The 53,501-nt window shown below is 44.4% G+C and overlaps 1 protein-coding gene across 1 annotated transcript; it reads left to right on the plus strand.

Moving 5' to 3' along the window:
- Window positions 1-2,900: 2,900 nt before the first annotated feature.
- On the plus strand, window positions 2,901-34,668 carry FSTL3 (follistatin like 3). The gene is given in 9 exon segments (XM_030218196.1): window positions 2,901-3,153; window positions 17,093-17,278; window positions 22,563-22,595; window positions 22,598-22,777; window positions 27,512-27,532; window positions 27,535-27,593; window positions 27,595-27,666; window positions 27,668-27,740; window positions 32,953-34,668. Coding segments are annotated over 9 exon segments (768 nt in total). The 5' UTR covers window positions 2,901-3,062; the 3' UTR covers window positions 33,006-34,668.
- The last annotated feature ends 18,833 nt before the right edge of the window (window positions 34,669-53,501 follow it).

Below are 53,501 nucleotides of genomic sequence, written 5' to 3' on the forward strand. Positions count from 1 at the left end.
GGTCTATGGACTTGTCCTTTAGGAATCTATCTAACCCCTTTTTAAACTCCGTCAAGCTAACCACCCATACCACGTTCTCCGGCAACGAATTCCAGAGTCTAATTACACGTTGGGTGAAGAAAAATTTTCTCCGATTCGTTTTAAATTTACCACACTGTAGCTTCAACTCATGCCCTCTAGTCCTAGTATTTTGGATAGCGTGAACAGTCGCTTCACATCCACCCGATCCATTCCACTCATTATTTTATACACTTCTATCATATCTCCCCTCAGCCATCTCTTCTCCAAGCTGAAAAGCCCTAGCCTTCTCAGCCTCTCTTCATAGGAAAGTCGTCCCATCCCCACTATCATTTTCGTCGCCCTTCGCTGTACCTTTTCCAATTCTACTATATCTTTTTTGAGATACGGAGACCAGTACTGAACACAATACTCCAGGTGCGGTCGCACCATGGAGCGATACAACGGCATTATAACATCCGCACACCTGGACTCCATACCCTTCCTAATAACACCCAACATTTCCAGAACCAGAATCTTGACTTTAGAGTAAAGTGTGTAAAACTGAAATCTTGTGACAGATAAGGACCTTACCCAACCTGAATTTCTGCCCTCTCTCTTCTTGGGTGAGAAAAGGAAGCCAGCAAACTGACCCCCCCCCTCCCCCACCTCTCCTAGTGCTTTTCAGAGTACTCCAGATCCTTCTAATCAGGGCCGGCCCAACCCAGTAAGCGAGGTAAGCACCGCAGGGGGGCGCCTGCCTTCAAGGGCGCTGCATCATGCAATTTTCCCCACCGGAACCGGAACCGGAAGCTCCCAGCCAGGAGCCAGCCCGCTGCCCGACCTCTTCTCCCTCAACAGAGTCTGCCTGCCCCTCGCCTTCCTGCATGCCGCCCAGAATTTAAAAGTCATCTTACCGGGGTCCTGGTAGCAGCAGTGAAAGGCGAGCAGGCTCAGCAAGTCAGCACGTCAGCGGACTGCCTTCCCTTCTCTTCGCTCTCAGCTCTGCCTCATTTCTTGTTTCCGCAAGGGCAGGACCAGAGGCAGAGCTGAGAGCGAAGAGAAGAGAAGGCAGCCCGCTGAAGCGCCAACTCGCCGAGCCTGCTCGCCTTTCACTGCTGCCACCTGGACCCCAGTAAGATTACTTTTAAATTCTGGGCGACATGCAGGAAGTCGAGGGGCAGGCGAAACACTGTTGTGGGAGTGGGAGAAGAGGTCGGGCTGGAACTCGAGTCGGAGGGAGGGAGGGCGGGCGGGCCACCAAGCCTGAACTCGGAGGGAGCAAGGGGGATCTGGATCGGAGGAGTAGGAGGGTGGGAGGGAGGGGGGCCTGGAACTCAGAGGAGAGGGGGGCCTGGAACTCAGAGGAGAGGGAGAGGGGAGGGAGAAGAGAGAAAGATGCTAGACGGGGGGGGGGGGGGGCCCAACTGATAGTCTGCAGGGGGGCACCAGAGACCCTAGGACCGGCCCTGCTTCTAATGCCCTACAATTCTGCATCGCTATACAAACATAAGAACAGACTACAGGAAAACTAAAGAGCTGACCATGGAGGATTTATTTCTAGGAAAAATGGCTGTCCCCAACTTTAGGCAATGCATGAGGGACAGAAGAAATTCTGCAAATCTAGAGGTGCCCTGCATTAGATAGTGTGCCCTCTCTGGGTATCTCAGAAAATGATAATGATGGGGGTGGGGTGGAGGACAGCCTCCCCCCCCCCCCCCAGACCACCACCACCAAAAGGAAACTGGAAGACGTGGGTTGCTGTTGTTTGCATACAGAGAATGTCACCAAACCAGAAATTAGAAAGAACATATTTATTAGATCCATTTGGTTAAAACACAGCTTGCATGCTTGACCTATGTTTTTTCTTTATTTTCGGATGCTTAAATTAAAAGGAAAAAAAAAGAACTCCAAAGCCACAAAACTGTGTTGCATTATTGCAACGTTAGAAATAATATAATGAAAACCACTATTAGCTGCCTGCGGAAAAGCAAATGATTAGGACCACCAGCATTTCATTTCCCCGAAGAGCTCGACATGGTTCAAAGGAAAGACCCCCCCCCCCCCCCCCGGAAGAGCATTTCATCGTATCCGAGTGAGGATAATAGTAACCCTCCTGTCTTACATTGGAGAAACACTAGGGGGTTGATTTTTTTTGTTTGTTTGTTTGTTTGAAATAAACACTGCATTTAGGAATTCACTCTACTCTCCCCCACCATTGCCCAGAACTTAAACCGATCTTGAGCAATCTGCCATCCTCGCAAACTGAGAGTAATTTTGAAACCGATCTGACACCAGTAGGACGTAAGCGAGGAAAGACTTACTCGCATGCCTGAGCCCTAGGCTGTAAGGGGCAGTCAGAGAGCAGGGGGTTTGCAGAAAATAGTCCGAATAAAGTGGCAGAGAGCCAAAAACCAAAAAAGTGAAATATTTTCTTCCTCTATTTGTTGTTGATAAAAACGGACACATAAATACACAAATATTCACCCGATCAGACAAAACACTTCTGGGATAGACAGCCAGAGATGGTCCCCCGACACTCCCCAAACACACACCCCTGCATGGACACACACACAGACGCCTAAAAAGACAGAGAGAGACACATACAGACACGCAAAGCCACACTTAGACAAGCAGACACACTCCTAGACAGGCAGACAGTCCTCACCCAGACACTCCTCCGGACACACACCCCATAGAGGGACACACCCCTTGACTAGGCAGACAGACAACAGGCACATACAAAACACCTAGACAAACATAAGACACCTAGACAGACAGGCAGACTCCCCCTCCCTCCTCTGAAGCTCTACAGGCTGCTCTGCAGACACCGCCCACCCTACAACCATGATTCAAACCCGCAAAAAAAAAACCTCATTTATATAGAGTGTGAACCTGAGACTTTTACTGGTCCGCTCAGATCCGGTCCAGGCTTCGGGCTCCGGTTCCTACCTCCAAGCTCAAGGTCTCACGGAGCTGAAAAGATAACGCTGTAAGGAAAATTGTTTGCGAGTAGCCGGAAACTTTGGGTCCAGCTTTGCTGCCGTCGCCTGCTCACACCGATCATGCCGTCCCTCTGGAGAAAGCTGCTGCTGCTTGTCCTCGGTGCCATCTGCTGCCAGCGCCTGGCGGGAGGGCACACGGTGCAGCAGCCCAGTAAGTGACAGCCAGGGGATGGATGGGAAGGGGGACAAAGAGCGAACAGATGTGTACAGGGGTGCAGAATCTTCTTGGCACTGCAGATGGAAAACAAATGGGAGTCCCTTCGGGTACAGAACCGCGGGAAACTGCATGCAGTACTATGGAAGGACAGCCACAACCCCCCCCCCCCCCCCACCCTTCCCTCCCTTTAAAACAAATAAACAAGCACAGAACTCAAATGCCCTGAAAACTCAGGACTCAGGTGCCCCAGAGCTCAGCCTAAGGAATAGCTATTGCTTCCTTCCTAGACCTAGCTTATGATTTTAAATTTTCAAAGGAGAAAAAAATATATAAATCTGCTAATTGACACGGTTTCTTCTGATTGCATGAACGTCTCGTAGTGGAGTGGTTCTGGGCAAAAGTCATCTGATCGAACCCTCCATTGCCCCACGTACAAAATAAGTACCTGTATATAATAGGTGTATAAACCACTTTGATTGTAACTACAGAAACGCGTATATCAAATCCCATCCCCTCAAACGATGCAGAACTTGGTTAAGTCAGAAGTGGGTAGCAAACTGCCTGTGGCTGAATCTTTTTGTTGCAAGGTAATGATTCCGTTAGTCCCCTGTACTAGGATTGCTAGATTTGAAGGAATCTTGATTTTATCCGTGTAATTTAGCTAGGTTAACTTCGAGACATTTTGGGGCTGATTCATCAAGGACTTCTGTTACACGTTCCGTGTCTATACTAAAAGCCTTTTCTAAAACCACCAAGTCTTTTATAAAAAAAAAAAAGTATTTGGATAGTCAGCTGTCTCGAACCTAGAGACCCCTTATGTTTTCGTTTTAATTATTATTCTTATTACGTTTGGTCTATCTCGTTTCTTAGTATCATATTATTTGTTCCGAAACGTCTATGTCTAAGTAATTCTCGTCACTATAATCCCTTTCTTTAAGAACGAGAAGGTCAGTCAACCGCAGGTGCCAGCTCGCATCCCTAATATTGTTTGGGTTCAGCAACCCCAATATCATTTTGAAAAGTTGGCACCTCTGCACTCAGCCAATAGTATAGTGGGCAGAGTTCACGCCCTTGGGCTAATCATAACTCCCACAACCAACTAATTCAAAATGTAACGTGTAATTATGATTTGCATCCTATTCTGTGATATTAAAAACGAATTTCATGTAAAGGCAGAATCTGCGGCCAAATTTCCAAATGTTCTAAACAGGTCGGTCTAGCGCCCCCAACGGAGCTTGGAAGCACTGCAGGCAGCCGGTGAGGAGACATGGGTGAGCGGGCTTTTAGTCCTAGGGGCCAGCTATGTGGTTGCAGTGGGGAGCCTAAACTCCAGACCGCACTATTGAGCAAGCTCCTTCATTGCGTCCAGGGTGGGGTCGTTTCTGTTGCGTTTTGCACCCCCTCCGTCAATCGTCTTGAAAGTTGACTCCTTACAGCCCCCCCACCCGTGCCTCCAGTAGCCCACATCTGCAGGCCAGACAGCCAGGTAGCATTTCATCATTTGTTTCTGTTCGGCTCGAAATTTCAGTGAGCTCTTGGCCACCCCTCGTCCCCCAATTGCTTGGTGCACTTGGAAGAGCCCAGAGGATTTTTTAAGAACTGTCTGGGATATAATTCTGCCTGATCAATCGGAAGGATCGGAGTTGTATTTACCCATGACAAGAAATACGGCTCCCGCAGTATGGTATTTATCTAGGCTGGATAACAAATTCGTTTCCTATAATAATTTTCGAGTAACAACAGTGAGCTAAACACCAGAATGAATTCACTGTGCTGTTTCGGTATGAAAGAGCCAGGACGATGCGGAGGTTTCCCCGAGGGGTTTAGCCACTGACCACTTTTTATTGTATTGGGATGAATACAATTAAAAGCAGCCAGCGAGGACACCGTCACTAAAAGAAATGCTTTCTTAACTTTCATCCGTCAGGGTCCCAGCTTGATCTTTACAATATATTTTCAAAAAAAACTAATAAACGCACAAGATCTAATAAATTTATCGATACCTTTTTTTTTTTCCTCCCGAAATACCATGGCAGGAGACTGGGAAACTTAGCCAGGCGCGGGATGAATGGCCGCCCCATTATTCTGTTTCTAGCATTTAAAATTAATTCTTCAGGGATCTAACAGGATTATTTTCGGCGTTTATCTACTAATCCATGCCTAAACAATTTGTTTCCTGAGAGAGCAGGAAAGTTTCTTTCTGAAGGCATTGGCTTTTCAAGGAGGTCTCATCGAAGGGGGGAGTGTCTGTTCCGGGAGATCTCCAGAAGGAAGCAATGTCAGTTCAGGAAGGTCTCACGGAGGGGGAGTGTCTCTTCAGGGATGTCTCCATAAAGGAGCGATGTCTGTTCAGGAAGCTCTTACAGAGGGGAGAGTATCTCTTCAGAAAGGTCTCACTGAGAGGGAACGGGAAGTGTCTCTTCAGGGAGGTCTCACTGAGGTGGGAGTGACTTTTCATCCAAGTCTTTCTGAAGAAGCAGTGTCTGTTCAAGAAGGTGTCACTGAGGGATGTCAGGAGAGTCTTACTGAAGGGCGGGGCAGAGTGTCTGTTCAGGAATATCTCCCCTTTTCAGGAAGGTCTCTCTGAGGAGGAGGGGGAGTGTCCCTTCAGAAATGTTTCTCTAAGGGCTAGTATCCACATAGGAAGGTGTCTCTGAGGGAGCATTATTCTATAGGAAAGCCTCCCAGAGGCCAGTGCCTAGGTAAAGAGCTCTTCCAGAGGAGACAGTGCCTGCACAGCAAAGTGTCTCTGAGGGGGTAGTGTCTGTTTAAGGTCACTCTGAGCCTGAGGGGTCAATATCTGTTCAAAGAGGTCTCTCTGAGAAAGCAGTTCCTATTCAGGAGGGTTTCCTAAGGGGCAGTGTCTGTGCAGAGAGCTCTTTCCAAGTGACAGTGTCTTCAGAGGAAGGTGTCTCTAAGGGGGCAGAGACCATATTTTCTCCCTATTTCTAACAGTTCCAGAGCAGCCTCTCCAGAGAAGTGACACAGCAGTCATGGCAGGTGTACTGTGCCTAGGCAGCAACGTTTACTGAGCTGTGGCACTGTGAGGAGATGTCAGAATTCTGCATCTCACCCTGATACCTGACCCCATCCTTCCCCAAAAGCAGCTGGCCGAGGAGAGGTCTAAGTGAGATTGCACACGCCATCTGCCAATACAGAGGCAACTCGGCAGCAGTGTCCTCATTACTAGAACCTTCTTCTATCTCTCTTTGGATATTTTTTGCTTCCACAACAATCAGAATCTTTTTCTGTTGTTTTATGTTCTTAAAACCATTGAGTACTACTTTAAATGTTGGCTTTTGGATGAGGAACTTTATTGATTCCATATATTTCCAATTTAAGCAAGCGCTTCAATATTAATGATCCTGTTCTCTAGTATCTGACACCTGAAGGCACTGAGGTTAGTCCTGTTCATCTGGTCTCCTCCCCCTCCCATAAAAAGTGCAGCTTACACCTTTCTCCCTTCAAATCCCACTCCCCAGCTTGATTCTCCCCATCCCAAGCCCAGTTTGCCAACATGTCTCCCCAACCTTCGACCTTGTTTGTGCAGCTCCTCTCCCCTCACCTCAAACACAGTTTTCCAAACCCATTTCCCTCTACCCTGAGTGCAGGGTGTCTTCTCCCACTCTGCCCATTTCACCCCACCCTGAGCCCAATTTGCTCAGCCCAGTCCTTCTCCCCTTAACCCAAGTCTAGTATACCCACCTCATCCCCCCTACACCCCAGGCCTTGCCAATCTCTCCCCACTCTGAGCCCACCCATCTCCCCCAACCCAAGCCCAGTTTAATCAGCTTGTCTGCCCCCATCCCCCAGCACCAGCCTTTCCACTACTCCTAATCATTATTGGGGGAATGCAGACAATTCACCCCTCTCCACTTCCCTCACCAACAGAGTCATTCATGGCACTAAAGAAATAACTCCAGACAAGTTTGTTTGGAATGAAAACAGGCTGCAGCTTTGTTTATTGGTGAACATTTCTTAGCAAGAGCTAACAAAAAAACAAGTCCAACTTATTGTATTTAAAGCAATTAAACTGAAGTACCAGCCATTAGCAGCTAGGAGTCACAATGCAAGAACAGCAAAAGTATGTAAATGAATTCTCCACTAGAGCAGCTAGACAAAGTAGGGGAATGGATCTCCATTGCCTCTACTTCAGAGCTTGGGCCAAACATTCAGCTCCTGGTGAAGGTGGAGTAGTGGTTAGGGCAGCAGATTTTGATCCTGCAAAACTGGGTTCAACTCCCACTGCAGTCCATTGCCCCAGGTACAAATAAGTACCTGTACATACTATGTAACTGCTTTGAATGTAGTTGCAAAAATGTCTCATTCCCTACCGTCTAGAACACAAAAATATAGAGACAGGCTTATAAACTTCAACATGTGTATGCTGGGAGAGAGGAAATGTGATAGAGATGTTTAAATATCTCAAGGACATTCATGTACAGGAAATGAGCCTTTTCAACGGAAGGAAAACTTTGGAACGAGGGGGCACATGAGGAAGTAAAGAGGAAATAATAGGCTTAGGAGTAATCTAAGAAAGTATTATTTCACGAAAAGGGTTGTGGAGTCGAGGACTGTGTCAGAATTTTAAAAAGGCATGGGATAAGCATGTGGGATCGCTTAGGAAAAGGAAGAGTTAGGGTTACAGACGATGGGCAGACTGGATAGGCCATTTGGCCTTTATCTACAGGTATGTTTCTATGTTTCTATTCAAAAGGACCTCCTTTTGAAGTGGCTCTAGCTCGGGTACTCCCCTCCCCCCAAACTGTGACAAAGATGAAAAGATGAATGACCAAGCACAACATTCTCAGAACAAGCACAAATTATTGTTTTTTTTTTCTTGGGGGGGGGGGGGGACCAAGGGAGGGTAGGGTGGATAAGCAAACCACCTCCGAGGAGCAGGAAAAAATCCTAGTACTCAGAGGTACTGGCCTTAAATAAGACTAGGAATTCCTTCCCAATGCCAGGAAGGAAATGTCCCCATTGGAAGGCAATTCACACCCAGCAATTTTTGAATGTAAACTGCCCAACTGGGCAGCGGGACCAACCCCACCCTTTTGGCCCTTCCAGAATCTTCAAACTGTCCCCTGATCTGGGAAAGACCCCTTCCCCCAGGTCTTGCCAGCTAGGCACCGACCAGAGCCCGCCATAGCTCACCTAGGGGGAAAGGGTGGCTCATCCCCCCCATTAAAGGATGGGCTCCGGATGAACTGGTCACCCTCAGGCACTTCTATAGCACTACTACCCATGCAACAGTCCCTACTCCATAGGGTTCACAAAGTTTGTAAATTTCTTTTAGAAGCAACAAGGATATGATAAGGAGCAACAGGATTTAAGATTTTTAAAACAGCCTAAAAAAAAAGTGGGGTTTTAGACTGCACGTGATACAGGGCAAAGCAAGGTGGAAAATGTGGAGTTGTAAGGTTGTGGTGGAGAAGGGCACAGACAGAGTTCAGGTGGAGGGAGAGATAAGAGAGGAGAGGGAGTGAAGAGCTGCAGAATGAATGAACTAGCTCAGCTGCCTTCCCTAGTCTGACCCCCTGCAGTCTCCACTGTCTCTACAGGCCCTCTCCTTAACTCTGTTTTGCATTGCCTAAGTACAAATTTTGTGGAGTGGAGGAATAGCCTAATATGTAAGTACATAAATATCTCCATACTGGACAGACCAAAGGTCCATAAAGCCCAGCATTCTGTTACCAACAGTGGCCAATCCAGGTCACAAATACCTGGCAATAACCCAAAAAGTACAAACCTTTTATACTGCTTATTCCAGAAATAGATTTCCCTCAAGTCCATTTAATAATGATCTATGGACTTTTCCTTTAGGAAGCAGTCCAAACCTTTTTAAAACTCCGCTAAGCTAACCACCTTTACCACATTCTCTGACAACGAATTCCAGAGTTTAATTACACATTGAGTGAAGAAAAGGTTTCTCGGATTCGCTTAAATTGACTACATTGTAGCTTCATCCCATGCCCCTAGTCCTAGTATTTTTGGAAAAGCGTAAACAGATGCTTCACATCTACCCATTCAACTCCACTCATTATTTTATAGACCTCTATCATATCTCCCCTCAGCCACCTTTTCTCCAAATTGAAGAGCCCTAGCTGCTTCAGCCTTTCCTCATAGGGAAGTTGTCTCATCCCCTTTATCATTTTCATCACCCTTCTCTGGGGTTCTCAACCCATTTCATGGGACACACCTAGCTAGTCAAGTGTTCATGATATCCACAATGAATATGCATTAGAAGCAATGGAGACAGTGCATGAAATCTATCTCATGCATATTCATTGTGGATATCTTAAAAAACTTACTGGCTAGATGGTTTCCCCTCAGGGGTGGCCCAAGGCAAGATGCCAACTGAGGCAGGGCTGAGATGCCGCTTTCCCCCAGGCCAAGTTCTGGCATTCCCACCCTTCCTTCGTCCACCCCCTTCCTTAAGTTTTACCTTCTTTCTCCATTTTCCAAAAGCCGGTGGCAGCAGCGATTCCCATATGCTGACCTGCCACCGGCACCGACCTCTTCTCTACTGCAGCCGCCTCTAAGGAAACAGGAAGTTACATCAGAGAGGCAGGCCGCAGTAAAGAGAAGAGGCGGGTGCTGGCATCAGGGCAGCGTATAGGAATCGCTACCGCCATAGGCGCCGGTATAAGAGGCTTAGAGAGGCTAAGCCTCCCCCTGCTGCAGCAGAATGGATCAGCTGTGGAGTCCAGCTGCTCTGAGGGGATTAAATTGTTGATTTACCTCCATCCTCACAGCAGGAGCTGCAGTGAAAGCCCTCTAGCAGTTGTAGAAATTGGTTTATGGTTTGTTTACCTTACTGCTGGGAAAGCAGGGGGGGTTGGCTGGAGGTGTCCTGGGTTGCCAGGGAGATATTTAACGAGGATGACTTCCTGACCTGCACTGAGAACAGATAGCAGGCAGAACGGATACTGGGCCAGCATGATCAGAAAAGTCACCAGACAACAAAGGTAGAAAAGATCATTTTATTTTCATTATAGTGTTTGGAATATGTCCACTTTGAGAATCAGGTGCTCAACATTAAAAGTTTATATTTATTTACTTATTTATGGCATTTTTATCCCACATTAAACATGAATTAGGGTGTTTTGTGGCTCTACATGAGAATTGTGATGATATGATCCCTTGTTTCATGTTGTTGACAGTCTGCATTTTCCGTATGGGTGGTATATTGGTGTATTAGGTTCTGCCCAGTGTAATATTTATGGTACAGTAAGGTTCTGAGTGTGTTTTTGGACAAAGTTGTGCATAGTGTTTTGCAGTTGAGCGATTGTGGTTAGAATATGCTTTGAGCAACCACTTTATTCTTTGACATATGATACATATCTAATATCTAAATTTAATAAAAGGTATTAATTGTGACTTTTATTTTTATTTTTATTTTTCTGCGTGTTATCAGACAATTATGGATTTAAGCTCCACCCCTGGCCCCACCCCTAACCCCGCCCCCTTTAGCCTTCCCAAACAGTTGGGCCACCGACCGCCTATGGCTACCGCCACCGACTTTTTAAAAATGTAAAAAGGGGGAAATGCTCCTGGAAGAGTGTCGCAATAAGGCCCCCGCCTCAGGTGGCCTAATGGTCAGGCCGCCCCTGTGTCCCCTGGCCTAATGGTTAAAGCAATGGACTGAGAACTTGGGAAGCCAAGATTCAAATCTCATTGCAGTTGCTTGTGACCTTGGGCAAGTCCCTTAACCCTCTATTCCTCAGGTATAAACTTAGGGCCTCTTTACTAGGCCACACTAGTGTGGCAAATGAGAGGAAACCCATTAAATTCCTATGGGCTTCCTCTCATTTGCTGTGTGTGAATTGCTAGGTGGCTTAGTAAAAGAAGTCCTTAGATTGTGAGCCCTCCAAGTACAGGGAAATAACTACCGTATGTGAATGTACCTCATCTTGAGCTGAAAAGGTGTGAACTAAGTCTAAATAAATAAGCTTTGTAGTCCATGTGTTCTCCATGTCCAAGCAGAATAAGTCTTCACACATAGGTGACATCATTGCTTGACCACATCTGCTTGGACCTGCTCCCTAGAGCCCAGAAAAGTCTGGAAAACATTTCTGAGCATGTCTGAACAAGCCCACCTAGTGTGGATGCCATCAAAGCATCCACACGCCAGTCTGTTTCATCCATTTTTAGCCCACAGACCAGAGGCAGACTGACCATTCGGGCAACCAGGCAGTGCCCAAGGGCCCAGAGGCTCTGCCCGCGGATGCCCGGCGCACCGCTGGTGATCTAGTGACCTCTGCAGGAGAGAACATGTTCTTTCCTGCCCGTTGTGCTGCCGCTATTCAATCTGCCTGGCACCACTGTACTTTAAAATGGCAGTCGAGACTCCCTGCAGAAGTCTCGCAAGACTGTGAGACCCACGAGACTACCATGGGAAGTCTTGGCCACCATTTTGAAACATAGCGGTGCTGGCAGGCGGGGGAAATAGCGGCCAGTGCAGTGGCAGGAAAGAACTTGCTCTCACCCCCCCCCCCCCCCGCAGAGACCACTAGATCACCAGGGCCCTGCAGGTAGGACCAGGGCAGAGGGGCGTCGGCTGTGGCGGTAGGAGGGCAGCAGCATGGCGGTTAGGGGAGGTGTCAGGTAGCGGTCGGGCAGGGGGCCCAGGCCACCCTCAGTGCCTGGGGGCCCAGACCACACTCAGTCTGCACCTGCTACAGATGGATTCTGCTGCACTCTCTCTACAACTATGCCAGATTTAAAGAAAACAACTGAAAAGGTGTGTGCTAAGTCCAAATCAGTAAATTTTGTAGTCCATGTGCAATGGCATCCTGAGGAAACAAGAAGAAAACCAAAAGGAATCCCATGGAGAGCGTAGTCAGTAAATGACAGTGGGCATGTGGAGAAGGTTTGAGATGAACCAAGGACATAAGATGGTCATCAATGACAAAACCACACTTATTTCTGGTACTTGTAAACATATATAAAGCCCGACACAGTACTGTGATTCAGCACAGAGTGCCTACCTCAGGGATCATAAGATATAAATAATTCCTAGCTGTGCCACTGCTTAGCACTAAACGGACCATTATAGAATTGCTGCTTGGTGTGGATCATCCCAGCATCTAACTCTGGGTACCATTTACTACTACTACTTCTACTACTTATCATTTCAATAGTGTTACTAGCCACACCCCTTTTGAACTGCAAATATTAGAATTTAGGTGCAATTCATTACAGACATACACTTAGCTGGTTGTGCACGTAAATTCTAATCATTGCTACAGCGCTGCGTAACCCTAGTAGCGCTCTAGAAATGTTAAGTAGTAGTAGTAGTAGTTGCTAATTAATGCTTATTATTGCTTGTTAAGTGCTGTTATAAACACTGATTAGCTTGTTAAGCCAATTTGGAGGAAAGGAGAAACAGGGGTGACATGATACAGATGTTCAAATATTTGAAAGGTATCCTGCTTATTTTCAAAGGAGATGGCCAGCCATCTTCCGACACAAATCGGGAGATGGCCGGCCTTCTCCTAAACCCAGCCAAAACGGTATAATCGAAAGTCGATTTTGGCCGGCTTCACTGCTTTCCGTCGCAGGGCCGGCCAAAGTCAAGGGGGCGTGTCGGCAGGGGTACCGAAGGCGGGACGGGGGCGTGGTTAACAGATGGCCAATAATGGAAAAAAAGAAGGCCAGGTCTGATGAGCACTTGGCCGACTTTACTTGGTCCATTTATTTTAGGACCAAGCCTCAAAAAAGTGCCCTAACTGACCAGATGACCACCGGAGGGAATCGGGGATCACCTCCCCTTATTCCCCCAGTGGTTTCCAACTCCCTCCCACCCAAAAAAAAAAAAAAATTTAACATTTTGTGCCAGCCTCAAATGTCATACCCAGCTCCCTGACAGCACTGTCAGGTCCCTGGAGCTGTTTTTAGTGGGTACTGCAGTGCACTTCAGGCAGACGGACTCAGGCCCATCCCCCCCTACCTGTTACACTTGTGGTGGTAATGGGAGCCCTCCAAAACCCACCACAACCCACTGTACCCACATCTAGGTGTGCCCCCTTCACCCGTAAGGGCTATGGTAGTGGTGCACAGTTGTGGGTAGTGGGGTTTTTTTTTTTTGTGGGGGGGGGGGGGTGGTGAAGGGCTCAGCACACAAGGTAAGGAAGCTATGTACCTGGGAGCTTTCTGAAGTCCACTGCAGTGCCCCCTAGGGTGCCCGGTTGGTGTCCTGGCATGTGAGGGGACCAGTGCACTACAAATGTTGGCTCCTCCCTGACCAAATACATTGGATTTGGCTGGGGTTTGAGATGGCCACCATTAGTTTCCATTATCGCCGGGAAACCAATGGCAGCCATCTCTAACGCCAGCCCCAAATGTTGAAATTTAGCCGGCCCCGACCGTATTATCGAAACAAAAGATGGACGGCCATCTTGTTTCGATAATACAGTCGGGTATGCCACTTTACGGGGCCGGCCTTAGAGATGGCTGCCCCCGTTCGATTATGCCCCTCCACGTTACTAGATGTATGCAGCGCTGTACACTTGAATATGAAGAGGACAGTCCCTGCTCAACAGAGCTTACAATCTAATCCGGACAGACAAACAGGACACAAACAGGACAAATAAGGATAAGGGAATTACTAAGGTGGGAATGATAAAACAGACATGGGTACTGAACAAGTGAATAAGAGGAGTTAAAAGCTGCCTCAAAAGGTGGACTTTTAGCCCAGATTTGGCCAGAGCTGGAGCTTGACTACTGGCTCAGGAAGTCTATTCCAGGCATATGGTGCAGCAAGATAAAAGGAGCAGAGTCTGGAGTTGGTAGTGGAGGAGAAAGGTACAGATAAGAAAGATTTACCCCAATGAACCCAGTGGGCGGAGTGATAAGAGTGGAGAAGTACCTGAGGAGCTGCAGAGAGAATGCACTTGTAAGTCAATAAGAGGAGTTTGAACTGTATGTGGAAACGGATAGGGAGCAATGAAGTGACTCGAGGAGAGGGGCTAATATGAGCATGGCAACACTGGCAGAATATAAGTCATGCAGCAGAATTTTGAACCAGATTGAAGGCGAGAGAGATGGCTTAGTGGAGACCTATGAGAAGCAAGTTGCAACTCCCTCCTTAATGTCCTTTAGTAAAAGGACACCTTAGTTTGTTAATGTGCACTTTGTATGATGACCAAACTATAGTACACAAGCAGTTAAGAGGACAAATAAGAAAGGCATGACCCATTCAACATCTTGAAAGCCAAGCAAGGTCACTTGAATTGTATTCTGGCCATAATAGGAAGCCAATGTAAAATTCACACACTTGACAGGAACCATATGGAGACAGAAGAAAGTGCCCAGCAGAACCTGTTTTTCCAAATCAAGAAGGGGGTTAAGAGCTGGGTTTCTGAGCACAGATCTCAGGTGTCCTGTGACTGCTGGGCACTGAGCAGCCTTTAGATAAATATGCTAGGCTTTACTCTCAGTTTACTGATCTGCATTACTTTAAGCCCTCATTAATGATTTTATTTTCCTCCACCATTTTAATTGTAATATTGTATTTTTTATGTTATGTAGTTTTCTTTCACTGTGACATCCAACAGATTGACCCTTAGTTTCTGAAATGTCGTATACTACTACTACTAATCATTTCTATAGTGCTACTAGACATACACAGTGCTGTACACATTACATACAGGTACTTTCTCTGTGCCTAGGGGGCTCATAACCTAAGATTTTTGTACCTGGGGCAATGGAGGGTTAAGTGATTTCCCAAGGTCACAAGGAGCTGCAGTGGGAATCAAAACCCAGGTTACCAGGATCAATGCCCACTGCACTAACCATTAGGCTACTCCTCCAGTATAGCAAATCTAAAGAAAAAAGAGAGTGGGAAATGTCTCTGTGGTTGCGAGCACTGCATTGCTTTAGCGTTTTTTGCTACAGTGAAATGTGTTCTGTATTATGCTGTGGCCTATTTATTTTTCTACAAGAATGCATTCTGTGATGGTAATAAAATGGCAGTTGAGTGAATCTGGAGGACAGAAGGGAGAGAGGGATGAGTGCTTTGCACTTCCTGTGCTCTGTTCTCACACATAAACTGAGTGACCTTAGATCCAGACTTTCATGGTCTTCTGCAGAGATGAGCACACACAGGAGCACGAGGATGACAGACTGTCTCACAACCTGGGAACGAACGAACGTTCCTGTTTGCCTTTGATTGTGACAGCCTGTTCAACGTTGCTACACTACATATTGCATACTGTGTATAGTGGGCATTTTTCATCCTGAAGTTTATACCCATCAGCTGCACCAGGTTATAGACACAGTGCTACATAGAGTGCATTTGTGAACCCTGAAGCAGGCCAAAACACGGACGCATGTCGGGTCATTTTTCTGGTGCTATTCAATAAAGATTTGAATATTCATTCCCGGGTTTGGGAGTGAGTTGTCATCCTCTGCTCTTGTGTTGCTCATTTTGGACTCTCGTAGAGGTATTTTTCTGTTCCTTTTTTTTTTTTTGCACTCTTCTGCAGAGATGCCAAGTTATCCAGTTCCAAGCTGGAGATTTGGGACAGTCCGGCATTCTGGACCACCTCATCCTGTTGCATTATGGGACTTTTGCAGGCCCTAATTAAATGGGCAGGATCAGGCACTACAAATCCCACATCACTTTGAGATGTAAGTTCAAACCAGGACTGGTCAAAAATCTCCCTTCTGGAACTGGGTAACTTGCAGGCTTATTTCGAAAGGGATCACCGGCGACCTTCCGACACAAATGGGAGATCGCCAACGATCTCTTGATCCTGGCCAAATCGGTATTATGGAAAGCCAATTTTGGCTGGCCCCAATTGCTTTTTTTTTGTTGGTGGCGCGGCAACCTTCAAGGGGGGCGTGTTGGTAGTGTAGCGAAGGCGGAAGGGGGCGGGGCGGGGTGTGGTTAAGAGATTGGCCAGCTTCCCCTTATAATGGAAAAAAAAGGCCGGCTCGAACGAGCATTTCGCCAGCCGGAATTGGCCCATTTATTTTTAGGACCAAGTCCCAAAAAAGTGCCCCAACTAACCAGATGACCACCGGAGGGAAGCGGGGATCACCTCCCCTTACTCCCCCAGTGGTCACCAACCCCCTCCCACACACACAAAAAAAAATTAAAACATTTTTTGCCAGCCTGTATGCCAGCCTCAAATGTCATACCCAGCTCCCTGACAGCAGTATGCAGGTCCCTGCAGCAGTTTTTAGTGGGTGCAGTGCACTTCAGGCAGGTGGACCCAGGCCCATCCCCCCCCTACCTGTTACACTTGTGGTGGTAAATGGGAGCCCTCAAACAAAAACCAAAACCCACTGTACCCACATGTAGGTGCCCCCTTCACCCCTTAGGGCTATGGTAATGCTGTAGAATTGTGGCCAGTGGGTTTTGGGGCAGATTTGGGGGGCTCAGCACCTAAGGGAAGGGTGCTATGCACCTGGAAGCTAATTGTGTAAATTTTTTAATTTTTTAGAAGTGCCCCCTAGGGTGCCCTGGCATGTGAGGGGGGGGGCAGTGCTCTACAAATGCTGGCTCCTCCCACGCCCAAATGCCTTGCATTTTGCCGGGTTTGAGATGGCCGGGTCTGGTTTCCATTATGACTGGAAAACGGAACCGGCCATCTCATGTAAACCCGGCGATCTGCCGGCGATCCTATTCTAAACCCGGCGAGTGATTTGGCCGGCGCCAAGCGTATTTCAAAAATACACTTGGCTCCGCCCGCTTATGGCACCGGCCCCGAAGATGACCATCGATTTTGCCGGCGCCATTCGATTATGCCCCTCTTGGCATCTCTGTTTATGACTGCGGTGACCAGATGGCACTAGACCTGGCATATAATGAAGATAAAACCAGGACTGGTCCAGCCTTCCCCTGATGACCTGGAACAATCTAATAACCCTCCCGCAGCCCCCCAGCTTGGTGTCCTGAGTTACCTTTTGTCTCTCTTTGCAGGTGGCATCTGCTGGTTGCAGCAAGGCAGGGAAGGCAAGTGTAGCATGATCCTCATGGCAGCTGCTTCCTGGGAGGAGTGCTGTTCCAATGGCAATGTGGACACAGCCTGGTCCAATTACACAGACCCCATGAATAAGATCAGCCTTCTGGGATTCCTGGGACTGGTCACGTGCCACCCCTGCAAAGGTAAACCAGCCTCAGACAAGGAGTTGTTCCAGCCACAGTTGCACTGAAGAGCCTGGTCCTATAAGTTTAGATCCCTGTGTATGTGCTGTTCAAAGGACCAACAAGAAAGCAAATGGTGGGAATGACCACAGAAGATGAACCAGGATTTAAACCAGAGCCTTTATTAAAAAATGGTGATCAACAGAAGTAGATAAGAATGTAGGACCCAACACAGGCCATGTTTAGGCGGTTAAGCCTTCCTCAGGGGTTCTCTGTGGTATTGTTGTAGGATCACATATGCTGTCCTAATGCAACAAGCAATGACTCTGGAAAAAGTCACAAGAAATGCTGAGTCCAATGCAAGTGTTGGGTCCAACATTCTTATCTACTTCTGTTGATCACCATTTTGAATAAAGGCTCTGATTTACATCCTGGTTCATCTTTCGTGGTCATTCCCACCCCTTTGCTTTCTTGTTGTTGGTTTGTCTGTGGGAGTGAGTTGGTCCTCTCTTTTTGGATTGCTGCCTTCAAAGGGACATCTTGGTGGTACTATGGCCTTCCTCTGCTGCTCATCTGGCTCTCCAGTCTTTGGGATCTCTGCCTACTCCCCTTCGACTCCTGGGACCTGCTTTCTGGTCTTGCCTATGGGTGTTAAAGTCTGAAATCCAGTTGTGGTTTGGAGTCTTTGATTTTCATTGTCATTAAGGCAAACTACATCATTAGATAATCCTGCATACCTCACACACATGTACTCACCCCCCCCCCCCAGTCCACACATAAACATGTTCAGACACTTAGCTAGACAAACACACAAACTTTCTCAGACACACCCCTGCACAGACTGTCTCAGAGACACAGAGAGGAAAATGTTCCAAATCATGAAGCTAGACTAAATGGTATGAGGGGAAGAATTCTGAAAGCTAATGGTAGGTCTCCGAACGAATGCAATATTTTTGGGAGAGCAATTTTAAAATAGATCTAGCTGTCTAATTCTGCATTTGGTTGGTTAGATCCATTGCTTGAACGTTTACTCCACTGAGCAGCTAAATAATTTCACTAGGAAATTTTTCAGGGTTTGCCAGATGGTGGTAACGGTGCTGGTAGTAGTAGTGGAAGAAAGGAGCTTAAGAGGCTAGCACAGAAAATTCAGTGGTTGTCCATCATATCTTATGGCTAGCTCGTCTGCAGGGAGATCAGGTACAATCTAAGCCATTTAAGAAAGTGTGAACTAAACTGGAGATGATTAGCTGATTAAATGGTCTTTCCATGGGGAAGTGAAAATTTCCTCCCAGCAACATAGTAAACAAAGGTAAAAACCAGCTGGTCCATCCAGTCTGCCCAGATGAGATTCTTACTCTCTAGTTCTCTATCATTTTGGATACATGAGTGTGTAAATTCACATACTTTATTTAACCAGTATCAACTCCCCTCCATGCCTTCTACCAACCTCGCCATCCCATTTCTCCCACTGCATATTCAAATTCCATTATGATGCTGACCACCACACCATCTCCACTGGTGGCCCATTCTAGTGAGTCTCTGCACATCCCTTTCCATTGCCCACAGGCCATCCCTGTGTCCAAAACATACAGCCAACCCGTGTTGTGCTTTTCATTGGAAAGTTTTCCTGTTTTCCATATACAGCACACTCAGGATTTCGTAAGTAGAGTGTGTAAAGATCACTTTACTAGTTCTACACTCCCCCCCCCATTCATCACTGATAACCTGTATCCAAAAGTGATGGAGATAACGGGGTTACTTACCTGTAACAAGGGTTCTCTGTGGACAGCAGAAAAAGGCAGCCACACATAGGTTATGTCATTGCTTGACAGTGCCAGTTCGAACTTGCTCCACAAAGCCTAGAAAAGTCTGGACATGTCCATCTAGTGGTAACTGCCATTGCTGCACATGGATGCCAGTGTGTTCTTCCAGGCTTTTCTGGGCTCTGTGGAGCAAGTCTGATCAGGCCCCATCAAGTAATGACATCAACCACCATTACGGCAAATGTAAGCCACATTGAGCCTGCAAATTGGTGGGAAAATGTGGGATACAAATGCTATAAATAAAAAATGTGGTTGCCTTATCCTGTTTGTGCATGGAGAAAGAGTCACTAAAGCTGATAAAGCACTCACAGCATAGATGGAAAAACTCTAGATCAGAATAAGATGCTAGGAATGATTTATCAGAGGCTTCTTGTACAACAGTGGCTCTTAATATTCAAAAGCACTGTTACTGTGTTGTTGATTCCTCTGCATTCTGAAGGTCCCCAATAAGAAAAGTTGCCTTATTGTTTACTTAGAAGTTCTACAAAGTTTCCAAATTATCCAGTTCCAGGAGGAAGACTTTTGGGCCAGTCCTGGTGTTGAACGTACATCCCAAAGCAGTGTGGGATTTGTATTTCCAGATTCTTCCCAATCAAATCAAGGCTGAGAGCCCCATAAGGCAATACACCTGAATGGGGTTCCCTAACATCTAGGACTGGTCTAAAATCTGGGCAACTTGGCAGCTCTGCTTTGATCGTGACATTTGCCAGGTCAGGGGTGTCACACTGTAGTGCTGGAGGACGACATAGTTGGTTTTCACTGTATTCCTAATGAATACGCAGGAGATATATTTGTACACAACGAGGGTAGTACATGCAAAAATATATCTCCTGCATATTCATTATATTACCATCAACTGAGTAAATCTTCTCTAATAGTTACATTCACTATAGTCTAATATAGTAACTATAACTGCTGTTTATCATCTCAAATTCACTTTATTCAAAACACTTTTTAGAACAAATAAAATTTCTTCTCACAATCTTAACCATACATTCCTCTCATTCGTACCTAAAGTCAAAATTATCTGGAATAATACTATCCCTCAATCCCCAGAGTTTTACACAACATCTCATATGACATATAAGCTTATAAAACTCTATGAGAAAATCTAAACTATAATTTGTCCATATAGAAGATGATAATCCAAGGCTCCTCTTCAATGTCCGACGCCAGAAATATCCAATCAATAATTCTCATAGCGTCACTTTGCAAACTCCAGCTGATGAGAGCGTATTATCTCACAATTGAAGAAGAGAAGAGAAACTGCTAAACAAGAATATCGGAGTTAGTGTGGTTTTGTGAGGTTGTGATGAATGTCTCAACATAATCCGGAGGCGCTTTGAGTAACCCATGATATCACAATTGTGAGATAATACGCTCTCATCAGCTGGAGTTTGCAAAGTGACTATGAGAATATATTGATTGGATTTCTGGCGACGGACATTAAAGGAGGAGGAGCCTTGGATTATCATCTTCTATATGGACAAATTATAGTTTAGATTTTCTCATAGTTTTATAAGCTTATGTGTATATGTCATATGAGGTGGTGTGTAAAACTCCAGGGATAGTATTATTCCAGATAATTTTGACTTTAGGTATGATGAGAGGAATGAATGGTTAAGATTGTGAGAAGAAATATTAGTTGTTCTAAAAAGTGTTTTGAATAAAGGGAGTTTTGAGATGATAAACAGCAGTTATAGTTACTGCATATTCATTAGGAATATCCTCCAAACCTGACTGGTTTGTAGCCCTCTGCCACTGCAGTTTGACCTCTATCCTAGGGCTTGCTATAGAGTAGAGACAGACATCTCCAATCCTCATGTGCTGCAAGCTAGGGGGGTTTCAAGATACTTTCCATCGTATACAAATACATCTCATGCATATTCAGTGTGGGTACTTGAAAACCTAACTAGCTTGTGGCATTCAAAGGCTGAAGGTGCCTACACCTGTTGAAGAGAATGCAGAATCTCTATATGTTCTTTATACACCAAAAGCTGGAAACTAGTTTGGTTTCTGTGGATCACCAGCAGTGGCAGTAGAGGGGGCCCTATTCTGGTTTTGTTTAATTAAGGCTGCCAACTGGATCCAGATTCACAGGACAGGATTGATCCAGTCCTGGGTTTACCCCATTGCATACAGGGACTTGTAGTTCTGATTTTCCATTGCAGTCCCTGAGAACAGCAAGACTACAAGTCCCAGCATGCACTGGAGTAAACCCAGGACAGGATCAACCCTGTCTTGTAAATCTGGATCCTGTTGGGAGCCTTATGTTTAATCAGTGAATCAGCTGCACAAGGGGCATGGACAAAGGCAGATTGGGAGGCCATGGGGTTCTTCACTCTACACTTTAACGGGGGATATGAGGCAATTCAATCTGTCGGGTTCATACCCAAACAATGAATAGATAAAATAATTAACACTTGACCTTGCAATAAAATATAAAAACCATTCCTAAGAATTAGACAGACAAGTAGGTGGAGTAAAAAGAAGTTGCAGATTTGTTTATTGGTGAGGAAATTTGACCCAGGCTAACAAGGCAAAATTCTATTTAACAACCAATAACCCAGACTACCTGCCATCTGTAGCAAGGAGTCCAAGTGTAACAGTCGAAGGAACTTAAGTAAACAGATACCCTGCCATAGCAGATAGAGCAAGTCCATGTCTGAGTTTGGGTGCTTGGGCCCAACATTCACAGGCCCTGTTTGAAAGGACCTTCTTTTGAACATGCTGCTATCTCAGGTACGTACCCACCCCCCAAGCTGCAACAAAGCATCTTGAGAAAACAAAGCAAAAGTAATACAATTCTTAGTAGCAAAAGGGATGGGAAGGATAAGAGACCTCCGAGATGCAGGAAGGATTTTGGGCCTTGGAGGTGCCCTCTTAAATAGCCATGTGCCAGACCCCTCCCATAAGTGAAGGGGAAATACTCCCATTGGAGGATCATTTCCTGCGGGTCACAATTAAAATAGATAGCCCAATCAGTCAAGACCCCGCCTGATCTTCTGGCATTTGCTAATGCCTTCCACCACCCAGCCCTTCCCCAACACCATGGTCTTAGTAAGCTAGGCTCAACCTCGACCCCACCATGATCGCCAAGGCCTACTCTATCGGGGTGGCTCATCCCCCCATGAAAGATCGGGCTTCAGATTAGCCAGTCGCTCTTGGTGACTTCCCTCCTAAAGTCTCTGGTGATTCACATTAAGGGAGTAGGGAGGGAAATCTCTCTCTCTCTCTCTCCTCTCCCTCTCCCTCTCCCTCCTTATACCACCTCAGATCTAGCACAGATGTGATTCAGGAACTGATCTGAGATAGTCTGTTGCAAGTTTTGAGATGTAGGCTACCGCTGAGCCTTCAGGTAACATTAGCTGCAGCACCTTTTCTGCTAACCTGAGCCTCTCCTCCTGTAATTTCTTTTCTTGTGTATTGTTCTTCCTATGTATTTAATAAAGCAGCTAGCTTTCTTTATTCTTTGTCTACAGTGACTTGTGAGGGTGTGGACTGTGGCCCAGGAAAATCTGCCAGGTGAAGCAGGGCCGGCCTCAGTGCACCTGTGCACCTGACTGTTCCACTTTGGCCAGCAAGCTGCCTGTCTGTGGATCGGATGGATATACCTACAGGGATGAGTGTGAACTGCTGACCAGGAAATGCCGAGGTCACCCTGACCTGGAGGTCATGTACCAGGGAAAATGTAAAAGTATGCTCAATTCTCTCTTTATCTCAAATGCCAGACTAGCACACCCACTGTCCAGTCAATCGGCCCTTTTTCAAATGCACTTCAGGTTGTCTGGAGGATGAATGGGAAATTGTCTGCTATAATTGCTAGTGAAGACTTCAGAACAAAATGTACTTGCTGTTCACCTCATTAGATCTGCTTTGCCTGGGAGATAATCCTTTTCTTTTTTAGGCTGAGACTGCAGCTGCTTCATGAAGACACTTTAACGTCTTTATTTTTCCTAAAAACTATTTTGGAGAATGTTAAGAGTTTATGAAAGGCAATTCAGCTCACTTACTCTGCAGCCCCCTCTGCTATTCCAGCACACACCCCTCACACACACAGCTCTACTGATGCACCCTACTCCTGCCCTGCTATACCCCTTGGCTCCTGTTCCAGTACTGGGACCTCCCTCCCCCCCCCAAAGCCCCCACAGCTCTACCAGTGCACTTTATTTCTGCCCTGCAGCAAGCCTGCTATTCCAATACTAGGATCTAACCCCTTCCATCCCCCCACACACTCTCTCTCACTCACTCACATCTTTACCAAGGCATCTCACTCTTGCCCTGCAGCACCCCTCACACACATGCAGTTCTAGCAATACACCCTACTTGTGCCCTGCTATACCCCCTCCTTTTCCAATTCTGGGACCTCCGCCTTCCACATACACAGCTCTGCCAGCACACCTTACTTCTGACTTGCAGCACCCTTGCTATTCCAGCATACCCCCTCACACACATGGTTCTACCAATGCACCTCTCTCCTTCCTAGCAGCACCCCTCCTGTTTCATTATGGGGACCTCCGTGCCCACGCACACTCATACCCTGCAATACTGGGATTTCTCCCTTCCCCCCACACACACACTCACAACTTTACCAATGCAGCACACCCCTCACACATACACAGTTCTACCAAGCACCCTACTCCTGCCTTGCTATATCCCCTTCCTATTCCAATACTGAGACCTCCGGCCCCCACAGCTCTGCCAATGCACCTTAGTCCTGCCCTGCAGCATCTCTACTATTCCAATACATTATAACCCCTCCCCCTCCACACACACCCATAAACACAACTCTGTCTGACACCCTAGTCCTTCACTGCAGCACCCCTGCTAGTCCTATATCCCTCCCTCACCCCCACCCTCACATAGCTCTACAAATGCATCTGCTACACTCTTGCTATTCCAGTATTGAAACTCCAGGTGACACTGCGCTTCTACACCCCCTGCTATTCCAGTATTGAGTCTCTCACACACAGCTGTATCGGTGCATGTCATTCCTGTCCTGCAGTTCTTCAAACAGATCTGTTTATGGCTTGTGACACATGATATATTATTCTAAAAGCTTTAAGTACAAAGTGAATTTTAATTTTGAACTTTCCATGAGGTCATCAACAGTGATGGGACTTTATAACAAATTTCTCCATCAGAGATGTGTAATATCAGCAACTTGTCATCTTTCGGAGAGCAGTGAGAACGGACATTCTGTAGTACTAGATTCTAGCAGAGATGCCTCTTACTGGATAAGAACGTCATAAGGGTGAGAGCACTGCTAAGAGAAATTATGCTGTTCTTACCCCAAAACAGACCTGCTTACTTCTTATTAAGCAGTTGAAACACATGACATATTCAAAGCAGTGGATATATAATGATGAGTTCCAGATACCTAATTTTTGGCCCAGCAACTTCCTCCTCCTACTGGGACTATGGTGCGCCATCTGGATTTTCACATGCTTATAAAGCGGTAGCCGTGTTAGTCCACTTTTAAAGGTAATAAATAGAAATAAAACAAAACGTAGAAAAAAAATAAGATGATACCTTTTTTATTGGACTAGTTTAATACATTTTTTGAGTAGCTTTTGAAGGTAATCTCCCTTCTTCAGATCAGAAATGAGCAAATGTTGACCAATATCAGAATATATAAGCCAAACACAAAAGCGTGGGTGAGGGTGGGGTGAGTTACACCCTTCACCCAGCTCTCCCTGTTTCTCACCTAACTCATCCCACCCTCCTCCTGTGAGCCTATCATTGGAATGCTTTTGTGTTTCACTTATATATTCTGGTATTGGTCAACATTTGCTTATTTCTATTTATTATTACACATTCTTAAAGAGCTTTGATAATTGTGCTGAAGACTCAGAAAAAAAAATTTGGTTGGGGAGGGGGTGTTGTTCCCTCTGGTGTTGCAATGCTGAAACAGTGCAGCAAGTGTGTGTGGAGAAATCTGAAATCGGGGGGGGGGGGGGGGGGGGGGGAACGACTGCAGTTTACCAGACCAATCTCCTGTGGTCCACCTTTTCTGCAATCATCACCTTGGCCAGACTAGACAGACCTCAGGGCCCTTCTTTGCCACCATGTTCTGTTTCAGCATTGTCCCCTCAGTTTAAACCCCTAGTTGTAAATGTTGGCCTATTTACTTTACAATTTGGATGGGGGATTCACTGACCTCATGAAGGGAGGATAACTCTCCAAATGCAGTCATGTACGCAATAGATTAGTCCAGTAAAACGGTCTCATTTACATGGGTGCTAACCTTTTATTTCCACATATCCAAGTGGGCTAATCCATCAACCACAACTTTCTGCTCAAGACTGGGAACCAAAGAATGTTTAGCTTTGCCTAACTGGGCTCATATTTCAACATTTTGCAATGCTTGAGATTCATAACAAACACATGTTCGCTTTTAGTTAGAAGGGCTCTTAGTTGTCCCATCCAGACACAGACTACGAATGTAAACTGTGGGAGTCTTATCTCATATTTAGTAGATTTTTCATATACTTCCTTTCTGTGGTACAATGAAAGCAGTTTACATTTTTTTATTATATGTAGGTACTTTCTCTGTTTCTAGCAGGATCACAATCTAAGGGCCCTGTTTATTTTTACTTATTCATTCATTCATGCTTGTATCCCACAATTATCCTAAACCGAGTTTCAGTTCAAACTAAAGTGGCATACATTTAACAGTTGTTAGAGACAGTGCGTTTTCTCTAGCGAATAAGGTGCCGGTACTCAAATGCCAGACCACCCTTCAGGGATGGGGTGATCACTGAGAGATCCCCCACAATAGCCAGGCCCTCTGCAACCTGTCACAGAATCTATGACAAGGCAGAATTGGTGTGTCGAGCCTGAGCTCTTTCATTAAAACTCGGGGACCATGGGTCAATTTTAGCAGACAATGGAAAAGGTGCCAGTACTCAGTACCCCCAAGTACCCCCTCAAAAAAAGCCTTGGTTAGAGATTATTACATTGATTCAATTACATTTACAAGGTTGTATGATCCTGTGTTTTACAGTGGTTGGCAAGATAACTATTACTTATGGGCATCTACATGGTTAGTGCATACTAAAAACGCTAGTGCGCCTCTAGCACGGCTTAGTAAACAGGGCCCTAAGGGGTCCTTTTACTAAGGTGCGCTGAAAAATGTCCTGTGGTAGTGTGGACACGTGTTTTGGATGCACACAGAGTCATTTCTCAGCGCACCTGTAAAAAAAATGCCTTTTAAAATTGTTTACCTAAAATGGACGTGCGGCAACATGAAAATTGCTGCGCGTCAATTTTGGGTCTGAGTCCTTACTGCCAGTCATTGACCTAGCGGTAAAGACTCACATGGTAACCGGGTGGTAATGATCTACGCGCATCAAATGCCACTTGGCGCACGCTCAATACAGCGTCAAAAATAATTATTTTTCAGACGCACGTATCGGACACGCACCAAAAATGAAATTACTGCAAGAGCCATGCGGTAGCCGGGTGGTAATTCCGTTCTGGCATGTGTTGGGCGCGCATAGATGCTTATGCGGCTTAATAAAAGGGTCCCTCAGTTTTGCATCTGGGGCAATGAAGGATTAAGTGACTTGCCTAGGGTCCCAGGGAGCTGCAGTAGTTCACTGGTTGTGAACTCAGGTAGCACTCTTGGAAAGAGACTGGCTGCTCTCAGTCCTCTCCCAGTCTCGTGAACAATCACATTCAAAATTCTGATGTCAGAATGAGAGAGGAACCAGATTTTCATGACACAAAAATGGTTAATCTGGAAGCAAGTGGCCCTCTGTGCCAAGCCTTATCCCCTTTCGCTCACCGACTGTATGTCTGCTTCCCGGAGAAAGAGCAGCTGCTCTTACGCGCTGTAACAATGTCTGCAGTATGGTCTGAAAATGAAACACAGCGAGAAGAAGCAAAGCTTTCAATAGTTCAGTCTTGAGTTTGTTTTTCTTGGAAAAATTAAAAAAAAAAAATCTATTTGTATTCTTTAAAAAATCTGTACGAACATTTGGCTGCCAAAAGGGAACGTGATGTAATTAGAAACAAATGCTGGTATCTTCAAAGTAACATAAAAAAAAAATCCATGTGAGCTTAAAGACAAAGGCTGCCCGCAGTCCTCTGTGCCCACTCACCAGCTACATAGGATTGGCACTTCCCTGTAATAGTTGCCAATACAGGCACTACCAAGGTCACATATATAGAAAATGTTATACATTATTCAGGTCAGGTGTTAACCATTTTCCTGGACCCTGCTATCTCTGTAAGTATGTAACTACAGCAGAAGGACAATACCAGAAATATGAGGTTTCTCCATATTATTAGTTGCTTTGCATAGGTAAAAATTAATGCATAAGGCAGCTAGTAGGTCTTTCTTAGCAAAAAAGCTTCCATCAGTAGCCAGTGTCCCCATTAGCACAGTTTCATAGTGTGTACTAAGCAGTTGTGATTTTTTCTGCAGAGTCCTGCTCCAGTGTGGTATGCCAGGGACACACACTTGTGTGGTTGACCAGACCGGCAGTGCCTATTGTGTGATCTGTAGAAACAGCTCCATGCCCAGACGCCTCTAGCCTGGACCATGCTCTCTGCGGGAATAACAATGTTACTTACCCGTCCCGCCTGCCATCTCCGGCGAGCAACCTGCTTTCTGGGGCGATCCATCGGCGTGCGTCACTACGGAAGCTGTACAGGTATATTTCAGGTCTAATTCTTGGGATGATGAAAAGACAAGGTTGAACCTGTTCAACACATGGGAGACTAGCCAGATAGCAAATCAAGGAATGGTCAATGCCAGCAAGGATCTGTAGCCAGTAGTTGAAACTCAAACCTCTGGAGTCTCAAGTTCATATCCCACCTTTATCATGAAGTACATGACCTTAAACAGTTTTTTGGAGCAGACACACTGGGTCAGATTCAGTTAATGGCACCCCAATATGGGCACAGAAAAAAACTGGTGTCCAGTCCTATCCTATAAAGGAAGGGTTGCTCCGGGATGAGTGTCTTCGTAGAACCGTTGGTCTCCGAATTCCGCACCCAACTTTGGACGTGAGGACTTATACCGACTGAAACCAGGTGTAAATCTTGGTGCATATCCATTGTATTCTATAATACTGTATGCAATTTTCCAAAATGCCCAACCTGCTTGTGCCCTTCCTATGGGAGCACCCCCTTTGAAGTTGCGCGCGAATACACTTAGGCGCTATCCTTTGTTTTTTAAATTTTATTTGTGGTTTATTGAAATATCCACGATTAAATAATACAACTCAGACCATCCACATCTTAAATTTGCAATAGAGAATATAACAGATGCCAATATTTTAACTGTTTTTCCCCCACGCCCCCCACCTCGAAGGTGATTATGAAGCAAGTTCAGATTGAGATGACCATAAAACATAAGTACATAAGTACATATAAGTACATAAGTAATGCCATACTGGGAAAAGACCAAGGGTCCATTGAGCCCAGCATCCTGTCCACGACAGCGGCCAATCCAGGCCAAGGGCACCTGGCAAGCTTCCCAAACGTACAAACATTCTATACATGTTATTCCTGGAATTTTGGATTTTTCCAAGTCCATTTAGTAGCGGTTTATGGACTTGTCCTTTAGGAAACCGTCCAACCCCTTTTTAAAACTCTGCTAAGCTAACCGCCTTCACCACTTTCTCCGGCAACGAATTCCAGAGTTTAATTACACGTTGGGTGAAGAAAAATTTTCTCCGATTTGTTTAAATTACTACACTGTAGTTTCATCACATGCCCCCATAGTCCTAGTATTTTGGAAAAGCGTGAACAGAAGCTTCACATCCACCTGTTCCACTCCATTCATTATTTTATATACCTCTATCATGTCTCCCTCAGCCGTCTCTTCTCCAAGCTGTATAGCCCTAGCCTCCTTAGTCTTTCTTCATAGGGAAGTCGTCCCATCCCCACTATCATTTAGTCGCCCTTCGCTGCACCTTTCCAATTCTACTATATTCTTCTTGAGATGTGGCGACCAGAATTGAGCACAATACTCAGGTGCCGGTCGCCACCATGGAGCGATACAACGGCATTATAACATCCTCACACCTGTTTTCCATACCTTTCCTAATAATACCCAACATTCTATTCGCTTTCTAGCCGCAGCAGCACACTGAGCAGAAGGTTTCAGTGTGTTATCGACGACGACACCCAGATCCCTTTCTTGGTCCGTAACTCCTAACGTGGAACCTGCATAGACGTAGCTATAATTCGGGTTCTTTTTTCCCACATGCATCACCTTGCACTTGCTCACATTAAACATCATCTGCCATTTAGCCGCCCAGTCTCCCAGTCTCGTAAGGTCCTCTTGTAATTTTTCACAATCCTGTCGCGATTTAATGACTTTGAATAACTTGTGTCATCAGCAAATTTAATTACCTCGCTAGTTACTCCCATCTCTAAATCATTTATAAATATATTAAAAAGCAGCGATCCTAGCACGGACCCCTGAGGAACCCCACTAACTACCTTCTCCATTGTGAATACTGCCCATTTAACCCCACTCTCTGTTTCCTATCCTTCAACCAGTTTTTAATCCACAATAGGACATTTCCTCCTATCCCATGACCCTCCAGTTTCCTCTGTAGCCTTTCATGAGGTACCTGTCAAACGCCTTTTGAAAATCCAGATACACAATATCAACCGACTCCCCTTTGTCCACATGTTTGTTCACTCCTTCAAAGAATTGAAGTAATTGGTCAGGCAAGATTTCCCCACACAAAAGCCATGCTGACTTGGTCTCAGTAATCCATGTCCTCGGATGTGCTCTGTAATTTTGTTTTTAATATAGCCTCTACCATTTTCCCCAGGCACCGACGTCAGACTCACCAGTCTATAATTTCCCGGATCTCCCCTGGAGCCTTTTTTAAAAATGGGCGTTACATTGGCCACCCCTCCAATCTTCCGGTACCACGCTCGATTTTAAGGATAAGTTGCATATCACTAGCAGTAGCTCCGCAAGCTCGTTTTTCAGTTCTATCAGTACTCTAGGATGAATACCATCCGGTCCAGGAGATTTGCTACTCTTCAGTTTGCCGAACTGCCCCATTACGTCCTCCAGGTTTACCATGAAGTCAGTAAGTTTCTCCGACTCGTCCGCTTGAAATACCATTTCCGACACCGGTATCCCACCCAAATCTTCCTCGGTGAAGACCGAAGCAAAGAATTCATTCAGTCTCTCTCGCTAGTCTTTGTCTTCCTTGATCGCCCCTTTTAACCCCTCGGTCATCCAGCGGCCCAACCGATTCTTTTGCCGGCTTCCTGCTTTTAATATACCGAAAAAAAATTTTACTATGTTTTTTTGCCTCTAATGCTATCTTTTTTTCATACTCCCTCTTGGACTTCTTATGGTCCACTTAGGCGCTATCCTATAACTGGTTGTGTAAGTGTATTTCCACGCCAAAATTTGGGTGTGAAATTAGCACCTAACTTTAGGTGCCATTTCTAGAATTTCCCAGAGTGTGTGCTCTCTATCAAATAGAAACAGAGAAGAATGTACGCAGATATAGACCATACAGCCTATCCATGCTCTCTTGAATTCAGATACTGTTTTCATCTCCACCACTGCCCCCGAGAGGCCTTTCCACAATTCACCACACCTTTTTGCGAAGAATTATTTCCTCAGGTTACTTCTGAGTCTATCCCCTTTCACCTTCATCCTATGCCCCCTCATTCCAGAGCTTCATTTCAGTTGAGAGACTCGCCACCTGTGCATTTATGCTGCATAAGTATCGAAATGTCTATATTATATCTCCCCTCTCCTGCCTTTTTTCCAAAGTACGCATATTGAGATCTTTAAATCTATCCTCATATGCTTTATGACAAAGACCACTGACCATTTAGCACAGCCCTGGGTACACCGACAAGTCTTTACCCAGAATTATAATAGTACTTAAGATAAGCTGCTGCTTCTGGCCTTTGTCAAAGGGATGAAGTCAACAGAAAATCTTTGCTTCTACAAAAACTGCAAAATGCAGATAAAGGGATCTTCATATTCATCAGCATCCTAAACACAACCCAGTGACTTATTCAGCACTAAAGTATCTACATACAAAAACTGTAATGTACCACTCAGCCAGGTGAGGCAGTCTCTCAATAGTTTACAACATTACATTCAAAGTCAGAAAACAGTAGAAGGGAAATAACTCAAAACAATTAGAAATCCCTCTTTGGCTGACAGTAAAATTCTAGTTCAGAATACAGCCACTTGCTGCTGAGAGGCAGAAAGCTCTTCTAAAGATCTAAAATCAGGACCGGAGGATATTAGAGGATTGTGGGAAATCCAAATACGGTATTTTGTGTCGAAAGACTGCAGCTTGGAGACCCTGCCTGTCTCAAAAACATCTTCTAAGCTCTTAGAAATTTGCATGTGCTGCTTCCACTGCATGCAAATCACTCTCATAACTATTCATTGTGGCTATCCTGAAACTTGACCGGCTGGGAAATCCCCAGGACAGGTTTGGGAAGCACCACTAGAATGGCACCTGATAGAATATTAATGCAAACCCAAATTGGAGCACCTACATTTAGGTAGTCCTCGGGACACACCTAGCCAGTCAGGTTTTCGGGATACCCAGAATGAATATGCATGAGCTTAATTTGCATGCAAATCTATCTTGTGCATATTAATTGCGGCTATCCTGAAACCTGACTGGCTAGGTGTGTCACAAGGATAGGAGTGAGAACCCCTGCACTAGGACAATGGCAAGGGTAAATAAGTGGAAAATGCTTAACTTGTAGTATATCATAGGTTGGAGACACGCACGTGCCTCTTCCATGCTCCACCCACAAATATGCCCCGCCTTTCAGGTACACACTAAGGCATTTACAAACAGCTTATAAATAATGTGTGATACAATAATTCACTTAAGTGCAAATTGTCTTCGGATATAGTAACCTATGTAAGTCTAAGTGCTTTGAAAATTAGCCCCATAGTAACCTCTGGAACTTTGTACGTCAAAGTGCTTTGAAAATGAGCCTTATAGTACCTTTGGAACTTGTAAATATAAGTGGCTTTGAAAATGAGCTTCATAGTAACCTATGGAACTCTGTATGTCTAAGTGCTTTGAAAATGAGCCTCATAGTAACCCGTGGAAATCTGTAAGACTAAGTGCTTTGAAAATGAGCCTCATAGTAACCTATGTAACTCTGTCTAAGTGTTTTGAAAATGAGGTGAATAAGTGGCATAGATGTATTGTAGATATATTGTAATTGGTTGGGTAGGTGTTTGTTTGCAGAGTATAAAATGGTAATATCTATTGCCTATGTCTAGCTTATTTTTTCTGTACACTGCATTCAATTAATCTCTTCAGAAGGTAGTACTGTACATAAATCCTAATCAATCAATCATTTATCTATGGAGGTTCCTCTTCTGGGCTGCTTATATATATATATATATATATTATATATATATATATAATATATATATATATATATATATATATATATATATATATTTCACTCTTTAGAAACCAAAGTGAATCTGGGTGAATGTGATGGAAGCCTTACAGAGCTGGAATGATCTCAGCCTAATTTAAGGTTAAGTTAATCCTAAAGTGGAAGAATTAATGTGGGAGACAGTTGCCCCTGTGACAGGGGATTTGGTCCATATGGTGCAAAACAGTCTTCTGGAATGGATCACAGAAGGCAGTATTTATAAGCTTCTCCACGGGTCCTCCATCTAGGAGTGCCTGACTGCCTGGTCTCTGACCCCAAGAGCATCTTATTATTCAGGCTGCTAGAAGTGGAAGTTGCTTGAGTGTCATGTAACCCACATGGACACTTGATCATATGGCCCAGTAACTGAAGCCAAACACTTAGTGGGTGACTTTCAGTTCTTGTGGATTTTGTCTTATTGTTTGCCTGTCTCTCTCTATCCTGCAGCTTTCCCCACATTCTCTCAGGACATCGACAATGCAGAAGAGAATTATGTATAAGGACATTATGCAGAGAAGGACGTGATGAGGAAGAGAAAGGGCATTATATGTATATTGTACATATAGCATATGTGGTATTTATTAAATATGAAGATCATTATGTATATATGTTACGTAAGAAGGTAGAAGACCACTTGTATGCTCCCCACTGTAAAATCCATTGAAGGTCTTGGCTGATGCTTTTCTATTAAGTCATCTCTGAAAATGATGAGGGAAGGACAGCAGCTCCGACTTCTTAACCTTCTCTAAATTCATGCTCATTGTCAGGCTGTGCATCACTCTTTCTGGCTGAAAAAAAGGACCAGTTACAGATAACTGATCCCAGATCCAGAAAGAGTATTAGCTATTAGGTGTATGCAGTGTGAAAGAGAGTGAGGCAGCGCTCTGGAAGCCAAGGCAAGCAGCAGCTTAAAAGATTGGGGCCCTGAGTTCCTCAGCTAAATTTGCTGTACTCAGTGCCATCCCTGCTTCTGCAATTGTACATTATTGCAGGGTGACACCCTGTGAAAACAAGCCAAGCTGATTTTCTTATCAGAGCTGGAGACTTCAAGATTCTCACCAGAATGAGGAAGATATCACATTACCTCTTGAATTTTCCACTTTTACAGTTAAACTGCTGATTTCCAGCTTTTCAAAGGACTAATAGTCAGGCCTGTTGTGTATGGTATGTGCTGTGAGCGCTGAGGCCTGACACATGCAGCGCAGAGGCAGGTGTACTGAGGCATCTTGCATGTGGCACATTCCGTATGATGGTGTAACACGAGAGAAGGGATCTGGCAGACTGTGTAAGAATGCTGCACTGAATGACATGAAGGCCTACCAATGTTACCCTTCCTGATTTTTACCTGCAAATTCATGTGCTTAAGGTATGGAAAAGATCCATTTTTTTCACAGTGGGTGATGTGGCTACACACTGAAAGAAGCCAAAAACACATAGAACAGAGCATAAGACTATGAAGCCTTTGAGTACAACGGCATTTTGCTGTCACTAACTTGTGGTAATACTTTTAAATTACTCCTAATCCTAATCTGAATTTCTCAGGTACCCTTTGGCCAGTTCTGCAGTTCAGAAACAGAAGAAGCACATTTTTGGTTCCTATAAGGCAGAGGAAATATTATTAAACTTACTAAATTATACTAAGGTATAGTGAGACACACGGAGACAAAGTAACTGGCCAATATCATGGATTCAGTGGCACAAGAAAGGCCCAAAACTAATGGTCCAGTGGTTCCTAGAGCTGTTACTCTTGTGCCAACTCACACACTGGAACTCTGAGCAGCCTCTGTTCTCAAATTCAGTCTATAAGCTCCCAGGGGCAGGAACTTGTAGAGCACTGGGTACACTAAAAGCATCATATCATATCTCCAATATTCTGAGCTCTACTCCTGAATGTGCACATGAGAAGAGGAAGCACCTCAGCTAGAAGACAAAGGTATCTGATAAAGAGACACTTCCACCAGGGCGAGCTATAATTTCTGATAGTTGTTGCAGTTCTTATAAACAGCACATTTCTAGTGAATTCAGTATTTTGAGAGTGTTGCCTTTTATACATTAAAAAATCCTGTTTTCTATTTTTGTAATACTGTGTCCTGATATTTTACACAAATACATTATCATGCAGTGAGTGCAGAGTATCGTAATTATTTTATATTGTCGATAATATTTTACTGCTATGCTAATTAAAATTGTGAAATGAGCTACACTCTGGGTTTTTTTTTGCACTTGCTTAAACATGTGCAGTGGGGACCTGGGCCGTTGAGACAGTCAGGTTACTGCATTTATCATTTGGGATCCAGGGGTAATATTTGAGAGAGGTCAGGATAAATAGGAGAGAAACAAAGGGATTGGACTGAGTTTGGTTTATTATAAGAGAGGAGAAAGCCCCCTTGATCCAGAATTAGGACTGCCAAGCACTGAACTCTGCAGAGATGCCAAGTTACCCAGTTCCAGGCCGAACTTACATCCCAAAGCAGTGTAGGATTTATAGTGCCTGATCCTGCCTATTTAAATCACTACTGCAAGTCCCATAATACACCAGGATGGGATGATCAGAAATCCAGGACTGTCCTAAGATCTTCAGCCTGGAACTGCTTAACTTGGCATCTCATGACACATGAGCATATCAGATACCAAGCCCAGTCAGTACCTGATTTCAAACAGGAAGGTTCATTGTCCTGCTTTGGTGATGGTAGGAATGCGTGAAATGGTATTAACCCCTTACCCCTCTCATGTATTTTATTTTATTTTATTTATTTAATTTAATTTGTATCCCACCTTTGCCCAAAGCAGGTAACAAAAAAAAAAGAAAAATACTATCAATAAAAACATTAAAACATAACAAACAACAAAAATCAACAGCAATTAATATATTAACCCAGTTAGTTGAAAAACAGTTATTTCAGTACACTTCATTCTTCTAGAAAACCTTCAAACAATAGTGAGTCTTCAAAAATTGTTTAAAATGCTGAACATTATCACACAGTCTTAAATGCCCAGGCAAACCATTTCATAACAAAGGACCAGCAATCAAAAATGCTCATGTCTTTGTATCCACATTGTATGAGCTCTCAGTCTCAGGCAAAGTGCAAGAAGGGACTGTCCTCAGCCCAGAGCTCCTGTCTCTTCTTTCCCCGGGTTCTCCCTCCCAGTTTGCTCCTGCTAATCATCCACTCCTGAATCAGAAGCTCTCTCCTCCCCCCCCCCCCCCCCCCCCCCAATCTTCCAACAGCCAGCTCATTTATACAACAAAACAGGGGGGGAAACACAGTCTCTGCCTTGGAAAGTACTGTTCACCCTCTACAGGGAAGTTGGATTTTTTTAAGCATCTGTTTCAGGTTTGCATTGGTTTCTCTGTTGGTATTTTTTTTTATATATTTTAATCCGAGCCAGCTCTTCTCTTTGTGTAAAGGAAATTCAATGTGTTCTTAATAGTATCTTAAGCTGGAAAGGTTTGCTGTTTCACAAAACTATTGATAATTGAAACAGGATGAGGAGACTGTGGGGTTCAGAGGTGAAAGTTTATGATGGACTGTCACGCTAAGGCTGCTGCTGAGCCACATCTTTGAGCTCTGTGTCTACATGAACTCTTAGGCCAGGAGAGGGCTGTATTAGAGTCATGGTTTACTTTTTTGCAGTGAGTGAGTTTGTTGTACAGAGTATTGTGCTGTGGGTGTGGTTATGCCACAGTACCATATTCAAGATGTCTGGGCTCTGAAGGCATATGTGAAACAACATGACCTTCCATCCAGCTAATCCCTGTCAAGTAAAGAAATGCATCCTGGGAAATTTGTGTAACATGAAGGCAGTAGTGTGGAGTTGCAGATTCAGCAGGACCAGTTTAGGGTATGGGATACTTTTACTTGCCATTCTGAAAACTTTAAGGTGAAACATTTCAGGCTGCCAGTCTTGGTATATAGTCAGTGGATGTTTTTCATGCATGGACTTTGCACTTTCTCTTTGAAAAGTTCTGGATCCAGCTCAAAGCATCTTCCAACCTGGCTACAGGCAGATGTGTGGTAGAGCCCTGAGCATTCTTTAAGCCAGACTGAGGGAAGCCAACATTGAGTAAATGGCTCTGAAAGTTCCTTCCTTTGGTTTTAAACTGTCTATTAAAGAAACCTGTGCAAGAGAACAGATAACAGTAATCCTATGGAGAAATACTAAATTAGTGAACACATTTTCAAATCATCTACATTACTGGAAAGTCTGCAGGCCCATTTAACTTGTGATGTTAGCTCCATCTCCAAATCGAAAATCTGTACACAAATTCACTCTGAAAGAGGAGGAGATCTGTATCCGCTTTTCCTGCAGAAAATTTGTCCAATTCAAATTATGTGCATAGTTCTGAAAATCCAAAACTCTGCAAGTAGCTGCCTAAACTGACCTTAGCCCAGCTGGGAAGATCTTCACTACAGGGTAAGAATTTTTCAGAAAGGTGATTTACACAGGTAAAATGCTTTTCTCCCACAGAAATCCCATTGAAAGGTGCCCTCTCCATGAGTATCTATATGGTGTATCTATACAGCTTCATCACTACACCAGGGAGTTTCTTGGGGACAGAAATTTCACCCATCCCTCCCCTGTCCCCAATGGAATCTAACTCATACCCACCTATACCCCGCTAAGATCCATTCCATCCCCACCCATCTCCACAATTAATCTCCTCCATCCTCACTTGCACCCATAGGAATTGACACTATTACTTACTTAATTGCTTGCAGCCCTCCATTTCCTCCTGACCCCAACAGCGTCCCATGTTTTTTTTTTTTACAGTATTCATTGTGCAACCAATGAGTGTTCCAAACCTCAGTCTAGTGCTCTGGCTGCTTCTCTGTGCACTCCTGGCCTCATCCTGGTGCTCCAGTTGCCTTTCAGTACATTCCAAGCCTCATTCTGGCGCACCAATTGCCTAATTCAGTGCATTCCAAGTCTCATTCTAGCATCATCAGCAGAGTTGCCAATTCCGCGGGTTTCACATGACCACCATGGTTTTTTTTTGAAAGCCACGGGTTGCTGGATATTGGGCGGTTTTTGCCACCGCAGTCACGGGTTAGGTGGTTTTCCTGCAGGGCTTCTATTGGTCCAATTGGACTAATAGAAGCCCCGCAAAGGCGGGCTCCAGGCTTCTTTTAAACGCATGAACGCACCTGTGCTACGGTATCATCAGAGATTTTGACTGCACTCTCATGGGGATTCCGTGGCAATTCCATGGCAACTTCTTTCATCCCCGCGAGAACCCTGCAAGTTCTGCAGATTTCCCATACTTGATTCACATGGCTACATTGCTCCTGTCCCAAAACACCTGCAATCTGACTTTCAGTACCGGAAGGCAAAAAGTCAGGAATTAGTGCCTCAGGGGACTGAACTTAGATCTCACAGTCCTGAGTTCACTGCAAGTTGAAGTCCACCAACCTTGTGGTGGCTGGAAACAACAAAGCCACATCACACAACACAGAAAATTAAGTGTAATTCTTCCTTTCAGAATATCCCAGTAGCTGTGGGTAGTGAAAGATGATTTTAGTATTGACAAAAACCGCATCAAAATGCAGAACCTTTCAAAACCAAGGAAGGGAAGAATAGAAACCCTTGTGCATGGATCTGTTACTGCAGACAAGTGGAACTTGGGCTCTTTTTATTGTCGGCAAAGAATTCTCTTTCAGGTTTCTGCAGTGGGCCAAGATTTTCCATACTGTTGAAAACTGCTTCCAAGCTCTGAATGTTACTGCATATGTGCATCCTTCTTTCCACCCATTCATTTGTGTTTGAAATCTAGGTAGTCTCAATCTCTCTCTCTCTCCTCTCTCCTCTCTCTCTCTCTCTCTCTCTCTCTCTCTCTCTCTCTGTCTTGCCTGTGAGTTTCTGAAATATCCAGGGCTTTTTCCCCCTTGTATTCTGCTTCACACCCTGGGAATATTAGAAGCTTGGGAACTGTCTAATGTATTTCAGTCTCCACCGAAGTCAACAGATTTCCAGATGCTGCAAATCCCTCCAGTGCAGCTCTAAAAGCGTTTTGAAAGATACACATAGAACACCCCAAAATCATGGCCATCATTAGTGGGACCTAGTTGAAGAGAGAAGGTAGGTGTAAGCATGATTGTACACTGCAGATATCACTTTGGGTGGGTGGGGGGAAAGTCTGGGTGATATTAGTGGAGTGGAGGAGTGGCCTAGTGGTTAGAGCACAGGTCTCTGGATGGTGGCTGGTTCAAATCCCACTGCTGCTCCTTGTGATCTTGGGCAAGTCACTTAACCCTCCATTGCCTCAGGTACAAACTTAGATTGTGAGACCTCCTGGAACAGAGAAACATCCAGTGTACTTGAATGCAACTCACCTTGAGCTACTACTGAAAAAGGTGTGAGCAAAATCTAAATAAATAAATTAGTTACAGAATGGGCTGCTTGTAACCTAATTAAAGCAGATCACGTCTAACTATTTTCAAGCTGTGTAATAGCTGTGCTTTGTTTGAAATAAACTGTTGATGTACAGGACATAATGTAACAGTCTGAAAAGAGTCCAGGACTGCCAGCAAAAACCAGACCAAAAGGGAAGAATGAGGATCGGTCATTGCACCAGTTCTTTTCAACCTTTGTGTAAGTGATATTGCAGAAGGGCTGTCATGTAAGGTTTGCCTCTTGGCAGATGATAAAATCTGCAATAGGGTCAACACCCTGAAAAGTGTGAAAAGCTTGAGGAGGTTTCTATTGAAGCTTGAGGAATGTCTAGAATTTGGCAGCTAAGATTAAATTTTTTTTAATGCAGGGTCATATATGTGGGCTGCAAAAATGCAGAGTGGTACAGTATAGAGGGTTAAGCACTTCTGTGCACAAAACAAGAGTGGGATTTATATTGTATGTGATGATTTCAACATGGCTAAACAGTTAGAACAGGTGATGGCAAAAGCCAGAAGGATGCTTGGGTGCACAAGGACAAGAATGGCCAGCAGGAAAAAAGGAGGTGATAATGCCTCTCTGTATAAGTCTTTTGTGAGACCTCATTTTGAGAACTGTGTACAAATCTGGAGACCACACATTCAAAAAGATATAAACAGGATAGAGACAGTCCAGAGAGTGGCTACTAAAACAGTCAGTGGTCTTCAAAGTGTATGGGGACAGACTTGAAGATCTCAAGATGTATACTTTCAAAGAAATGTGGGAGGAGGGAGATATCTCCATGGCATAAATGCACAGGAGGCAAGTCTCTTTCAATTGAAAGCAGGGGCGTAGCCAGACACCCAATTTTGGGTGGGCCTGGGCCCAAGACGGGTGGGCAGAACTCTGCCTTGTCCGACAAGTGATTTGGTCTCTCCCTCTCTCGTCTGCATATCATGTGGTCTCTCAAACATCTCCCCCCCACCCCGCATACCTTTTAAATAGCAGATTTTGACCCATGATGGTCATGTGAAACCCGCCCAATTCCGCGGGCAACCCGCGGAATTGGCAACTCTGCTGATGATGCTAGAATGAGACTTGGAATGCAGCAACTAATACACACTGCTCATGTTGGCCCCACAGCATGTATCAGTCACTGCTTGCTGCAGGCGAAGATCTGCTATTTACAAGGTATGAAGGAGGGACAGTTGTTGGGAGTTTTTGGCTGGTGGAACTTGTGAAGAATCCCTGCCAGCCACATCATAGGTGTGCTGCTACTGGGTGGGCCTGAGCCCAAAGTGGGTGGGCCTGGGCCCACCCTTGGCTACGCCACTGATTGAAAGGAAGTTCTGGAATGAGAGAGTATAGGATGGACCTGTGAGATAGCATAGGCACATATGAGTGGTAAACAGTTGGTGTGCAAAGATAAGGTAAACAGAAAACAAGTCCAGAGGTTGTTCACTTCAAAATAGGTTCCCAAGTCCAAACCTTATATATGCTAATAATAATAATTACTGACTAAGAGAATGCTAAGATAAAGATTTATTTACAAAGCAGTCAGAATAATAGTGCACAGAAGAAAAGATTCCAATGCTTCTATACAGATCTTAAGACTTATACCCATGACAACATGAGTAAGCACAATGTCTTTGATTTAAACACACACTTTAAATTCTGATAAAACCATCTAGATATCCTGTGTAATCGCAGCTCTTAAAATACATGCCCTGCTAAAGTAATTAGATTCTTCATCCTCATGATGGAAGCTGGACCTAATCCAGTGACAGGCGCTGCGACTCAGAGATGGAGCACACATATATAGAGCTGGGCTGAGTCCTTTCCACGGCCTTATATGTGGTGTCTTCAGTGTTTTTTTCTAGCAAAAAAGATGCCAGTACTTCAGGGGTGGGATGATCACTGAGGGACCCACCCTACAATAGACAGGCTCCCTGCAACCAGTCACAGAATCTATGACAAGGCAGAATTGGTGTGTTGAGCCTGAGATCTTTCATTAAAACTTGGGGACCATGAGTCAATTTTAGCAGACAATGGAAAAGGTGCCAGTACTCAGTACCCCCAAGTACCCCCTCAAAAAAAGCCCTGGGTGTCTTATCAGTCATGACCTTCAAGGCTCAATAACTCTGGATAAGCATTGGCCAGAGATACTGGATTACGTCAGTGTCAGATTTCCCGATATGGAATAGGATTCCCCTTTTCATCTTGTTGAGCAATTGTATAGCATAAAGGCCATGAAAAGGTGCAAACCATACATATTTCTAGTTTGTATTATAAGCTGTTTTGCTCTTCTTGAGCTGGAAGCAGATCTAGAATTGTAAAACAGCATTTTTCTGGTAACTACTTTCTAAGACTGTAGAAATTTGTGGTTTGACATTTTGGCCTGTGCTAACTTGTGATAAGTTGCTGGTCAGCAACTGAGCCAGAGACTCCTATGACTAAGGACACCTGCTGTATTCGGATAAACAACCAGAAGGAGAAGTGAGTGGGTGTGGGCAAAACTATAGCCCTAGCATGAGGGTGGGGGTAGTAACTTGGTAACATACCCATTATCAAGTGAAAACTTATGCTTATATGCATGAGAGGCCCTAACTGCCAATATAATAAGGGAATAAATTATAGAATTTGATTCATAACAGGAAACAGAATATTCTGGAAAGATGCATATTCATTAGGTAGGAAGGGTAATTATAATTAAGATAATGAAGAAAGGAAGAGAAAAGTATTTAAGAGACAACAGAACTGAGGATGGCGAGCCTCAATGTGCCTACACTAGCAGGTGGACATATTGACAGCTTCCAGGGAAAACTCTGTTTTTATTTGCTACATATTATACGGCATTGGGAGTTTATTTGTCACTATTTTAATAATTACTGATTGGCTTCTTTGACAATTTGAATAAACATTTATTATGTCTAATACTTATTTAGTAGCCAGAGTTTTTCTTGCCTGGAGAGTAAAAATTTACTCTTTCAGAAGGTTACTTCTGTTGCAGAGGCAAGACAGAAGTATACACAAGTCATGTCATACCCTGCATAATCCACATACTTTGTTAGGTTCAGGGTCATAATCTATTTCCTGGCTGATGAGTTCAGGTTGACAGCTCTGGCCTGTGCTTCAGGTATGGTCAAATCAAACCCTGTGAGATACACATCATGTCCTGGCAGAGGATTATACTCTTTACCCTCAGGAGTAATATAAGGAAATACTTCTTTATGGAAATGGTGGTGGATGTATGAGACAGCCTCATAGTGGAGGTGATGGATTTGAATACTGTATTACTTATGCTCATAATGGGAGAGGCCCTATATCTGGGAACAGAAAATATAATACTCTCCTCACCCTGATTAATTCCCTAGTCCTGGGCAGTGAGTACCTTGAGTCAGAAGGGATAACTCGGTCACTCTCCTTGTAAAGTGTTTTCTAGTGAGAAACGTCCACCATGTTTTCAAACAGGAATTGAATAAGCAGGATTCACTTGCCTATTCCTTAGAGCCTGGATTGAACAGGTTGTTGTGTCAAGGGCCTTTTACTTTCCTTAGCATTTATTTGACTTGGTCTGAACACATGCTCCCATTAGACTGCTTACAATACAGGTCTGCATGAGCAATTCCTGATGAGGGCCCAAACTATTATTCCTGGGGAAGGTCTGAATAATTCTTGGGTTAGGCTCAGGTTATTCCTAAGAAGATCCTAGTTTTAGTTTAGTTTATTGAATTTGCTTCGCCATCCTTCAAACTGAACTATTAAGATGATTTATAAGTAAATCAAAGACAGATATAGTATAAAGAGAAAGACATAAAAACAGAAGGGTCATCAAAATGGGTTTAGGTGTTGCAGGTATGCACTGGCTGGCCACATCCAACTCAAGTCAGCGGCTTAATCGGTTAACACTAGTCTAACCAAAGGCTTGCATGAACAGCCAGCTCTTCATACTGTTTTTGAACTTGAGGTACCGTACAATCGCTCAGTTCTGAGCTTGTACAGCAAAACATTCCAGAGGGCTGGAGCAAGAAAGCTAAGTGATGGATGCTTGATGGCTCTGAGATGGATCAGGGATGGAACTGAAATCATATGTTCTATTGCATATTGTGTTGGCATTATAAGCAGTATACTATGCCATACTTTGTATTATTATTTGAATATTTTGACTGCTGTAATTGTCTATTGCTTATGTATGATTTATTTTTACTGTACACCGTCTTGAGTGAATTCTTTCAAAAAGATGGTAAATAAATACTAATAAATAAAATAAATAAGGAAATTAAACTGGGACATCCTGAAAACACAGGATGGACACATTAAAAAAGGTATCTCAGCGAACCTGTGTGCATAGCCTAATGAGCTGAATTTAGAATCTTAAACCTGAGCCTGGATGTGGCGAGCTGAGATTATGATCTTAAACCTGACCCTGGACATGACAAGTTAAGATTAGAATCTTAAACCCAAACCTGAGTGTGACAAACTGAGATTAGGATTTTAAACCTGAGCCTGGAGGTGACCAGGAGCCAGCAAAGGTCCATCAAGAGTGTAACAGTGATGTTGAATTTCCTTGCGTTGATGGCTGTGTTTTGGATTAATAGTTATTTCAGTGAAGAAAATTTTAGGGAAACTGTTTTGGGATCTTGCCAGGTATTTGTGGCCTGGATTGGCCACTGTTGGATACTGGGCTTGATGGACCTTCTGTCTTATGGCAACGCTTATGTTATGTTCTTAGTCCAAGGTTTAGAGTATTAAAGTGATTAACGTGGCTGCACGGACCAATTTTTGCAGGCCCTTGTTCTCAAGAAAGGGCCAACTGGACTGAATACTTTGCAAGGCAAAGGCTAGAGACCTGAATGTAAAGGCAGAGAGGAGGTCTTACAATTTTCTATTATCTCATTTTACAAAATGCTTATGCAATTTTGGCTCTACTGCCTCATCTGGGAGGTCATTTCAGGCATCCACTGCCCTTTCTGTGAGAAAGATATTTCTTGATATTGCTCCTGAGGCTACATCCCTGCAGCTTCATATCATCTCCCCTAGTTCTGCTCTACTGGTTCCTTTCCTTTGAAAAGTGTTTCTTGTGCATTAATACCGTACAAGTATTTAAATATCTATATCAGATATTCTCTGTCCCTCTTCCCTTCTACACATATTTGGGTCCTCAATTCTCATTTCATGTGTCTTGTGATGCAGAACCTGCAATGTTCTGGTCACTTTCTTCTGGACCAGTTCTAATATGCCTTTACTAAGATATGATCTCCAAAACTGAACATTTCTCAATATTCAAAGTAATTTAAGCTGGCAGGATAGGCTTCTACCTGCTTAACTCGCTTGGGGCTGCCCAACTGCCACCAGGCAGTGCTGCTGAATATTGGTACTGACTGACCATGCCCAAAGTGGGCAGGTCAGAGACAGTACAGGGGGTGCAGTTGGGGAGGAGCTGGCAGTTATGTGAGTGCCGGCACCCACATAGCCAACTGGGTGAATTTAGGACAGCTCAAAAGTTGTCCCAAATTTGGCTAGTTAGCTATGCACCCACCTAACCCTCAATATGTTGCCTTAGCCCAGTGATTCCCAAACCTGTCCTGGGGAAACCTCAGCCAATCAGGTTTTCAGAATATCCACAATGAGGTTGATTTGTATACACTGCCTCTGTGGTATGCAAATCTATCTAATGCATATTTATTGTGGATATCCTGCAAGCCTGACTGGCTAGTGTTCCCCCCAAGATCAGTTTGGGAACCCCTGTTTTAGCCCCTCCAATCCCCCTCCCAATTCCTGAAACAGCCCCCTCCTTTTCATCCCCCTCCCCAGCCCACAACATCAAGACCCCTCTCTCATCCCACCCCAACCCCCCTTGAAAATCCCCCTGCTTCCGATCCCCCTCCCCCAACCCATGACATCAAGATCCCCTTCCATCCCACCCCTAACACCCCCAAGTCCTGATAGGCCCCCTGGGCCTACCTCAGATTCCTGGTGGTCGTGTGGGAGCAATGGGGGCAGGAGCAAACCCCATTCACTAAGGCCCCGAGAGGCTGCATCATCAAAATGGCTGACACGGCTTCTTGCAGCAGCCTCGCAGTACTAATGATGTAGCCTCTAGAGGCAGAAGTGAGTGGGGTTTTCTCCTGCCTCCATCGCCACCACTGGACCACCAGGGATTTGAGGTAAGTCTGGGGGGGGGGGGCCTATCGTGATCAGGGAGGTAGATGTGTGTTGGGGATGGAATGGGAGGGAGTTCTTGATGTTGTGGGCTGGGGAGATTGGATATCGGCAGGAATCCACATAAGCTCTGGTGCAGAGAATGACATGGGGACAACTAGATGGACAACAGGGGAGAGGGCTCCCTTCTCTTCTGGGTCCTTGGGCACTGCCGTATTGTCCCAATGTTCAGTCTGCCCATGCCCTGTGGTTTCTCTCTAATACAGCTTCAATGGATTTCTGCACCCCAAATGCATCACACTGCATTTCTTTGCATTAAAGCTTTACTGCCACACATTCAATCACTCTTCTAGTTGTTTTTAAGATCACTACTACTACTACTACTTGACATTTCTAAAGCGTTACTAGGGTTACGCAGCGCTGTACAATTTAACATAGAAGGACAGTCCCTGCTCAAGGATCACTTCATTTTTGCCTGTGCTCCTCTTCACAGGTAAAAATCAGGGTTGCCAGGTGGAAAATTTTTTTCCCACCCAAACCAGCCTAAATCCAGCCCAAAACCCGCCCAAACTCAAACCCCGCCCCTGACACCCCCACCCCCGCGTCATCACCCCGCCCTCGCCGTCATCGGCCCCGCCTCCCTCGTCATCGGCCCCCGCCTCCCCCGTCATCGGCCCCGCCCAGAATGTCACTAACCCCGCCCCCCGCGGCCGAAAAAATCGCCTGAAAACCGCCCAAAAGAAAAAAAAGAAGCCCAAAAAACTGCAACCCGCCGCGGGCAAAAATTTCCCGCGGCGGGTCGCGGAAAACCGCCCAATTGGGCGGTAAAACCGCCCACCTGGCAACACTGGTAAAAATTACAACCAGTCCAGAGCTTCCCCTTGGTCACTCCTACTTCATAATGGACTAGACCATTTTGGCTTTTTATAAAGGGATGCACCACAGTAGACCAGGCAAAAACAGTGGAGGAAAAAAGGAATCCTTTGCAGATGTTGTACAACAAACTTCTTTATTTCAATACATTTTGTTGAACATCATCTGCGAGAGGATTCCATTTTTCCTCCACTGTTTTTTGCCTGGTGCATTCCATCTGTGGAGTTTTTTCCCCTTCTGTTTGTGACTGCCCACACTGGACCAGACCATTTCTATGACAGATTAAGAGATCCTTACACTAAGGATTTTGACTAGTAATGTATGTGAAACTGACATTAAATATGGGTTGGGGGGGAGAAATTTTATGTAAAGCTATATAATTGTGCTGTTTATTTTATTGTATCACTTGTGTCCTGTAATCCACTAGAAAACTAATTCCCTGCCTGCTTTAGTCTGCCTTGACTTACTTTTGAAACCTGACTCATACAATGAAATTATGTACTCCATCCTTTAATCATAGACTCCCTCAATTCCCAGATATCTTCACCCCACAGCCACTCAACATTAAGGACCTATCCCAGTAAATGTAGTCTTACTGGTTTTTCTTAGAAAGTACAATTGGGACATCATAACTAGAAGTCCCTGCATGCAATTGTGTAAACCCAGGGGTGGATCTATCCTGTGTTGGGCAAATCTGTAAACCTATGCTAGTAGCCTGGATGCCTCAGCTGATCACCCAACACAGGAGAAAGCCTCTTTTCTGTTTTCCTGGGTTCACAGTCAAGATCTCCTTTGGCAGGTCATTGTGCATTTGGGTGGTCTACTCTAAACATGCTGAAAAATCTGGGTTGGATTTGAGTAAAAGCAAAACCAAATGGCAAAGGAAGAGACTTATCCAGTATCCTTAAATCACATCCCAGGACTGTGAACTGTCCCACGCATCTCGTTCCTTCCTCTGCAGAGAGAAATCTGAGCTCCCTGAAAGGGAGAAGCTTGCAGTCCACATTCTAACATCATACAGAAGATGGGGAGAAGAAGACAGACATATTCAAAAGACACCTATATTTAATCTGGGTTTTGTAAAGAGTTCTGAGGTGCCCTGCTGGCAAAACAGCCAGATAGAACAAAGGCTGCACAGGACACAGGTTGACTTTGGACAGATTTAGCTCATACACCTTCTCAGTAGTAGCTCAAGGTGAGTTACCTTCAAGTATGCTAAGCATTTCCCTATCCTTACAGGGCTTATAATCTAAGGGCCCAATATTCAGCTGCCTTTATTCCTGGATATTCAATGCTGGACCATACACAACCAGATAAACCATAGCTGATTAAACACGATATTCAGCATTTACCAGCTACGATGAACTACATAAAGATAGGCCTGTGTTTCATGTAGTCCTATTTATGGGGTTATCCTAGCCAGTTAAGCAATGAATATCAGCACTTAAGCTGCTAAGTGCTGACTCTGCCCCTGGAATGCCCACAAAGTAGCTGGTTTTAGTGAATTGCCTTTCCTCAAGAAAATAACAAGGCGATGTACATTAAAATCAAATAAGATAAAAAGAAAAGAATGCCATTTCGTTACAGGATAGGACAGATGATTTAGCACCATATCTATGTTAGCTGAATGTCTAATGCATGCTTATTAGGTGTATCATTAGTATTTATTTATTTATTTTGCAGCATTTGTATCCCACATTTTCCCACCAATTTGCGGGCTCAATGTGGCTTACATTTGCCGTAATGGCGGTTGCCATTTCCGGGTAACAGACTTACAAATAGTATTGCGTTAAGGTGCATACATACACGATAACAAACATGGAACATAACATAAATAACATAGTGTTATGCTAACATTATATTATGCCTCTAGTATTTGAATTTCAGTGCTGTTAAATGTGTATATTTTTATACTGTTTCATGGTAGTTCTATTATTAGGATTCAACTTACTGTTTTCAAGTTTATCTCATTTAGTGTATTTCTGTTCTTGGTGATTTTGCTATTGTTATGCTGTTAACAAAATTTTTACGTTAAACTGTACCTGCTGTACACTGCCATGGGTGAATCTCTTCATAAAGGCGGTTAATACATCCCAATAAATGAGAATGCTTAGGTGCTGGACATTTCCAGCAGCACTGTCTGTTTAAGTAATTATCCCTGGTTAGTCCTAGACAAGTGATTTAAATATCCAAGGGTTGTTTAAATTACTTTGAATATTGACCCTCTAATTGTACACCCCAGACATTGAAGGGTTAAGTGATTTGCTCTAGATCCTAAGGATCAGAGGCAGGATTTGAACTAAGCTTCCCCATCCCCAGTTGTCAACCCACTGCTCTAACCACTAGGCTAATCCTCCACTTAGCTCTCCTTGGTTTGTGTCTCAAAGTAGCCCACAATACACATGTATCCTTGGTATAAGCTGCAGTTTCAGAACTGATAAAGAACCAGATTGGAGGGGTAGTGTGCTCTGGTCACCCAAAGCCCTGCTATTTTCTTAGTTCTACCTCAGAGAGAGGCAACCACAACAGTGCAACTCTCCTTTTCCTAGAAAAATTATTGAAGTACCTCAGTTATAGGGTCATCTGATCACATGAGCAAACAGCCCAGGCCTGCTAATGATAAGAGAGGATGAGAGGAGACAGAGAGATTCTTGACAGCACTATGAGACACTCTGTCAGAAAGAAGAGAGCTTTCCTACACCAGGGTTCATGAAAACAGTAAGAGACTGTGAAGAGTAACAGCACTGTGAAATATGGGACCAATTACAAGTGCATGACTCAGTGTGTGTAACTGAAAGGAAACTCTTAGCTGTTTGCCTTTTGGAGAGAGGGGCCCAGAAATTTCCTCCTGCATTTGTTGACCTTCTGGTGGGATCTAGCACCCTGAGCCTTAATTCATAAATGTCCAAGCATTTTCCCTTATATTTCTCCCCCCCACCCCACCTACCTCACTCAGCCTGATCACTGCAGGAACAGTCCTGGCCTAGGAGCTGTGCACTAGGCCTCTTTCCAGATTGGTTATTCACCCTTCTAAATACAGCTACTGGGTGTCACTACTGTGATGGCTGAGACTCCCTCTCCACAGGGGCTGAGAGCAGCATACCTGAGTTAGAAATCAAATCCAGATCCATCTACATTGTGTGGCCCCTTCAAAAATCTGCTATTTGTATGCCAATATGAACAGTTCCAGAGCTTCCTGGGGGGGAGGGGCACATTTCCCTTTAGCTGGAAATTCCTTCATGCAGTTACTGTAATGCAAGCCTTGTGTTTAGCAATCAGATTTAATAATTAGAAGTGAAGGGCTGAGTGTTTTTAGGCAGAATTAGATTTGCACAGAGAAATGGATGAAGAACCCAAGGCTGATACAATATGAAAGAGGAGTTGGTGTGGGGAGCTAGGTGAATATTCAGATGGGGAAAGGGTGTAGTGGGTCTCAATGTGAATTGTATGGCAGGGAGAATGGAGAAATAGGTCTAAAAAGAGAATGAGGCCTTTTGCTTTCCTGCCTATAGTCCACTTTCAGACCTTTTAGTTACACTGGTCCCTTCTCAGGCCCAAGGCTTCCCTTAATGAGTATCTGTAGAGTATTTCTTCATGTGGAGTAGCCTAATGCAGTGGTTCCCAAACCTGATCCTGGAGGCACCCCCAGCCAGTCAGGTTTTGGGGATATCCACAATGAATATTCATGAGAGAGATTTCCATGCAGTGGAGGCAGTGCATACAAATCTCTGACATGAATATTCATTGTGGATATCCCAAAAACTTGACTGGCTGAGGTGCCTCCAGGATCAGGTTTGGGAACCACTGGCCTAATGGTTAGTGCAACAGCCTGGGAAATTAGGTTAAATTCCCACTGCAGCTCCTTGTGACTCTGGGCAACTCACTTAACCCTCCAATGTCCAAGGTACAGAAATGAGTACCTGTATATAATATGTAAACTGCTTTGATTGTAACCACAGAAAGACGGTATTATATATCAAATTCCATTCCCTCCCCCCCCCCCCCTTTCCCTTTAGTGAGGCTGAGGTCTTGCAGCCATTTCAGTGCTGGAGAAACCATTTACAGAACCAGTACACAAATTATTCAAGGATGGAGCACATGAACTTTGCAGACTGCAGTGGGCCAGATTTCTTACTGCCCCCAAATCAGGTGTATTCTAGACTAATGCAGTAGATTGACCATTTTTAAACAACATTAGTTTTCCTTCTAACCAGGGAGAACTAAGGTTCCTGTTTAAAACAGGCTGAGAGATAAATGCTCAGGAATGGCTAAGATCTATTAAGCTTAGTTAAATTAATGGTGAGAAAGAGCAATCTTTAGGTGATTCAGATTTCCTCAGTCTATTGTGAAAAGCTCAGACAAGGCTGCCCCCTGCTGTAGCTCTGCACATTTTACATAGTAACACAGGCAGCAGATAAAAATCTATATGGTCCTTCCAGTCTGCCCAGAAGGGTTACCAGAGCAGTACCTGCCATGCAGTACAGGTTACTTTTCCCATGGTCTCTTGGGATAAGCATAACCTTCATTTCACAGCTGTTTTGAGCTGAGGTGCAACATGCTTGGTTTTGGGCTCCAATGAGAATATCTCACTCCTTTTTGAATTCTGGCACTTCTTTTGTTTCCTTTGGGAGGGCATCCCAGGCACCCATCACCTTTTCTATGATAAAACAATTCTTGATGTTGCTTTTGACGCTACCTCCTTGTAGCCTCATAAAATATACTCGTTCTAAGCTTCTCAATGTAAGAGGCTTGTTGGTTCTGTAACACCTTGTGATGGAAAATATTAAAAATTGCTTTTCAGTCTTGCTTTAATCGATAATTCATTTTTAAAATCCCCTGTCTTTGACCCAAAAGTGACTTTCCTGGTATATCTCAAAGAACAAGCTGGTATAAGATAAGGCACACTCAAGAACAATGTATGAGATAAGGCACCTCTTAAGAACAATGTATGTCCCTGAAGCCAGCTTGTGCAGAAGGGGGGCGGGTACTCTTGAGGTTTGGTAAATAATTCACCTGGCCAGTGGTTTGTTTTCTTGAGCCGAGAGAGTATGACGGCATCCCCATGCACATTTCTGGATAAGTTTTAGCTTAAAAAGGGGGCTTTTGCAGCAGAGCCTTGGGGCTCATTCTGTGGGTGGACGCATCGTGCAGAAAAGACTTGTTCCTGGTCTGGACGCTTCAGGCTTTCGCTGCAATGGGCCTCCCAGCTGATGAGATAAGGGCCTGAATGATGTAATTCCTGATCAGTGATGATGATGTATGTATATATATAAAAATATCTTTCTTATTTTTACTTTTCTATAGCTTTCCTAATGTACTAGATTAGTGTGTGTATTTCTTAATCATTGTGATGCAGTAACAATAATGACTTATACACTCTCCAATTAAAGTGCAAATAAAGAGTTTCATTTACCCAATACGAATCTGTAGTATTTTATTCTGTGAGCAGTCTGTGGTGAACAAGTGAGCAGGCTGCAATACCGAAGCAATACACACCTTTCAAGGATTTAGAAGTCTGTATCATAGGACTTCATATATCTTCTAATGGAGACCACTTTATATAAGTACATAAGTACATAAGTAGTGCCATACTGGGAAAGACCAAAGGTCCATCTAGCCCAGCATCCTGTCACCGACAGTGGCCAATCCAGGTCAAGGGCACCTGGCACGCTCCCCAAACGTAAAAACATTCCAGACAAGTTATACCTAAAAATGCGGAATTTTTCCAAGTCCATTTAATAGCGGTCTATGGACTTGTCCTTTAGGAATCTATCTAACCCCTTTTTAAACTCCGTCAAGCTAACCGCCCGTACCACGTTCTCCAGCAACGAATTCCAGAGTCTAATTACACGTTGGGTGAAGAAAAATTTTCTCCGATTCGTTTTAAATTTACCACACTGTAGCTTCAACTCATGCCCTCTAGTCCTATTATTTTTGGATAGCGTGAACAGTCGCTTCACATCCACCCGATCCATTCCACTCATTATTTTATACACTTCTATCATATCTCCCCTCAGCCGTCTCTTCTCCAAGCTGAAAAGCCCTAGCCTTCTCAGCCTCTCTTCATAGGAAAGTCGTCCCATCCCCACTATCATTTTCGTCGCCCTTCGCTGTACCTTTTCCAATTCTACTATATCTTTTTTGAGATACGGAGACCAGTACTGAACACAATACTCCAGGTGCGGTCGCACCATGGAGCGATACAACGGCATTATAACATCCGCACACCTGGACTCCATACCCTTCCTAATAACACCCAACATTCTATTCGCTTTCCTAGCCGCAGCAGCACACTGAGCAGAAGGTTTCAGCGTATCATCGACGACGACACCCAGATCCCTTTCTTGATCCGTAACTCCTAACGCGGAACCTTGCAAGACGTAGCTATAATTCGGGTTCCTCTTACCCACATGCATCACTTTGCACTTGTCAACATTGAACTTCATCTGCCACTTGCACGCCCATTCTCCCAGTCTCGCAAGGTCCTCCTGTAATCGTTCACATTCCTCCTGTGACTTGACGACCCTGAATAATTTTGTGTCATCGGCGAATTTAATTACCTCACTAGTTATTCCCATCTCTAGGTCATTTATAAATACATTAAAAAGCAACGGACCCAGCACAGACCCCTGCGGGACCCCACTAACTACCCTCCTCCACTGAGAATACTGGCCACGCAATCCTACTCTCTGCTTCCTATCTTTCAACCAGTTCTTAATCCATAATAATACCCTACCTCCGATTCCATGACTCTGCAATTTCTTCAGGAGTCTTTCGTGCGGCACTTTGTCAAACGCCTTCTGAAAATCCAGATATACAATATCAACCGGCTCCCCATTGTCCACATGTTTGCTTACCCCCTCAAAAAAATGCATTAGATTGGTGAGGCAAGACTTCCCTTCACTAAATCCGTGCTGACTTTGTCTCATCAGTCCATGTTTTTGTATATGCTCTGCAATTTTATTCTTAATAATAGCCTCCACCATCTTGCCCGGCACCGACGTCAGACTCACCGGTCTATAATTTCCCGGATCTCCTCTGGAACCCTTCTTAAAAATCGGAGTAACATTGGCTACCCTCCAGTCTTCCGGTACTACACTCGATTTTAGGGACAGATTGCATATTTCTAACAGTAGCTCCGCAAGTTCATTTTTTAGTTCTATTAATACTCTGGGATGAATACCATCAGGTCCCGGTGATTTACTACTCTTCAGCTTGCTGAACTGACCCATTACATCCTCCAAGGTTACAGAGAATTTGTTTAGTTTCTCCGACTCCCCCGCTTCAAATATTCTTTCCGGCACCGGTGTCCCCCCCAAATCCTCCTCGGTGAAGACCGAAGCAAAGAATTCATTTAATTTCTCCGCTACGGCTTTGTCCTCCTTGATCGCCCCTTTAACACCATTTTCGTCCAGCGGCCCAACCGACTCTTTGGCCGGTTTCCTGCTTTTAATGTATCTAAAAAAATTTTTACTATGTATTTTTGCTTCCAACGCTAATTTCTTCTCAAAGTCCTTTTTTGCCCTCCTTATCTCCGCTTTGCATTTGGCTTGGCATTCCTTATGATCTATCCTGTTACTTTCAGTTGGTTC

Source organism: Microcaecilia unicolor, chromosome 11 (genome assembly GCF_901765095.1).
Source record: "Microcaecilia unicolor chromosome 11, aMicUni1.1, whole genome shotgun sequence".
NCBI lineage: Eukaryota > Metazoa > Chordata > Amphibia > Gymnophiona > Siphonopidae > Microcaecilia > Microcaecilia unicolor.